This window comes from Musca autumnalis, unplaced genomic scaffold (genome assembly GCF_047663935.1).
Source record: "Musca autumnalis isolate F117 unplaced genomic scaffold, ASM4766393v1 scaffold_1, whole genome shotgun sequence".
Lineage (NCBI taxonomy): Eukaryota > Metazoa > Arthropoda > Insecta > Diptera > Muscidae > Musca > Musca autumnalis.
Window position 1 is genome coordinate 5,212,739 of NW_027411644.1, and position 72,089 is coordinate 5,284,827.

At 34.5% G+C, this 72,089-nt stretch overlaps 2 protein-coding genes and 1 long non-coding RNA gene across 54 annotated transcripts in view; all 3 read right to left on the reverse strand.

The window, feature by feature from the left end:
- The window catches only part of Tm2 (tropomyosin 2), an 8,058-nt gene extending 3,757 nt beyond the window's left edge, over positions 1–4,301 (reverse strand). For 2 of the 3 annotated variants that reach the window (XR_012409310.1, XM_073963109.1), the window contains exon 1: positions 3,958–4,285. The gene's annotated coding sequence lies outside the window, so the exon portion shown is untranslated. Of the gene's footprint in view, positions 1–3,957 lie in introns of all 3 variants that reach the window. The other variant, XR_012409309.1, reaches the window with a different exon arrangement.
- An 18,640-nt stretch (positions 4,302–22,941) lies between these two features.
- Positions 22,942–55,598, reverse strand: Tm1 (tropomyosin 1). 50 transcript variants are annotated; one of them, XM_073963150.1, is made up of 13 exons: positions 55,407–55,598; positions 55,018–55,324; positions 52,837–52,864; positions 50,074–50,226; positions 49,428–49,553; positions 39,473–39,606; positions 37,212–37,329; positions 32,397–32,467; positions 31,287–31,362; positions 30,843–30,905; positions 28,613–28,682; positions 24,308–25,330; positions 23,688–24,123 (listed from the first exon to the last, which is right to left on the reverse strand). In XM_073963150.1, the coding sequence occupies exons 4-12, from the start codon at positions 50,185–50,187 to the stop codon at positions 24,546–24,548; spliced, it is 1,557 nt and encodes a 518-aa protein (XP_073819251.1). In that variant the 5' UTR covers positions 50,188–50,226; positions 52,837–52,864; positions 55,018–55,324; positions 55,407–55,598; the 3' UTR covers positions 23,688–24,123; positions 24,308–24,545. The 50 variants fall into 50 exon arrangements, with proteins under 50 accessions (XP_073819274.1, XP_073819247.1, XP_073819246.1 ...); XM_073963164.1 differs by lacking the exon at positions 55,407–55,598 and having other exon boundaries at positions 24,308–24,477; positions 24,541–26,419; positions 55,018–55,227; XM_073963151.1 differs by lacking the exon at positions 55,407–55,598 and having other exon boundaries at positions 24,308–24,477; positions 24,541–25,330; positions 55,018–55,225.
- An 11,036-nt stretch (positions 55,599–66,634) lies between these two features.
- Positions 66,635–68,820, reverse strand: LOC141390274 (uncharacterized). Its single transcript, XR_012409311.1, has 4 exons — positions 68,778–68,820; positions 67,011–67,291; positions 66,890–66,940; positions 66,635–66,831 (listed from the first exon to the last, which is right to left on the reverse strand). It is a non-coding gene; the product is annotated as an uncharacterized lncRNA (long non-coding RNA).
- Positions 68,821–72,089: the final 3,269 nt, after the last annotated feature.

The following is a 72,089-nucleotide window of genomic DNA, read 5'->3' on the forward strand; positions in this document are numbered from 1 at the left end:
ATCGGCTGAAGAATAATAAGGCAACAGGAGCCGATGTCTTACCAGCCGAGTTGTTCAAAACCGGAGGCGACACGCTGATAAGGTGTATTCATCAGCTAGTTAGCACCATGTGGCAGGAAGAACGAGTACCCGACGATTGGAACCTGAGTATCCTGTGCCCCGTCCACAAGAAGGGAGATAAGACTGTTTGCTCTAATTATTGGGGCATAAGTCTGCTCCCTATTGCCTACAAGATCGTGTCAGGGATATTGTGCGAACGACTAAAGCCTATGGTCAACGAGATAATTGGACCATACCAATGCGGCTTTAGACCTGGCAAGTCCACCATTGACCAGATATTTACCCTGCGGCAAATCCTGGAGAAGACCCAAGAGATGCAGAACGACACCTACCACCTTTTATATCGATTATAAAGCAGCCTTCGACAGCCCGCTGCGTTCAAAGGTATTCCAAGGCATGTCTGAATTTGGTATCCCCGCAAAGCTCATCCGGCTTTGTAAAATGACTTTAACTGACACGAGGCCCTCTGTTAAAATAGGAAAAAACCTCTCCGAAGAGTTTGGTACCAAAAGAGGTTTCAGACAAGGAGACAGCCTTTCGTGTGATCTCTTCAACATCCTGCTGGAAAAGGTTATACGAGAGGCAGTCGTCAAAAGAAGTGGCACAATCTACACCACTAGTCACATGTTACATGCTTATGCTGATGGTATAGGCATCATGGGCCGATCAGGAAAATAAGTAACTGATACCTTTATGAAGGTCGAAGGAGAATCTGCTAAAGTGGGTCTGGCGGTAAACGGTGAGAAAACCAAGTTGATGGTATCGACGCGTAATGCGTCCATTGAGCTCGGACTGTGGAAGTTGGTTCCTATAATATTGAGGTAGTAAAAGACTTCGTCTGCCTCGGCACCTCCGTAAACACAACAAACGACATCAGTTGTGAAATAAAAAGAAGAATTGTATTGGCCAACAGATGCTACTTTGGTTTAAGTAAGCAGTTTGAAAACAAAGCCACATCTCGTCAAACAAAAATAACGCTCTACAAAACACTGAAACTACCCGTGCTGATGTATGGCTCCGAAGCCTGGGTACTTGCGCAAGCAGACATGGCAGTGCTTGGTGTGTTTGAGAGAAAAATTCTTCGAAAGATCTACGGACCAATTTGAGTTGACGGTGAATATCGATGTCGCATGAACCACGAGCTGTATCTGCAATACAACGACATCAATATTGTTAAACGTATCGAGATGCAGCGATTGCGTTGGCTTGGCCGTATCATAAGAATGAACGATGATGAACCCGCTTAAAAGGCGTATAAACACGGACCGCTTGGCGGTGCACGCCGAATTGGCAGGCCAAGAAATAGATGGCGCAAACAAGTGCATGATGAAATGAAAAGGCGCGGTATTCCAGAGTGCGAAGCAACAAATATAGAGAATTGGAGATCTTTTCTTAGTTCGGCCTATAGAACAAATGTTCTGTAGTGGGCCAGCTAAGTAAGTAAGTATTATACAGTCGAACCTCGATTATGCGGGAATCGATTATCCGTAAACCTTCATTATCCTGGAAAATAAAACACAGACTTTTTTGATCATTTCTGAAAATCTGTGTGATCCGGGATTATAATTGTAGCTGAATTTGCGTTTTTTTTACAGCAAAACACAGCAAATTTTGTATGGGAATCGTTTTCCACTTTTAGGACTTTTGCCATTTAATAAAGTACGGGAACAGGCCAGAAGTATCTCTTTGAAGCTATAAATTATTAACATTGAATGGCTTTTATGATTTATATCTAAGACCTTAATTTTTAAAAAGTTTATTGTTTTTAACATAATAATATTCAAGGCCTAAGTTCCTAAGTAGGCAATGATGATTGCTGGAGAATTTCAGTATATAAAACTGAGTTAACAACAACATTAAACTTAATTAGACATTTTCCAATCTTCAGTGAAAAAAATCTTTGAAAAAAGTTTCTTTCATTAAATGAAATTAGTTCGAGTTCATAGTAGGAATTTAATTTAATATGCTCCTATTTTGGGATCATAGGTAGGTACATAGGTGGGTGGTGAAAAAGTTTTGTTGTACATCTCTCTCTCTCTCTCTTGCTGTATGTTTGTTTGTATTTGTAAACAAATTACGTGGCATTCATTATATTTTTCACTAATCGTAAAAGCTTCGTGGGGTTGCCCACGCATTTCCCTGCATGGTATTGAATGAAATACATACACACACAGGCACATTTTGCTGCCGAACGATCATTTCAATATTTCAGTGTCTTCGTGAAAGCTTTTCTAGTTATAAAAATAACTTCTCCACACCGACGAGAAAATGAATTTGGAAAGTATCGTTCTTATGTATGAATATTTTTTTTTTATTTCATTTTCAGCATTATGGTATTCGATTTATGCACCACCTCAGTAAACGTGAATGATATGTGGGAGGTGGATTTATGTATATATAGATATATGAATATTTATGTATGTATATATCACTGGAAATTGATCGCATTTATTCTGAGTTATTGTCGATGACTGACTATCAGTCGAATACAACATAATTTTAACTATTACGAAGAAACTCAATGAATTTAAACCTATTTTTGACCCATTTTCCTTCAAGATGATTTATTACAAAATATGTATTTTTAGACATTTATCGATTAGTTTTTCAAATAAACCAACATCACTACGAGATCTTCCCGCATTTCCATAAAACAAATGTTGGGTGAAATTAAGAAGTTTACTTTTTTTACTACTTATGTGACGAAGAAATTGATGGCAACGTCTAATTATTTGAATTATTAATTAATATAAATATATTTTTATAATAATTATTAAAATATTATAATAATAATTATTATATTATGATTTGAATTATTATTATAAAAATAAATTATTATTTTTATCAAACAAAAAAATACTATATTTATGTCAATGTGTATGTTCTAATTATAGTCTGTGTCAGACAATTTAAAAATACCTCTTAACATTTATGGAATGAAGGTAATATTTTTACAAAATTTATCCATTTATGTTTCATGAAAGACATCTGCTAAAAACGCTTTATTATTCGAACTTGTTAAATTGAGCTTTTGAAAATAATACAAAATAATATACATATTTTTTTAGATTCAAATGGAAAGCTATGTGTGGGGAAATGCCTTTGGTTCAAAATTGTTATTTTATGATCGGTGGTGGGTGGATGGGTAATTTTGTTCTACTCAAGGCTGAGTAGAAAACTTTTAATACAAAAAAAGCTTATTTGATGCCTAGGTGCTGCTATGGGGAATTTGATGAGTTTTCTAAAGATTTTTGGCATACGAAAATATGTATTTGTGTGTGTGTTTGTGTGAGGTTTATGTGTGTGCGTGTGTGATTTCATGCTTTTTTCAATGTATTTGTTCCGACGATGCGATTGTTGTTGCTTTTTGCGTTTGTACATTCAATAACAAACACTAGCAGTTTTATTTTTCGAATACATGTACATTCAAAAGGAAAATTCAAAAAAGCGATTTGGTTACAAATTCCTTATTTGTGATTGAACAAAATTGAATTAGATTCTTAATTTTTTAATATTTTATTTTATTTTCTTTTATTATTATTTTTTCATTTCTTTAATCAGCTTGTTCAATTCAAAAGACCAAATTTTTGGTTTTTTTTTTTTAAATATTTTATTATGTCATGAAACGCACTCAAACCCACACACACAGCACATTAACACATCTTTACTTTTTGCTCATTTATTTTTTCTTTTAATATTTTTTCATTTTGCTAAATATTTTTTAATATTTTGTTCCAAAACACTTGCATTTTTTGTAGTATTGTTTTAAAATTTTCTTTGATTTTGTTATATTTTTTTTTTTTATAATTTATTTCACAATTTTTTTAACGGTTATATTTCCTCTTATCGAGTAAGTAGAATATCCTTATTTTTTGGAAGTAAAAAACTGCGACTAACCTTAGCGTTCCAAACACACTATACGCTGTCGAAACCCCGAGAACACTGATGCAGACCAACTTTTCGACCACACAAAGCCCCGGTCGCAAAAAAAATTTTACCTACACACGAATTTTTTTGTTTAAAAATCTTCACACAAATACAAAAATAATATTGTTTTGATGTTTTCATCAAATGAAATTTCCCCCTAATTTTACTTTTGCTCTCGCTCTCTCTCGATTTTCCACTATACACATGTATGTTTGTTTGTCGGTGTATTCTACAGACTTCTAATATCAATGTTGAAAGCCCCCAACAGATATATCACAAAAAGCAAATTTCCCAATGCAACTACTCATTTTCCTGCTGCTGCTATGCAGACAAGCGGCATGGTATTTGTGAGTTCACACACATACACACGCGCGCCCATAAACATTTGTTATATATGCAAATATATGTATATTCATTATAAATACATACATATGTACCCACACAAATGTTGTGATAGGTAAATGTGTTTGTAATTTTTCTTTTGGGCGTTCTTATTATGTGGATGGATCCTCGCACACTCTCCACACATGTATGTATGTACGTTTGCACTCTCTATTTCGATCTCTGTGCCTCTGATTTTTTTTCATTCTAAATATTCCGTGTGTATCTATGATTTTAAAAATAGATCAATATTGTGTGTATAAGTTTTAAAATGTTCTATTAGAAAAAAATATAGTCAGTCTATTTAGTATTTGAAATATTTGTTCATCTTCATTTTTTTTTTGCTCTTTGGAGCAAAAGTTTTCAATTTTACGCCTCATTCAGAGACACATATTTGTGTACATACTTCACTATATACAAAAAAAAGAAAAATCAAAAACAAAAATGTTGAGTACAAATTTAGGTCATTTTGTAAGAGATTCACTTCTCCCCTAAAATGTAAAAGTTACAAAAATTATTGAGATGAAATAAAAAATAGAATGGATCTGTAGGTAATCTTTTAGGGCATTTAACAAATGTTTATAATTAATTTGACTATTTGGAAATTTGATCTAAAATTGTGTTGGTGTGTGCTTTCAAAATTGTATCATAGATTTTTTATTCAACGAGTAATGTGGGTGGTTGTATGAATACGAAAAAGAAACAAGACAACAACAATAAAATGTTAACATATTTGGACCAATAAAGGGTAATACGTAATCAAAACATCCATACATACACACACATATATATATATAAATGACTCTTAGAGAAATTTCATACATTTGTTTGTATTGCACATCCTTGGGTAAAAATAGTTGATCAACTGTATTCTACTAAATGTTATTCCAGTACGCATATTGGCATGCAGTTGATAGCTGATTGAAAAAAAAAATATTTACAGAATTAACTGGAAAATTGTTATGACCTTAGATTTAGATTATAATTGTTAATGGCAAGTATTGGATGAAACAAAAAAACTATTGATAGTTTTATTTCGATACAATGTAAGTAGTAATTGGCGCGATTATATTTACATTCTTATTTCGTCATGAAATTTCCAAAGAAACAACAAGTGTCACAAATAGTTGTCAATTTCGACGAGTATTAAATAGTATAATTTTGAATTTCTTGGCCCAAATCAGCTCTGCTCATTTAATTTTTTAAATTAATTTAATTAGGTAAAAAAACTTTTGAAAGTTTTTTCCTTGACGTTTTATCCATTTTTCCACATACATACATATGTGTCCCCAAAAAGTATTCAGAGCCCATTCCGATAGTTTTTTTTTTTTGGTTTTTTAGGTTTTCCGAATTTTGTTTGATAAAGAAAAGTCTTATCAAACAAAATCCGGAAAACCAAAAAAAAAAACTTTAAAAATAGCCCATTTGCAATACCAAACATCCTAGGAGTTATAGAAACTTCTATACCAAATTTCAGAGCTCTATCTTAAAAATTGCGAGCTGTATCTTGATTTTAAAATTTTAATATATATATATATACTTTATAGGGTCTCCGATGAATATTTCGATGTGTTACAAACGGAATGACAAATTTATTTATACCCTCTATATTATGGTGGAGGATATAATAACAATTTACTGAGGGGTTTCAAGATTCGTATTGGTTTCAGAAATAAAGCCCCGTTTGTTTTAAAAAATTCAATATCTGACCAATATTTTGATGAGGCCATAAAATCCAAACTCGATCTAACAAAACAAACCCCAAATAGCGTTTTTGTCGATTCGGTCTCTACTTTCACATAATGGTCAGCAGAACTTTTAATTCGTGTGAATTACTCAAAAATGTTGCACAGTGTTATTTTCACCTAATTATGGCTTCCTATGTACATAGACGAATATATTTTGTATTATTACAAACGTTTGTCAAGAAATTCGTTTTAAGGTCTTACCTCTACTTGTCAGTTTCAAAAAATCGAAAAAAAAAATATTGGCTTATTTTGAATAACAGGTGGTGTAGAGTACGCCTCAGAAATTCAAATTGATCGGAGCAAAATTGGCTGAGATATGAGCATTGGAAGGGAACAATTTATTGTGGTTTGTATGTAGCATAGATACTTTAAAAGCGTGTTTCTCGAAAACGAATTGACCGATCTTCATATGGTTTGGTGTGATTATTAAATACATAAAAAGCTTGTCCTTAAGCGAGACAGATTTTTTGTTTTTTTTAATTTTTTGCGCGGCTTTTTGAATCAATTTTTTTCATTAAAATCGAAATTTGGCTTTGACAGCTCACATTTTTTTAAATGGATTTTTATACCCTCAACCTTTAGGCTAGAAAGGGTATATACACTTTCATACGGGCAAAATGTGCCTCATCGAAATAATGGTTTTAGACCCCAAGTATGTTTGGACGAAATGTGTTTCAGACAATTTGGAGTTGGTTTAGCAATGTCCGTCCGTCTGTCTGTCTGGCTGGTGCGCACGATAACTCTCGAACGGATGAACCGATTCGGTTCAAATTTTGGCTTTCGTAATAATTTGTCCAAACTTAGTTTAAGTTCGAAGATGAGCTATATCGGTACACTCCTTTCGGTACATCCCCCACAAAAGTTCCAAAATGTTCGGAAAATTTGTGGGCATGATACTTTGCATACTTTGCACATCGTGAAATTTCTACCACACTTAGATGAGGTTCCAATATGGACTCAATCACCTTACACACAAAATTTCGGATAAGTTCAGTTTAGGACCTGCTCTGGAATCGCTTTGATTTTTGTTGCAACAACTTGTATTCACTTCCCCCCATACGACGGTACAAGTTTCATCAGGGGTAAGTCCATACTTCCTGAGAAAATGGCCGGAAATTTCCAAAAGCCCCTATGACACCTTGTGTAGTGGTTGGAGCGCAAGATAACTCTCGAACGGATCAGTCGATGCGGTCCAAAATTTGGACTTCGTAATATTTTATCAAAACAGAGTTTAAATTCGAAGATGGGCTATATCGGTCCACTCCTTCAGGTACCTCCCCCACAAAACTTCAAAAATGTTCGGAAAAATTTTGCGCACGAAAACTCTTGAAGGGAGTGACCGATGAAATCTATACTTTGCACATCCTAATATATCTACCAGATATAGATCAAGTTCGAATATGGACTTTATTTGTCTACTCCTTCTGGTACCTCTCACTTTAAGACCTGCTCTCGAATCACTTTGATTTTGTTGAAGCGATTTGATTTCGCTAACTCCATTACGACAGCAAAAGTTTTTTCAGCGGCAAGTCCATATTTCTTGGCGGTCGGAGAGCACGATAACTCTCTCGAACTGTTCGACCGACTTGGTCCAACATTTGGTCTTCGTCATATTATATCCAAACTTAGTTTCATGGGGCTATACCGGTCCATAACTTTCGGTACTTCTCCCCAATATTTAAAAAATGTCACTAAAATGCTAGGACGATATCACTTGAATGGGGCAACCAATTCATTCCAAAGTTTGGATCTCTTAATATTTTATCAAACGGGCATGTTCTGTCATTCACCTCTGCACCTCACGTGTATCGAATACACCTAAAGCTGTTCTGCAACACACTTTACACCTAATTGGGGTGTATTCCTCACACTTTTGATGGCGAGAGCTGAGTGAATCCTTATTTTTTAAAGAAACTAATTGCAAATTCCTACAAAAAACTGCCTAGGACTAAAATTTAATGTGTTTTCTATGAGTATTTAAAAAAAAAAAATATTTAATTTTCTTAACACAATATGATTTAAAAATATATTTTTCTTAAAGTACCAAATTCAACATGTACGCGCTCTTGTAGAAGTTCGTTTCTTTGTTTACCCTGTTTCGTAAACAATCAAACGAAAAAAGCGTACATACCCATACACGCATGTGTATTCGTTGATGCGCCAACGCAGACTAATGTGTTTCATTGTAAATGATAAAGTAATAAAGCTTTCCAAAGTTCTTTCGTGAAATATGAAAGCTCTTTTCACGTGAAACACAGAACATCAATTGCTTTCACAGGTGAAGTGCATGTGTGATGTGAAATGGATACACCGTGAATTCCGGAACATGCCCGAAAATTTAGTTTAACTTCTAAAATGGCCCATATCGGTCTTCCCTAAGGGTACCTGCTTTACAAAAGTTCAACATTTGTGTCTTAGTGTAGTTAATTCCTAATCCACATTTTTGTCGGCAAGTTCAAATGTCCAAAAAGGGCCACAAAATTCTGAAGAGACCTTAAATACATTTGATCTGTCCGGAGGTGAAAGTTTCGCTTCACATTGGCTGAGGGTATATACATATCTGTCGGCAAAGCCGACTGACACTTTTTTACTTGTTTTAATCTGTTTCGCTTAAAGTCTAGATTATTAGGTTCTTAAAACGACCACAAAAATATACGAAGATCGGCCCATCCGTTTTTGTACTAAAGTTGGCACCGCCAAACCCTTTAAAAAAAAAGGGGTTTTGCAGTTAGCCATTTACCACAAAACTATGCAATATTTATCAACAACAAAAATTCCAGAAGTAGTTTAAGATGTGCTCTTTCAGGTAGAAACAGGTATACTTCAAATTTTTGGTAGTTTCTTTGAAAGAAATTCATGAAAAATGAGTTTTTTTGGTCTGCAACTAGGGATATCGCACCTGTTCAACAAAAGGGTAGTAACACAAAATTTTGTCATTTTCAGTTTTTATTAAAATGATCAATTCCACCCATTGTAAAAATCTACCATTATTTCCGTCTTTCATCAAAATATACCGTTATCTCAATCTTCATGATTTCAGAGTATCGAAACTATAGTATTCCCTGTCTTACCCCATGGCGAACAATGCCAAATATTTTCCACTAATAAACTAGTTGTTTTAAAATATTAAAACAACAACAATGGGATTAAGCCAGACTATTTTGTAAAAACAAAATTGCAAACGCTATCCCAATAAAAACGCCACAATGTTTCTAATTTTTAAATATGTATAGAGAAAAGTATGAATGTATTGGTGAAAATGGTTTGTAACTTTGTTATTGTCTTGCCAATACTGTCCGTGCGTAAACGCCTAGTTAATAAAAAATCTACACTATATTCAATATTTTTGAAAATACAAAATTTTGTTTTAAAATTCTATAACAATTCGGCAACAAAAGGACACACTGTGTACATATCGATACAGGAATTTTGCATTTTATTTTGTTCATATTCTTTGCGACTAACTTAAGATTAATACCAAGTCAGAAACAAAATTTTTCCTTTTTGATTAAAAACTTTGAAAGAATCCGAACAAAATCGTCCGCTTCAAAATCTTTAAAAATTTTGTCAGTCCATATATTTAACAAATTTCAAGTTGAAAATATAATTCACCGAAATATTTTATCAAATCTTGGAAGTAAATATACCATATAAAGTGTGAAATCAAATGTGTCACCAAAGTGATTTTAGGCAAGTATAATTTCTGTGCAGTTGTAGCTTCCACTAAAACACTATACGTGGTTCCGAAGAACCTAGTGATAGTGCCACAATATCTAACTTGGAACTCTACCAAAACCATACGGAAAGCCCACAATCTCGACATTTTATGACCGTCCTTCAGACATTTCAAAGGTCATAAGAGGAGCTAAGTACGTACCAACGTTATTTGCAACTCCAACATGCAAACCAAGCCCCCCAGACTTAGGATCTGCATCAAAACTATAAAGTGGTAGTGTCTCCCAGGAAAAGTAAACTTCCCGCACATAATATACACAACACCAGATCACGCTGCCCACAAGGTAGTCGTACATCTATAGTCATCCAGCGATACATTGATCAGTATTACGATTTGTACCAACATAACCTGATAAGGACAGTTTCATATACCAATTCCCATTTATATGTGCTGGCTGGAATTTATTTCTTGAAGAACTCAACCGTACAAAAGGCACAACGCAACATCAGCATATGAAATCTCGGAACCCGTAAAAATTTGATGTTGCGTCAGCGTATTTAACAGACATAACCTTTCATGGCCGATTACATTTCATGGTCATGCGGATTATATTAAAAACCGTTAAGTAGTATATTGACATTTCTTATGCTTTTTCCAGCAACGTGATATACCTATACAGTTTATTTTTTTTTTTTATTTCCAATATTACAACACATTACTTTGCCTCAATTTTATATATGAAAAATTAAGAACTTACGGAAGAACTCAAGCAATTTTTGAAATCAATGGAATACTTTTACATCACATATGATTGTTAAAAATCAGTTGATATAAAACTATTCCAATTGTCATGAATGCCGTCAGTGTAATTCTTATCTAATATCTAAAATTTTATTGCATCTCAAAAACCTAAAACCTAAAACCTTATGTATCACATGCGAGAAATCAATCACAACTTAAAGAAAACGTTTATACCATCCACATAGAAACTATCTAGATTAACCAGCTTCCAGGAGGAGGCCTTTATCCACGAGGAGAACTCGGTAAGTTTGTTTACAATATTATAAAATATTAAGAGCAACACATCTCTGCTACAATACGTGACATTTCTCTCTTATCTTTCATTGTTTTTTGAAATATGATTTCATACTATTCGATCTCTAAATCTCGTCATTGATGTCTTGCTCTTAAAATACAAAAAAGAAAAGATAATTATTCTCTGTTGTGGTGATTTGTAGAGTTGTACAATCTAGTTCATTTGAAAGATCTAGTTCAATAGCTCAGCTCTTTTAACTGAACTAGTTCAGTAATCTAGTTCATAGTTCACTATCCAGTTCAATCATTCGGATCAGAATCGTTCACGGGATCTTAATCGTTCTCTTGATGAAAACACATACATACATTAGAATAGTATAATTAAACTACAAAAATATTACATTTAGATATTTTTATTCCATTCATAAAGAAAGATTAAGTTTAGAAAAAAGCATCCTTCAAAAAAATTTTAATTACAATTTTATTTAAGTGGCTGGCAAAAAAATTTTACGTTGTGTGTTTGTAGAAATGATCACTGTATGTATGTTTCTTTTTATATTTTCCTTTTTTCTATCCAAAACAAGGCACATTGAATAAGTAATGGATTCGATATATTGGGATACGATGTGTTTAAAATGCTCTTTATATAAAATTTATTTTTATTACAATGGGGGATGACACTTTACATTAATCCAAAACATAAACAAAACTCATTACATTACGAAGACGTCACTTAGCACAGAGGACGGCGTCACTTTATGTGAATGACATGCTGAACTAAATTGTGGATCGTTCGTTCGTTGATCGTTCTTTGTGGATCTTTCGGTCGGCGCTCAGTGAGCTATTGAACTATAATGAACTATATCGACTGATCTAGTTCATACGCTCTTTTCAATGAATCGTTCAATTGAACTAGTTCGTTCATGAACTACACAACTCTAGTGATTTGTAGAGTTGGACAATCTCGTTCAATTGAACGATCCGGATCACTATCTCGTTCAATGGACACCGGTAATTTCTTTGACAAAACTGCGTATACTTAATTTTACACGTAAAAATGATGTTACTCATTCGTTTTTGAACGAGGACAGTGATCCGGATCGTTCAATTGAACGAGATTGCCCAACTCTAGTGATTTCTAACAATTGCAACCAGTGTTATTATTATTATTATTATTATTATTATTATTATTATTATTATTATTATTATTAACCCATTAAAAGGGAAGTAGGGGTCCACACAATATTAACCATTATAGACAAAGGTAGGTGCAGGTTTCGAGGTTACTTCTCAAAACATCTGAGATGTTCCAACTTGTTAAAAAAGCAGGTGATTAAAATTACCATATTCATTTTCTTTCTTATTGGGGTTTAGTAATATATTGTTTTTAAATTAATGTAATACTCGGTCCATTTCAAAGTATATTGTTATTAGTTTAGTAGGGAATCTATAATACCCAGCAATATGTTTGTAGCCAAAGAAGTAGTTAAATCATGAGTGCAAGTGATTTCGGACTACATCTTTTTACGTGAAAGAAGTCATGATTTTTACAAGGGCATGGTGCAGTGAGGATACTGTCTAATTTACTTCTTAAGCACACATTTTGCATTAGTTCTTTGTAGTGAATAAATCACAACAACATATGATTCAACTACTTCTTTGGCTACAAACAAAGATATAGTCCGAAATCACTTTTATTATTTTTTGTATACAAATTACTTTTTATGGATGCAAACATATTGCTGTTATTATAATTAACAAGAAACAAATTATGTTCTTTGTCTTTTTAAGTTTTTTTTGCAAAATTTTGAAATTTCTAAAATGTGAAAATTTTATGAAATGGATTCAAATCGGACATTGTCAAAATGTGAAGAACGGACTGCATTTTTCATGACTCTGCGTGGACTGCTTCAAAAAAAGCTATTCAATCACTACTTCACAAGGAACAACTTCAAATAAATTTTGCTGGGTAATATCTGTAGGTGAAAGTGCGCTGACTAAAGGGAGGACAAGATTAAATTCCGACCAGAAGAGGCCCGATTATTTGTTGGTGATGATCGTAAAATGTGAAATGAACCAAAAAAAATATTTTGCAGCGGCTCTGGAGGTCGCAATGATGGTTCGATCGGTGCGAATTTTTCAGTAACGTTTGGGCTTACGACAGTGAAGAAGGTTGCAATTTAACATGATGATTCGACAATAATTAGGCGGTTTAATGGACCGAAACATTTGGGTGAAAATCGGTAAAATTTTTGGTATAATGACTATATCTTTATTTTTCCATAAGTTATATTTGGAAGATGAACTTGAGAGTTTAAGCCAGATATATACCGATATCCACAGTTTTATTTGTTTGTAGTGTAACCACAATTACGCTAGAGGACTCATTTATAGTTCAATGTCGACAACATTTCCCACGAAGGAAGATGCTAATAATGGTGCAAGACGATCGGATATTAATTGGATGGTGAAAAAAATCACATGGTATTAAAATAGCCAAGTTTAGTTTTTAGTGCATATTTTAATTTATGCAGGACATATTTAGGTAAAGTTGCTTAGAAATACATATATGGAAAAGAACTTTTGACTTTCTGTTAATGCAAATTAAAGTAGCTGTTAAATAACTGAATTGCCTAATAAATATGTGGTTAGAACTGCAATGCAATTATTCCATTATTAATTTTTTGAGGTAAACTCCTTCAATGCACAGTGGATCCACCCATTGGCCAAAAATAAAAAAATGAATGTCAAAATTTTGGTACAATATCTGGCAACTCTGGCAACTCTGACAGCTATGACATGGACCTTTTTATACCCTACACCACTATGTGGTAAGGGGTATTATGTGTTAGTGCATTTGTATGTAACATACAAAAGGAAGCGAGAAAGACCCATAGTTCCTTCTAGGGATATACATAGAATCACTTTCTGAGTCGATTTATGCATGTCCGTCCGTCCGTCCGTCCGTCCGTTCGCAACATACAGGTCGCATTTGTTGACCGATTTCGCTGAAAATTGGGGAATACCATTTTTTAGCCGTCGGAAGATCAAGTTCGAAGATGGGCTATATCGGTCCAAGTTTTGGTATAGCCCCCATATAACGGTACCTCCCGATTTAAGGTATTTTAAGGATCTTAGCCGCATTTGTTGCCCAAACCAGCTGAAATTTTACATTTGAGGTTCCCAATGGCCGCGAAATTGCTCCACTAAAAATTGTCAAGATAGGTCCACGGTTCGGTATTGTCCCCATATAACGATACCTCCCGATTTAAGGTATTTTATGGATCTTAGCCACATTTTTTGCCCAAACTAGCTGAAATTTTACATTTGAGGTTCTCAATGGCCGCGAAATTGCTCCACTAAAAATTGTCAAGATAGGTCCACGGTTCGGTATAGTCCCCATATAACGATACCTCCCGATTTAAGGTATTTTAGGGATCTTAGCCACATTTTTTGCTTGAACTAGCTGAAATTTTACATATGTGGTTCCCAGTGGCCACGAAATTTCGCCACTTAAATTGAGCCAAATTATATCGAAATCGGTTCAGATTTGGATATAGCTCCCATATATATGTTCGCCCGATTTCACGTATTTGCTGCACCAAACACGCTATATACGTCCGATTTCGATGAAATTTGGAATGTTTGACTGAATTCGGTCTAGAAATAAGTGTGCCAAATTATATCGAAATCGGTTCCGATTTGGATATAGCTCCCATATATATTTTCGGCCGATTTCACGTATTTTCTGTACCAAACACGCTATATATTTCCGATTTCGATGAAATTTGGAATGTGTGACCGAATTCAGTCTAGAAATAAATGTGCCAAATTATATCGAAATCGGTTCAGATTTGGATATAGCACCCATATATATTTTCGGCCGATTTCGTGTATTTTCAGCTCCAAACACGATATATAAGTCCGATTTCAATGATATTTGAAATGTGTGACTGAATTCGGTCTGGAAATAAATGTGTCAAATTATATCAAAATCGGTTAAGATCTGGATATAGCTCCGATTTATATTTTACATATTCACATTGGTGTAGGGTATTATATAGTCGGCCCCGCCCGACTTTGATCCTTTCCTTACTGGTTAAAAATGTATTAGTTTTTGTTTCATTCGAACGCCATCTTCTTAAGAGTTCTGATCACAACCTATATTTTAAGTGCAAGTAAATATATTCAAAATATTACGAAACTAATACGTATTGCAAAATATTATTGTGAATTTTGAAGGAGGAGGTAATAGCTTAATTTTCATTAAAAAATAGTGTTTTATCGTGTTAGCTGCATATTTTCCTAATGTACTTTGTAATGTCAATTCGATCATATACTTAAATTTGACCTAAGGTTTTAGTCATGATGCCCACCAGTGCCCACATCGGGAATAATTTTGCAAAGTAGTTCATGTGTTTAAGATTATTCAGTATTAAAATCAGCTGCCATATAGTGCCAGACTCTAAATGGTGGGACGCTGACTAAAGCTGCCTTAGAATAGGGTTTCTATGGATACATAATTGGTATCAGTGGCAATATGAAGAAATCTTCTTCCAATTTTGTCTTACTTTGGCGGTACGTGCCTTCCAGGAAGAACGCTATAAAATCTATATTAAAAATGTTACCAATTTTCAGAAAAAAATGTTGATTTTTCTAATCCGCTAAATTGGTTAGATTTAATGTTGTTTTGGAGATTGTTTTGTTTCCCCAAGCCTATTAATGCATCATATGATAGTCAGGACCTTTGTTCATGTCTTTTTGTATTAACAGTATAAAACTATTCTTACCGTATACCCCCTCGAGAGGAGAAAGGGGGGAGAATGTTACGCTCGTGGTTAAAACACTCTTCGCAGCAGCACAAAGCTGTAAACGGCGCATTGGCTTGATTTTTACACTCTAAATATTTTTGGCCACTTTCTCCATACAAGTGGATCCACTGTACAATGGTCCCAAAAGTTCACTTCTAACTATTCATCTCTATTTGGCATGTATTTAAAACCGCACAGATCAGTCATTTTTGAAGCATCGCACTATAGGTAATTTGGACAGGTTTTTAGGCAAAAAATCGATTTTTGCACTTTTAATAACGCGAGTTTTTTAATTTGATTCGAAGAAAGAACATGTCAAATTCTATGAATGTGCAATTTGTTTTCAAAAATATTCAAAACTCGCGGTATAATTCGAAGTTAAAATCAAAATTTCGAAAACAAAATAAAAAATGCTAAAAAAAAGTTTAAAACTAAGAGCGGAGTTTAAACTCAATTTGTAAGAGTTTGGTAATAATCAGATACATAGATATGACACTCAGTGGAATGGAGGCGGTGCGTACTTTCTGTTTTAAGAAATAATTTTCTTCAAAATATTTGTTACAGCAGAATAAATCGTCATATAGGATATAGGGCGATGCATCGCCCAGATCGAATATTTTTAAAGAATGGAACGTTTTTATACCCTCAGCCTTTAGGCTATGAAGGGTATATACACTTTCATACGGGCAAAATGTGCCTCATCGAAATAATGGTTTTAGACCCCAAGTATGTTTGGACGAAATGTGTTTCAGACAATTTGGAGTCGATTGAGCAATGTCCGTCCGTCTGTCTGTCTGTCTGTCTGGCTGGCTGGAGCGCACGATAACTCTCGAAGGGATGCACCGATTCGGTTCAAATTTTGGCTTTCGTAATATTTTGCCCAAACTTAGTTTAAGTTCGAAGATGAGCTATATCGGTCCACTCCTTCCGGTACCTCCCCCACAAAAGTTCGAAAATGCTCGGAAAATTTGTGCGCACGATAACTCTTGAAGGGTGTAACCGATTTGGTCCATACTTTGCCCATTGTGGAGCGTGTACCAGACTTAGGTCAGGTTTTAATATGGACTCAATCGGTCCACTCCGTCGGGTACCTCTCACACAAAATTTTGGAAAAGTTCAGTTTAGGAACATCTCTCGAATAGCTTTGATTTTTGCTTTAGCAACTTGTATTCACTGCCCTCCATACGACGGTATAAGTTTCATCAGGGGCAAGTCCATACTTCCTGAGAAAATAGCCTGAAAGTAGCAAAAAAACCCCTATGACACCGTGTGAGGAGGTTGGAGGGCAAAATAACTCTCGAACAGGTCTGCCGATTCGGTCCAAAGTTTGGCCTTAGTAATATTTTGTCCAAACATAGTTTAAGTTCGAAGATAAACCATATCGGTCCACTTCTTAGGGTACCTCTCCCACAAAAGTTCAAAAATGTTCGGAAAATTGTGCGTACGATAACTCTTGAAGAGAGTGGCCGAATTGGTCCATACTTTACACATCCTAATATATCTACCAGATATAGATCAGGTTCAAATATGGACTATATTTGTCCACTCCATCCGGTACCTCCCACTCAAAATTTCGGATACATGTTCACTTTAAGACCTGCTTTCGAATCACTTTGATTTTTGTTGAAGCAACTTGCATTCGCTGCCTCAATTGCGATGGTAAAAGTTGTTTCAGGGGCAAGTTCATACTTCTTGAGCAAACATCCCTGAAGTTCTAAAAAACCCCTATGGTACCATATATAGTGGCTGGAGATCCATTCTTTTTAGTATCTCATCCGCAAAACTTTTTATATTAAATCCTAATCAACATTTTTGTCAGTTCAAACGCCCAAAATTCTTAAAACTCCCTAAATACATGCGTTTTTTGGAAAAAAATTGTTTCAATATACACAGGCTGAGGGTATATCTCTGTCGGCAAAGCCGACTGATACTTTTTTACTTGTTAAAATTTTAGAATATATATGAATCAAATACATACAAATGTATGATCATACGGCTCGGGATTATCACAAACCGCTTTGCAAATGCCTAAATAATCAGAGGAAACCTCAACATTATTTTGCAAAACATAAAGAACGTATTACATATAAGCACCACATATAATTTTAAGAAAGATATACGAAAACAAAAAATAAAAAATTGAATTTTTAACAAATTTTGCAATATGGGTGGTATTTGAGCACATACATCATCACAATTGTCATCAATGAAAAGGCCAGGAGTCTCCACATTTCACAATCAGTGCGCTTGTAAAGCAAAATAGCTGCCAAATATACATTTTCGTTGCAAAATAAACAATAAAAACAATTGAGCAAAAGCTATAGTCTGGACGAGGTCTACTATGGAATACCCTTTGCAAATCCGGATATAAGCGATCATACAATAGTTTATACACGTGTTCATTATTGAATGATTTTCAGGGGAGAGTTACTTCAGCGGTTCTCCGGACCTTCTGATGGGTTTAGTTTCAGTCGCTACTCCTAAAATTCAGATGCTGTTTGCTGCCGATTTACTTAAAGACAGACGCAGCTACCTGTTGGACCACAAGACGTATTTGATTTCCGTCTTACCACCAATATCTGGGAAGCATTCCCCTACCTGCCTCCTGGGAACGCGTCCAATAGGGGTTCCCCGAAGGAATACACCACTACCCCTGGGCATAATATTTTAAATGACAAACATTTCTTTTATGGATATACTAAAGATATCACCCTCCCTGTCTTCGGGCTAGCTGAATCGAAATAATTAATAATAAATTTGATTGCTTGAGTGGAGTATGCCCTCATTGGTTCAGCTTTTCGCTAAAAAGGCATCATTTCAAAAACTGAGAAGCCAATTGATAATTCCCTTCGTGGGGATGAAATCATGATATTGGTAGCGATCAGTAAAATTTTGCAAAACTGGCAGTTCGTTTTGAAAAACATTACTCTCTGTAATAGAGGGTAATAAATGAAGTTGAGCCAATGGCCATACTCCACTCAAGCAATCAAATGAGATTGAATCTTCAACAATAAACAAAACAAACATTAATAATAAATTTTATATTCGACTACTGTCCACAATCTCCTTGGTACTGATTGAAAACTTTGCTCGTCTTCTTTATTAGCATTTTATATGTTTTAAATATACCGAAGCAGATATTTGAAATTTAAATTAAAACTTCAAAATATTAAACTTGGTATAGCTTAGAGCCTTTTGCAATAACTCTGATATTTTACATCAATTCGCATTTTGTATTACTTTAAAGATCAGATGGTATAGTTCCCTTATCAAGATCTCCCCTTGGAATACGTCCAACAGAAGCAAAGTTATCCGTCATGGGAATAAAATTACACAAATTAAACAATTGGGTATCTGAGAGTCTTTTTCTATATCTCCAGTATTTGACGATATGTTCATGCTTCATTTATGTACATATATAGACCATTCCTTCCATTGACGGCCTTTCCTTTTGGAATACTCCTGCTAGAAACGGAGATATTCACATAAGAATGAAACGTTGAATTTTCTCCACATAAGTTTTTGCCCATTTCGACCCATTAATATTATCCGACCATTACCAAAATCAATAGGCTTCTTCCTCCCTACGACCTCTATTAACCCCTAAAATATTATTCGCTTTGAAATAAAACATTGACTTTTTCTTAAAATATGTTTTTTGTCCATTCCGACCCGAAAGCGATAGGCTTCTTCGCCTCCGGGATCCCCATTAACACCCAACATTTGGTGACGATCCAAACCTACTTTGCTGACGATCCAAACCACTTTCATAGACGGGATTTGCTTTTGGAAGCTGTGATATTCGTCATTACAATGAAAATCGCAAAAATGAAAAGTTTGGTTGAATTGGCGACTGTTGGGATATCTCCGTTGTTTGAACACCTGCGACAACCTACTTTACATTGCTATAAAGGTGGTATTTTCTACTTTCATTGCCAGGAGAAGCGGAGTATTATTTTTGAAATAACAAAGTTTAGATGGACAGACGGACACACTTAGCCAGATCGACTCTGCTCGTCGAGACATTCATTTTGGTCTACGACCATTATTTCGATGCGTTACAAACTTTTTGGCCAAAACCAACTTATAATACCCTTACCACATAGTTGTGTAGGGTATAATTATTAAATAGAAATTATCAAATTTTTATGCAAAAGTTCGGTTCTTTGGCTCCACCAAATATCGTTCGATTATCGTCCAAAGTTTTATGTTGTTTCTTTGCAATGTACCACGACCATGCATGACGTTTATCATTATATCTGAACTACATTAGCTGTACTATTCATTCAAAATATAACTTTTCCACATTTTGTGGACTTACGACCTTTACAGATAGGGGCAAAACGTGTAGAAAAAAGCGACATAATACAATTTTCTTTATATCGTACGACGTGTTTTTACTTGTACTAGCATTCTGTAACAAAAACGCGATTTCCCAAAAAAGTGGAGTTACGATATTTTTAAGTGCTGGTTGAAAAAATGGAAGCCCACCCAATCGTAGCTCGTGGAGTTAGACTTTTTGGCGAAACTAAGGTCTCCTTTAAAGAGGTATAGAAGAATGTTGCAATTAAATATATGTGGTCCATCAACCCGTACACCAGATGAATGGCACAGAGCGTGGATTCATTTTAAAGCCAAAATATAGAGAAAATTAGCTAAAAATAAGAACACCACAACTATACCAACTTTTACACAATTTTTCCTGTATTAACTGCAACACTTCAGTCAATACCACTGACAATGTGGGTTAAGCCATACCGAGGTAAAAGTCATTGCCATGGGACCTTTGAAAACTTCGTTCTGCAGAAAAAAACGTAAAGCAGCACACACTTTAAGGAGTGGCTGTTGACCTATGGCTTTTTTAAGTCATTTTTAATGTCTCTACTATGTATATAAAGAGCAGCGTCAGTAGGATTTAAACGTAAAAAAATAAACAACTATTTTGATGGATGTTGGAAACAAAACATGTACTCACAATACTAAATACTGATGCAATTCTAAAGTCTTCGATTTTCCTCTTAAATGTCTTCTTATAGATGCTAGATTAAGGGGTCGATTATGGATAGCAACCCAACTACAGTTGCGTTGCCCACAGCAAATTTAGTAATATAATTTTCGATTTCCGCTTTAACATTTATACTTTTTTACAATTAAATTAATAGCTGAAGGTTCAAAACACTGACATTGATTGAATTTGAAAAAAATTTCCGTCTTTTTACTCATTTAATTGCATAATTTTCTCTTCTGGCAACGCAATTACAGTTGAGTTTCTATCCATAATCGACCCCTAAGTATATCTCCTCTATCATAAAAATAGATCCATTGAGCTTAACATGTTTGTTCTGATATTTTTTCTCATTTATTCAAATCAAAACAAAAAAACGCTCCGCTACATCGACTTTTTTATGTGATCATTCGAAATTTTCTATCGTAAATTTGGAGATTTATTTTACGAAGTTTCAAGAAGAATTCGAAACTATCGTCATTTCGATTCGAAAGTAGGTAGGTTTCAATACTAGATAGATATAAAAACACAAACAAAACGTACCCGTGTCAGGCAAGTATGTATATAAAGAATACATAAATGTTACATATACACTAGAGTGGGGCGATTTGAACACCATCACGGGCGCCTGGAGTTTCTGATTCTTGGGATTGTACTGAGCAAAAAAGTCAACTAGACCATATGTCTACGGTGAAAATCGAGCCCCCGGATTTTGACTTGAAGTTTTTTTTCAAGGATTTTTGGATATTTTGGCATATAACAACCAAACCATTGAGATTTTCTATCCAACACAAAGACAACAATTGTAGCCAAGACAATAATAAAGAACTCTCTAGTACATCGCAAAAGCATTGGAACGCTCCTTCAGGTAGTTATGGCCTCGAGAAGGTGCACATTTTTCGGAAAATATCGATAAACGACACTGTGTTATAAAATGGAACTCAAAGTCAGTGAGTGGAAAATTTCTTTTGGAGATGAAAGCCCTTGGTGAGTGTACTGAGAACCCAAAAGGAAATTTTCACCATAGGTCAAGTTTCCGAGATATTGCGTGATTAATGGTTTAATTTTGTCCCCTTAATTTGTGATCAAATAGCTTTATATCTCTCTAAAGCGTTATTGTAGCTTCATTTTGACCACTTTATTAGCTTTCTAATGATATACATATTCGGTTAATCGGTTACCTAAAACCGGTTCCAAAATCGGTTTTAATATCAGAATATCCGGTTCAAAAATTTAGATAACCGGATCTGTCCTCCAATAAAATTTGTTATTAACGTGTTCGTCATTACAAGAGCTATTTATGGTAAGTATTTCAGAAGCACCACAGACCAATAACGAATATACATAAAAACAAAACATAGTTTTCTGAACAAAACCCGGTAAAATGTCAAAAAGGACCATGAAAACGGGGAAATATCGATTGGTCATCAATGAGAACCGTACCTAAAATCTTCTGAACAACATTTTTGTAGAATATTTGGATGCTGTAAAATCTCGCCTTGTGGTACTTTTAGTACGGTTAAAAAAATAAAGGACGAAAAGGACATGAAAGGAATTGAGTTAGAGGGATGACATATTCTACAAAAAGATTCACCATTCGATTTGACTGAAGACATGTAATGTCAAAATGAAGCTACAATAACGCTTTAGAGAGATTTAAAGCTATTTGATCACAAATTAAGGGGCCAAAATTAAACCATTAATCACGCAATATCTCGGAAACTTGACCTATGGTGAAAATTTCCTTTTGGGTTCTCAGTACACTCACCAAGGGCTTTCATCCCCAAAAGAAATTTTCCACTCACTGACTTTGAGTTCCATTTTGTAGCACAGTGTCGTTTATCGATATTTTCCGAAAAATGTGCACCTTCTCGAGGCCATAACTACCTGAAGGAGCGTTCCAATGCTTTTGCGATGTACTAGAGAGTTCTTTATTATTGTCTTGGCTACAATTGTTGTCTTTGCGTTGGATCGAAAATCTCAGTGGTTTGGTTGTTATATGCCAAAATATCCAAAAATCCTTGAAAAAAAACTTCAAGTCAAAATCCGGGGGCTCGATTTTCACCGTAGACATATGGTCTAGTTGACTTTTTTGCTCAGTACAATCCCAAGAATCAGAATCTCCAGGCGCCCGATAGCACTTTTTTCCTTCCATACAAATCGCCCCGGCCTAATATACACACAATAAATCCACTGATGTGTAAACAAATCGGATGTTTTCGAAAGATGGAAAATTAGTGGATATATGGCTACTTCATCAACTACCAAATTTTATTAATTTCTAAATAAAAACACACATTTATTCCTTTTTTATAAAAAATATTCTTTATTTGTAAAAAAACTGAATCAAAGGATACGCTAATAAAAATGATTTTATTTATTAAAAGCTATAAAATGTTACATTTCTCATTTTGGTTACTCAACTTTAGAAGAAAGGCAAATGAATGACGTTTTCGCTGCACGTAAGAACTCGGTGTCTGAGTGTAAATGGAATGTTGAATTCGATTTTGGAAAATGTATCTAACTGATGGCAGACGAATATTTTTTTAATTGATACATAAATACACAATGAATGGTTGGTGGGTTTAACTCATGTAACTCTGTTTGTATGCACACAGCACATACAAAAGTTTGTAGGTATGAGCGAAGTATTAACGAAGAAAGGTTTAAGCTAATTTTATATACTGACAGACAATTCGTTAATTATTAGAGTTAATAGGCAGATATTGTTAGTGTTGTATCTTTGTATGTATGTATATGTGTATATATTGGAATATATGGAATGTGAGTTTGTTCTTTGTAAATAATTGTTTAAATACAATTTGTAACTTATGACCTATTGTTTTGTTCTCTCTTTCTTTCCCAAAAAGGAATTATTATGTACTCCTTTTTTGCGAAAATCCCTCAACGGTTTTTGGTCGATTAGTAGTTGTTTAGCTCAGCATATTCCAGTTCTTGGGCAATTGTTTTGTACTTCTCTTTGCTCTTGCTAACCTCCTCTGTAATGAAAGGTATTAGAAGGATTAAAGAAAACACCACACGTCTTCCGGATGTGCAAGAATGTATTGAATGTTTATTAAGTTTATGTTTGTAAAGAAATAAAATAAAAACAGTTTTTTTCTACATTTCTGATATACACAAAGTGTATATACATGGCTATTGATAATGGTACATTTTATTACATTTCAATTCACATATAAAGTGTAAATAAAAATAAATCGTTTGAGTTGAAACAACAAAATCCAAAAGTGCAAATAAAAATAAATAAATACGGGATGGGGGGTATTTTCAAAAATACTCTAAAGCTACGACTCAAAACTGCACTGCCATTACAAAACAGGACACAAGATACGTAGAGTATTCAGAGCATTTAGACATCTTAAAGATTCCGAAATTATTCCTTGAGGATGAGTTCGACGAAGGCGGTATCGAGATCGTCTCCAATATCCTTGTATCTTTCCTTCTCCAAGACAAGGTCGTCTATTGGTGGTAATTAAATGAATAAAGAAACAAAAAAATAAAGGCATAAGTAAACTGAAAACAAAAAAGAATAACATAACAAACAGAAAAACACCGTTTCCCCGACGAAACGTTTACGAAACTCTCACAAAACTCGAAGACACGAAGGACATAGACACGTTTAGCTTTGTCAACACAAAATTACCTCTCCTGTAGTTGGCAAAATCAGTTAAGCAGCGGCAGTAGTATCGGCAGCATTTTTAGTTCAAATTTGAACATATGTCTCAGCCCATGTTCAAACTTTGGAAGGTTATATTGTTAGGTAAATAAAAAATGATATTGGTTTAGGCGGCGGCGGTTTGTCATGCATTGAAGCTTAAAAAAGGAAATTGGCAGTTTCATTTTAGCGGTTGTGTTGTAAAGAGACAAATATTTTACTAAATTTAAGATGGTGGAGCTTCGGCTGGTGGTGCTTCCGCAGGTGCGGCTGGAGCTGGTGCGGGTTCGGCAGGTGGTGCTGCAGCTTCTGGGGCAGGAGCAGCAGCAGCTTCAGCTGGTGGAGCTGCACCTTCAGCGGGGGCAGCTGGAGCAGCAGCCTCAGCGGGAGCGGCTGGGGCAGCACCATCAGCTGGAGCGGCTGGAGCAGCACCTTCAGCTGGAGCTGCAGGAGCTGCGCCCTCAGCTGGGGCGGCAGGAGCTGCGCCTTCAGCAGGTGGAGCAGCACCTTCAGCAGGCGGAGCAGCACCTTCAGCAGGAGGGGCAGCACCTTCAGCGGGGGCAGCCGGTTCTGAACCAGGTGGTGGTGGTTCATAGTTCTTAACAAATGGTACTTCAGCACCTTCTGGAGGAAGATCAATAGCATATTCAAATGGTGGTGGGGGTGGTGGTGGTGGAGTAGGTTCCTTAGGTGGTTCTGGTGCAGGTGCCGCTTCGCCGGCAGCAGGTGGTGTACCAGCCGCACCTTCTGCCTTGGGCGATCCTCCGGCTGGAGCACCTTCGGCAGCAGCGGCTTCTGCTGCTGCAGCCGCGGCCGCAGCAGCTTCTGCCTCAGCTTTAGCGGCTTCCGCAGCGGCAATTTCTTCTGGAGTGGGTGTGGGCAATTTCGGTGTAGGTGGCTTTGGATTACGTGGTGTATAGAATGGTTCCAAACCGGGTATCAAATCCATGAATGCCTCATCCAAGCTATCACCAATCAAGCAGAAACGTTCCTTTTCAACAATATATTCATCTTTGTATTTATATTTGGAGAATGGATTTGTTTTTAATTGAAATGGATAGATGTGATGAAGAAGAACAGAAGCAAAAAGCAAAATAAAAGGTGTTGTAAAGAAAAAACTCAATAATAGAAAAATAGTGCATGGAGATAGTAAGAAGAATAGCTTAGAAATCAATCTAAAGTTTGTAGACATAGATTCACATGAGAGGATGTAGAAAGGGGGAATAAGGATGTAAAAGAAACATCGGTTCCACACACATATATGTTGCAGAGAACAGATAGGGAAACGGGAAGAGGTCGGACATATATGTATGTATTATCGGTTGTAGACACAGTTAGTTACTACACACGACAAATCATAGGATCGGTAATCAGGCAAGTGCTCCCTCTTGTTTTCGAATCCATTTTTATTGAAAGATTACAGGTTTTGTTCCATTGTTCATTCACATAATTATGCTGGTGGAGCGTCGGCGGGTGGAGCAGCAGCTTCAGCTGGTGGAGCAGCACCTTCAGCAGGGGGAGCGGCAGCCGGCGCGGCACCTTCAGCAGGAGGGGCAGAACCTTCAGCAGGTGGGGCAGCACCTTCAGCTGGTGGGGCAGCACCTTCAGCTGGTGGTGCAGCACCTTCAGCAGGTGGAGCAGCACCTACAGCTGCTTCTCCTTCGGCAGGTGGTGGTTCTTGACCGGGTTCAAAATTCTTTACATAAGGCACCTCAGCACCTTCTGGTGGTAAATCAATTGCATATTCAAATGGTGGTGGTGGAGGTGGTGTCTTTTCCTTAACAGGCTCTGGTGGTGCAGCTTCTGCGGCGGCACCTTCGGGCGCCGCAGCTCCTTCAGGAGCTCGACCTTCAGCTATAGCTAGTGCAGCAGCTTCTGCTGCTGCGGCCGCTTCGGTTTCCGCAACGGCCTTTGCTTCTGCTTCGGCTTTAGCCGCTTCAGCAGCTGCTACTTCTTCAGGCGTTGGGGTTGGCAACTTGGGCGTTGGTGGCTTAGGATGACGATCATTATATACAGGTGGCATTCCCATCAGGTCAACGAACGTTTGATCCAACGAATCACCAATAATTGCATAGTGTTCCTTTTCATAGATTATCTCATCTATCGCCGAGACACACGGCAATGCGAACAAAATTGAATTGCCAAAATGCAATGCATTCACAAAGAGGGTATGGTTTATGGTGGTGGTGGTGGTGGTGGTTATAATTTATTTTATTCGGGGTTTGGATCGCGAATTTGTTTATTCAAAAATTTTATTTGGTTAGCATTAGTTAGCGTAATTAAGAGGCGTGGCGGAGGTGATAAGAAGGCACAGATATATTGTTTCAAACAAAAAAGAAAATAAAATTGCAATTAATTGAGAAAGAACAGCAAAAATTGTGTGTTGAAAAGTAAGAAAAAAAGTCAATCCTAAAAACTGCTATTAGGGGTGTTATGACAAATCGAATGTTTGGGAATACGGGCAAAAACGAACTATACTTCATCCATTAATATGGCAACAACACATGAGTGTGTATCTCATGGACGAATGAGCGATCAGTCTGTATGTCAGTTAGGAGGAGATGTACTACACATGTGTCAGCAGATTGAAGTGAGTGTGACTCTGCCATACGATTACAACAAAACGCTCTATTCTTTTTGTGCAAATTACAGCGGTTTATGTTTTTTTTTTTAATATTTTATTTTTTGTAATAGTAGTTATATCATATATAAATAATTAAAAAAGAAACTGTAAATAATAGAAATATACTATATATTGTCTTTTTTTGTTTATGTCGCAAAATAATTATTTTCATTCTTCATGGGCATGTACATTTTAAAAAGGAATACATTAATAAAGAAGAAAATAATAATTACACACTATTATATTAATTTAAACAAATATTTCTTGTGTGTGCGTGTTGTATGTTTCAAAATAATATAATGCTTAAAAAGGAATGCTAAATAAAAGCTTGTCGTAGAATTACTATTATAATTTTTTTTAGAAAAATTTTGATTACTTTAATTGAAAAACTTAAGAAATATTACACAGTCGAATATAAAAAGCAATGGGAAAAGTTTTTACAACATTAACATTATTAATACAGAAGAAAATACATACAATTCTAAATAGAAATGCAATTTTTGTTTGTTTGTAAAAGGAAATAATAAAAGCTTTTCTTTATTTTTGAAATAGAAAGAAAAGATTTATCGAAAATGAAATCGTTTACTGGCAACAAAGATCAAAGGAAAGGGGAAGAGAAGAGGGTTCCTGGAAAGTAAGGTGTTGGTGGTGGGTGGGTTGTTAGGTGGAAGTGGTGGGAGGAGGATAGATAAGGTGGTGGAATAAGTGGAATGTTTAATTTCTTTTCATGTCTTTCTTCTTATATTTAAATTAAATGAGGGGAATGATGTTGATGTTTGAACGTTTGTTGTGGAAGCATTAACGTCATAGAAGTTAAATGTAAAAGAGGCAGAAATCTAAGTCGCTTCAGTTGGTCTTAGTTATGTATGGGAAAGTGTATAATAAAAATAAGAACATATTCTTCCGATAATGGACTATTTCTCTTCATTAAATTACGCTGCGCATTGTTTCAATAAGGGGCATAAATATCTGTTGTGTGTGTGGTGACGTATGCACGATTTCTGTTTTCCCCCTCCTCTTCGTTTATGGATTCTCATTTATCGGTAATGGTGCGTTCATTCATTCATCGAAAACAAGCCTTTTTGTATCAAATGAGTCCTTAGGCTAAGTAGTATGGTAGTGTTTTTGCTGTTTTTGTAATATTTGTTTTTAAATGTACTTCCTCAACTATTACATATTTTGAATATCATGCAGAGTGGCCTCCATTTCTTCTTGAAGCAGTTTGTTCTTGGCCCGTTCGTTCATCAAGTCATCTGAGGAATATTTAAGTGTTTTTTGATGGTCACACACATTAGGCGGGGGGTTAGCATTTGCAAAATTGGCGACACAACAATGAACAACACAGGAATTGTGGATTGATTGTTGGTTTGTTTCGATGTTTTAGTAAACACATATAAAAAAATCATTTTGTTTTGACAGGCAGGCGGGCGGGCAGGCAAAATAAAATATAAAGCATAAGTTTAACATAAAAAAAGAAAACAAAGGAAAAATAAAAATATTAATAATAAATAAAAAACAACAAAAAACACGAGGAGAGTAATAATGGTTAATTTTTTATTCAAATCGAATCGTATTCGTTTAATTTAATTTCAAATAATTCATTTCTTCTATTCCTACTCCTATATTTAAATAAGTATATCAAAAACAAAGAATGAAATTGTAACACTTACCTTCGAGCCTGTCGACTTCCTTTTGCAATTTTTGAACGGAACGTTCGGCGAATTCAGCGCGAGCTTCAGCCTATACAACGGCAAAAAAATGTATATTAGTTTTTGTCAAAGGATGAGGGATGAGTTCAAGGGGTAAAACAAAGACAATAAATAAGACATTTTAATGTTTCAATAAAATATGGAATTTAACATTTCTTTCAATGAATTAACTAATCTAAGATACACATATTGTCTTTGTTTTCATGCCACTTTTATAACGAAAAATAACATAAGCTTCCCAAAAATTAAATGGAGAGATGTATAAACTACCAAAACCAGCGTTAAACAAAATATAATCTCTGTTTCTTTATGACTTGTTTTTTCTTAATAAGGGATTTTTACTAAACTATTAATTTTTAATTTGCTATAATGTGGTGTTCTTTTATCGCTGAGGGAGGATAGAGGGTTGGTTGGTTGCTTTCATGGCATATTTGTTAAAAAGAAATAAACATTAGTATTGGTACAAAACATAGTTTTAATTAAAACAGAAGCATATAATAAGGCATGCAATTTTTCTTAGTAATATTGATTTACTTTACTTTTCAGGTCGGACCAAGTCAATATACTTTCAACTTTAATAGATAAATAAAAGATTAAAACCAATTACTTTGAAGAGTGCTTCAGTCAAAGCTACCATCAGACAGGTATCTAAGAAATGAATATAGATTCATGTCACTTCGTCATCTGCCGGATTTTGTATATGTATTTGTAGCTGTCTGACTGGGGCACTTCATTAAAACTTTTAGTTTCACTATTGCTGCAACAAACTACTGTGCTGATCTTAGCTTTAATTGCACAAAAACTTAGGACTTACAGTCAGCAAATTGTTTTTGAGATTATGGATATCCTTTTCGATAAGACTTTGAGTTTCACGGGCCTAAACAAAAACATGAGTATTTAGAAAATTTTCATTTTGGCTTTTAGTTATTCATTGTCATTCATATTCGTTTAGTCTTTCTTATTTTATTAAAGACTACAATTTGAGTTTTTTTTTGGTTAGAAATAAATTTACTTTTCAAATATTTGCAATAAATGCACAAAAGGTTGTTTTCAATTTTATATGCCAAAAAGGTACTTTTGCCAAAACAAAAAGATCCTTCCCCATTCATTTGAACAAAGGGGGGTAAACTTTTGTAAATACTCATGTTTATGGTTTCTAGGTCCCTGTTATTCAAAAAGAAAAAGAAAATATCGCATCGATTTACTATTTCACACATTCGAAACAACAACCAACAGGTGCCAAACGGAAATGTTTGCTGTTGTTGTATGGTAATATTTATATGTACATTTTGAACTAGTAAAATTGAGAATAACAATTTGTGCAATTTAATATTTTCTTTTCTTAAGGCGTGTGTGTGTGTGCGTGAGTGTCTTGAGCAGCAAGTGGAGTATCAGATATAACTTGTGGGGGCTTTTAAAGGGGGAAATTTTGAAATTATTTTCGTTAGACTATTTTTAGTAGTGGCAGTATAAATTGTACGTTACCCCATCACCATTCACAATGCCCATTTACGTGGCTTTAAATTTGTAATACCTCTTTTAGCTGATGATCCAAAAGTCTGAGCTGTGACTCTAAAGTTTCTTCTTTATGTGTAGCCTTTGGTTGGTGGTGATGGTGGGTATTTCAGTTCGATTTACATTTCAATTTTGTGGCAGGTTGCAGGAGCAAGGGGTTAATATTTTTTTTGGTTGATTTTGCATGCAATGAATATTATTTTTAGTGTTAAAAGCAGCGTTTTTCATTTTGCCATTATTGAATAAAACAAAATAAAAATCATCAATCAAAAAGCAGCAAACAAAATATGAAAAAGAAAAAAATAAATAAATTACATTAAACAAAAGAAAAAAACAGAAAACATAAAAAATAATAACAATAAAACAAAAATAAAATACAAATAATTCGAAGGCATCTCTTAAATTAACCAACAACAATAAAACACACACAGTTGATGCTAGAACATTTAAACCAAACCCCTAGACGTTGAGACTAACTCCCTTCATATAGGCAGAGCAGAGTCTTTGGCGACATCTTTCGGTGAGAAATAAGAAAGGACAAAAATAGATATACGAGTTCTTTTCTGGGAAGTCTTGTTATTTTTTGTGCTTTGTTTCTGTGCGGCAAATCGCATTCTCTTTCGACAAGAAAATACTTTTTGCTCTTAACAAAATCGAGTGTGATTTTTGTATATACCTCCTTTAGACGGGTGTTCAAGGTCTTGATTTGGTTCTTGTATTCTTCCTCGCGTTGGTTAGCCTATTTATTGTTGTTGTAGTTGTACAGTTGCAGGTCAGGTCATTATGTATTTTTGATCGTATTAATAATAACGCCAGCATCATTATTACATTGGATAATGTTGTTAATGCATGTTTTGTTATTATATGTATCAAATATATGTATATTTATGTTTTGGTGTACGTATGTAGGGGGGTATTTATCATATATTACATAGGGTGTAATGTTGTTGTAGTAAAGGTGAAAGAGATGTGGATATTTATAAGAAAAATAATAAATAAATTATTGAGAATATGTTTTCATAAAGACATTTCATTATAAGAAAAAGCCTTAAATGCCACTGGGACATCTAAGGGAAATTAAAACAAACTCACTGCTATTAACATATATACAAATACTAACCTTTTCTTCAGAAACTTCAAGGGATTTCAAGTTGTTACCAACGACGCGGAGTTCTTCTTCAAGTTCAACGATTTTGCTATGGAAAATTGAAAACAAGTAATTGAAATTAATTGACACTGTTAAAATGGGTGGGATTGTAAAAGGAAAATTATTTCAATTCCGGCATTTTGGAAAGTGATCTAATGATGTTGCAAAAGGTTTTGCTGTTAAATCTATTTAGATCGAACTTATTTCAAATGCGTGATATTTGAAAATGATTTTCCTTTTATCTTTTTTTTTTCTAACGTCCAAAAAAGGAGAACAAAAAACAACAACGAAAGCATTTACGTTAGTTAAATGTAAAAAAAACACAAAATTGTAAAGCAATTACAAACCTTTCTGCTAGTTCAACTTTTTCCTCAGAACGTTCCAGGTCTTGTTCCATGAGAACTAGTTTTCTGGCCACCTTTATGTTTGTATGTATGGTTATGGTTAGGCATACACAAAGAAACAATTAACGAGCGAGCGGGCATTCAAATTCGATCCAAATATTGGCGTGTAACGTTTAAAAGTTAGAGTTTTGTTTGGCAGGGTATTATAGCATTAGGTTTACATAGCAGCATTTTGAATTAAACATTTCAATGAGAAAAAGTAAAATATATTAATGACAGGGGTTTGCAAATGGTCCGGATGGGACATCATCGATGACTTTGGTAAAAAATGTGAATGTGTTTGATTAACTCTATTCGAGCTAATGTGGGGGGGTTGTAACGACAAACATCATATCAAGCAAATGACAAGTGTATGACGAACACTAAGTCTAAAACTTAGAACAGAATAACGACAACAAAACATGCTTTCTCAAGCGGCAGTGGGGTAATCTTTTACAAATTATTCACATTTTTTACAAAAGCAAACATCGTTAATATAAAATGGTATTTAAACTAGCTAGCTAATTGTTTGATTTGTACATATTTTTGTTTACGCTCATTCTGAGGTTAGATTTTGCGATTTGTGTTTTGTTTGTTTGTTAAAAAATTGATAACAATTAACATTTGTAACAGGCTTAAACATAATAAAAAAAACATAAAAGAAAACTCAAAACAATATTCGTCACTTCGAAAAACATACTTTTCTCCTTGTTCGGCACGTTCTTCAGCACGCTCCAAATCAGCTTCAACCATGGCCAATTTACGGGCAACCTTTAGTGTTGTGTATTTGAAAATAGTGTTGAATTATTTTGGACACAACCATTTTTGCGGAGATGGGGAAGATTAAAACAAAAACATATATTTATGAGTTTACAGAAGACTTCGATGGGGGATTTTCTTTTCACACAAAACATTTAGAGATAATGAAGCCGGCTGGCTAGATGGCGGGCGGGCGGTTGGTCGTAGAGCAGTATGCATTGAGGCACTGCTTACTGTGTTTAGCACACTTGTCAACATTTTTTGTTGGTTCTTTGACATTAACTTGTTAATAGGCATTAGTAGTTGCGTTTTGAGCTTGGTCTCCGTTTGTACCGCTTTCGCTCTGCGCGTCAAAATAACAACAATAATATATACAACAAAAACATGGGGAACATGGGTAGCACATAACTAAAGAAAACTTGTGCCTACAGATGATCGATAGATCGCTAACAATTATGGCAATGTTTTTTAACAACAAAAAATGGAGCAATATTACATTTTGTATACCCTTTGCTTAACCTGGCTGGTGTCTTCATCGAACATTGGGAAGCGAAACAATTCAAAATATTTTAGTATTCTTGTTAAGATTTTGTAATGGTTTGTTTTATTTATGTAAATTTCAAAGAACACATGTAAACGTTTTACCGACAACTGGCACACCTAGTAGAGTCGCCGCCATAATTTACATTTGTTCCACATAAAGATCTACTTGTCTAAATAACAACGCTGACTGCTAAATTTACGTTCATATTAACAATTCAAAGACGAGCAATTTTGTTTTTTCGTTGGAAATAAGCCAATATTAACGGTTTATTTTTATAAATTAGGTCATGATCTTTGTCTTATAATACATAGATGAACAGTTAAGCCCTCAAACTTAACCTAACAAAACACCAATGATTTGCTTCATAGAAAGCTGTTTAATGATTAAAATAAATTTGTATGGGCCAGCTAATTTTTTCATCAAGAAATCAAATGAATCATATATTTTGAAGATAGCTGGCTGAATAAACAAAATGTACATTTATACAATACATATGCACATGTGTTTGGTTGTATTACCAAAAATTTCTAAAGTCTTTAATGAATGGCTCTCTTTCTCTTTGTAGTGGTGATACGTCACCACACAACATATTCATAAAAATATTATGGCCAGCACTTTGCGTTCCCGGCCTTTAGGATGTTTCTTTAGGCTATAGGTGTCAGGCCAAGAGGGAAAAAAGACATATGAATGTACACAAATATGTGATGGATGATTCATTCATTAAGAGCCAAAATTGATATTTAAGAAAATGACTTTAAATGAAATAACTTTTATTATATTGCATAACATTTACTTGTAACGTGCTTATCATTGTTGTCGACCAAATAGACGACAAGTGTGATTCATTTGATAAATATCACAAAGGGATTGATGGGCATGGTATAGAAAAGTGATCAGTCGGGTTTCTCTTGAAATAAGATATTTCTTATAATAGAGTTGTCAAATCTAGTGAACTAGTTTGGTACCATAGTTCATTTGCGTATGAGTTATTTCAAGAAAACAAAGAGATAATATAACGCATTCGCAGTTCGTTCACGACCGGTGTCCACTGATCCTTCAGGGATGTTTGTGGAACAATTATATTATTTTATAATTTAATTGCTACCATCACCAAGTTCGAAACGCTAATATTGAATGAATTGGCAATGTTTCTATATCCTGGCAACGCAAATGCTCTTCATTTTTAATCTATATCGGCCCATAACATTCGAATGTATTATGGTGTAGGTAAGTTTTCCTATTTTTTGCAATAATAAATAATGCAATGTCATTGAAATATTCATTATGGCTGATTTCCCAAAGGTACCAACACCTTGCAATTTTTAGATTTCGTCAAAATATTTCAGTTGCACACTTATGCGTTGTTCCTCGAAAATTCAACTGCGAATGCATCAGTAATGTTTGCTTTTTTACTGCGTAAAAATGCGCAACTGTCACGTTTTGGAATGCACAGCTTTGTAGTAGTGACATATAACGGCGTTCTCTAACTCTTGATTACCAATTCTCAGTTTTTTGTGAGAGGGATATGGACAAAGAAACAAAGAAGAGGGAAAGAAAAGGCCTCAACTTTCAACAATTTATCTTGTGAATTAACTAAGTATTGAGGCAAGTATAGTTGCCAAGTGTAAATCAAGATGATATACAAAAGCGACTAAAATTCAAAAGCAACAAATTAACTATTTCTTTTAATAATATTATTGCAAAATTCATACATGAAAAGTATAATGAAAAAAGTTCATCTCTACTTCTTTCTATCCAATTAAGAGAATGAGTGACTTCTTTTTTGTTTGTGTATCAATGGTCAATACTGACCACTTCTCTGAACATTACGGATGAACAAAATCATCAATAAAGTCTAACTGAAATCCAAGGCCTACAGAAGGTCGGCCATTCAGAGTACTGTTAACAACATTTGACAACAAACATGACAACAATCCCACGGCAGCGAGTTCTTTCGTACCGGATTGACCAAAACCATAGTGTTTCGGCAAGCGGCTGCCAACTCAGCATCAAACCTGTGCTTCACGTAGGTTTCTATGCTACTACCACATCAACAAACATGATAGATTTTACATTATTGTGATTTTAGCTTCTTTGTATTTTAAATCACAATAATGTTTTTGACATCAAACATAATAATTAGCTGGGCTTATTGGCCGACCTTATATAGGCCTTGCTGAAATCAATAGTGTTAACTTATGTTGCATGTACTGTAACACCGAGTCGTTTTTCTTTATCGAGATGAGCTGAGTGATCAGAAGATTTTTGCAAACGAAAAAGAATGCCAGAGAAATTGTCATAGTTCACAGTAACCACAACACGGCGATGCTCATTAGGTGGATATTTGTTTAAAAATCAACATAAACTAATGAAAGGCAAACGAACGCAATATTTATCCAAGTGAGAAAATTTGTGATTAAAAGCTATTATTGTGAATTATCCTTATTGAGAGTTTGGAATCAATCAAATCTACTATCTGGACCAAACCGTGTGTCGGAGTTTCATCTTATACTCTTAGTCGATATATAATAGGACTGCAAATAATACCAACTAATAGTCCAATTACATATTCCGATTATCTTCTCAGAGTTTCTACCAAAAATGTTAATCGTCATCCTCAAACAGTCGATGAAACCCCCGCAATGAATAATTATAAAATTTTATTCCAGTAGTGCTAACTAATTTTTTGGGTTACCGACAATTGTCGTTAAAATTAAAACGCAAAATTGTGAAAGAAAAATTCAAATAAAAGTTGACAACACTCGTGCAATCGGTAGAACTTTATGACTGCTTTTTATTTGTCGCTAACTTACCGAAAAACATCGTTAATTACCGAAATTGTAAGCATTTTAATTTTACCGATTTTTGTCGGTAACTCAAAAATGAGTTAGAGAAACGCCCTACAGAGGTGTATAACTTTTGTATTTCTTTTTTACCTGTTTAAAACCATTACTTTCTTATATAAACCATTTTTGTTTTTTGTCCAACAAGAATAAATACAAGAATATTTCGCTTCCCAATGCTCTCCAACACTACCAGTGCTCCACTCGTAATAATAATTGAATGGTAATTTTTTGCTTTTCATATGAAGATCATAAATAAATCTTTATTAATCTTTTTACAATTTTGTTTTATTATAAAAAATTATTAATTATGAATAAAGCAAAAAAATATATGCTCAATAATAATAATAAATAGAATTTGATATTAATGACAAAAAATATAAAGCAAGAACTAGGTTTTTCATTAGACTCTTTACCACAAAAAAAAAAATAAATATAAAAGGACAGTAAAAACAACTAGAACAGTTTTCTTTTCTTTTTTTTGAAAAAGTACAATAGGCAAACTTTTAGAAAGTATTTGAATGCAACAAAACAAGTTGTGGTTTTTTACGAATTTCTATTCCCTAATCTCATTACATACATATTGCCATAATTGTGTTTTATAGTTCTTCATTTACATTGCATACACACTTAATGAGAATTTATTCTAGGTATGTATGTGCAATTTGTTCTTTACAATAAATTAGAAGTAACTATGTTGCAGAAATTCAATTTACAATTTTTTTTTAATTAGTTTACATTAATTGGGTTTCTTTTAAATAAATATATATGTATATGACGCTATATATATACACATATATATACAATTTCATACTATTTTTTTTTAAGCAGCACAAGTTTTCATATACAAATACAATAGTAAAGGTATCATCCAATTTGTTATTTGTTTTCAGATCTAGAACAACCAACTCCAAGTTTTCAACACCTGTTTCTTTTCTAGACTCGCAGTGTTAATTCTTTTAAAGAATTTTCGTTTTTTTTTTATCAATTTACAAGAGCTGATAAGATTCTTTTTAATCTAGACGAGCTATGAATACTAACAAACCAATCATGCTTGTTGTGATTCGTCGATTCCGCGCAGCTCTGTTGGTCAAGCCACAGTCAGTCAGTAGTAATTTGTTCAATAATCATGTAAATACAAAATATGTTGATATTTCTAGACTTGAATGTAATAGAAAAAGGACGACGATCAGGTTTGTTGCAATATCTCTGGTGTTGGTTGGTTCTTATCTGAAGTTTCATCATTGGGGATACTATTAGTAGTGGTAGTAGTAGTTGTAGTTATAATATTGTTATTGGTAGTAGTGGTAGAAGATGAACAACTAGCATCGGCAATAAGTAAACTATTGAAATTGGTTTTGATTTGCACCTCATCGTATTTCTTGTCAGCCTCCTCAGCAAGGAAACGTGCTTCCTTCAATTGATTCTCAAGAGCGTCCATGCGTTCTTCATCGGCAAGGGCGCGGTTCTCAAGGATCTTACGAGCACTGCTCGGTGGTTCGTTTAAGCGTTGCAGATAGAAGACATCCAAGATTATAAGTGAAGCATATAGCAATCAGATTCCGTTTTATTCCGCACGATCGTTTATTCATCGACCACATTTGCAACACACAGAGAGGATGGGTTGTGATGGTGGTGCAGTCGAAACAAAACAAGAAAGTGCCGTAGAATCACATGTGAAGGTACAGAACAATGGGACACAGAGAGAGAGGCACATCACGTAGGGATACAAACGATGTTATATTATTTATGTCAAAATTTGCGTGTTGGCGTAGGTTTTTTTCCAAGTTGTTGTCGTTGTAATAGTTGTATACAATCCATAATTTGTTGACGATATAGTTGTTAAGAAAGAATAAGAAAAATAGTTTTACTTAAACAATTCAGAAGCAATTACATTCCCAAAGACACAGTTCCGATCTTGCTGTAAACTAGTTAGATGGACTAACTAGGAATACGCGCAGAGAAATTGTGTCTTTGAGAATGCTTTACGTTTGCCACACATTTCTTGTTTGTACAGATTCATTCATTCTTACAATTCTAAGACTACGAACTACTAATACATACATACATACGTACAATCCCAATAGAAAATCGAGTCTTCGATGACATTTTCGTCGACGATTCGTTAACGAATATTCCGAAATTGTCATGTACGACAACTTGCATGACCATGTCTTGCATTGTGTCTTGGCAACAAACCGAAAAATTCTCAAAAGTGTGCTTTGAAACAATTGTACACATATTTATCCAAATATAAAATTTTTGATTTGTAATAAATGAAAAATTATAATGTCATAAAATACGGAAACCGCGTTACTGATTGAACAATTGTATTTATACAAACTGCATTATGTAAAAAACGGTAAGCTAGAATAAATAGATTAAAATGCTTTAAAATTAATTGTAGTTATTCTTTGAATAGGTGCATGTATGTATGTTGAAGTCACGGAGAACATTGAAAATTCCAGCGACTGTAAAATACAACGTCTGTGGTATAAGGTAAGATTATAGAAAATTTAGTGGATATTCACAACATTCATTTAAAATCGTTTCTTTTTGCAGAATCCAAAAATAAAGAGAGGTCAGGTGGGGTAAGACGTGTATGGCGTAGTAAAGCTGGAAGAAAATATTGGATTGCGGAACATACGGGAGCTAAGTATTATTAATTAATAAACTAATTTATTATGTAAAAATAATATATTTTATAATTAAATAAAAATTTGACACACGACAACATAAACGAAAATGTCTTTAATTGGGTCATCGATGACTAGTAGCAAGACACGGTCGGTGAAGCAGTCGTCGACGAAATACGGGGATTTTAGTCATCTAGACCGTCGTCGACGACAACTTCGCTTACCCTGTCACCCAAGTTGTCGTGCATGAATACTGGGACACTTGTGTGAAAATGTCGTCAACGATCCCAAAGGGCTGTCTGCAAAGAGTCCTCAACGAATTGAAAGTGTCGTGCATGAGTCATCAATGTTGTCTTGAAGACACTTTCTACTGGGATATTATTGCTTAACTCTAATTATAAAACTATATAATAATAATAATAACAACCATATTGGAGCAGGTATAGTTGTTATGGTTACCTTTTGGAGAGCATTGTATTCATAACCCACATAACGACGACACATTCTAACCTCGGAAAATAATTAAAAATAAAATAAGAAAGACACTTTTGATCCTAGTAACCCTAGTACCCTATATTCGAATTATTTTGAAGAAGTTTAGATTGTTTTTTTTTTTTTTTTTTTGTACCTCTTCGTATTTTTTATCCGCTTCTTCAGCAATTAACTTAGCTTGTGCTAATTGGGCTTCCAAAACAGCTACTCTGTCATCTTCCATGTTTGTACGATTTTCAAGGGCCTTTCGTATCCTAATATTTTCAAATAATAGATTTTTTTGTTATGAATATATTCTCTTAGGGAGAAATGAAAATTACGAGATAACAAAAAATAAACCCTTCACCACGTAGCTAAATATGTACGACTATTATCGTCTTTTCACATCGGATATTAAATTAATAAAAGTAAATAAATATTTTAAAGAAAAGATACAAGTAATAATAACAAATAATATTATAAAGATCCCAATACAGTTCGCATTGGAATTTGGAGTACTAACCGTTCACTTTCATCGGCAGCTTGGGAAGCTTCAGAGAGCTTAGCTGTGGCAGAACCCAAACGTTCTTCAGAACGTTCCAAGTCTTCTTCGAGCAATTGAATGCGACGGTTCAAAGCGGCAACTTCAGATTCGGCCTGGAAATCAATGTTTTCAAGGAAAAGTTTATATAGGATACGTCTATATATATATTTTATATAAAATACAATAACTTATATAGCTTAAATTGATATACATATAAATATATATAAACTCAAAGATATGCTCCAAAAATTCTCTCATTAAAAATATAAAAATTCCCTAGGAAGCCCAATGTTAACCTTGTTCCCCCCACTCTATGAATACAATGCTCTCCGCATAACAGCGGATCCGATCCTGGATGCAGCACAACATAGAGCACGGCGGCGGCTTCGCTAATACATTCGATCCTTTATAAAGCTGAAAGAAGAACTTAAAAAGGAGAACCATGCACTTTCACCTAAACATCATATACAAAAGTATGCAAACATTCCAGACCTAATATCTCATCAATACCACCCCAATTATTAGTGGGAATGACATCATACCATTGACATTGCGCCTCCTCCTAGCTTGCTCGTGGTTAATGCATTATTTTGCTCATTTCAAAACATTGCATTCCAGCAAAACTTTCTCAACTATGAATCAGAGTTTAGTCCTGTGTTTTCATTCAACGTATTGATAACATTTCTTTCTGCTGCTAGTCAGTCAATTCTCAGTTTTCTTCTGTGGGGGCTTTTTCGATTGCTAGTGGAACATTACGTCATCGTTATAACTAGAATGTATGTATGTTTGTTGCTTTGTTCATTTTAGATAACTACAAACTTGGGCACATACATACATATTTATATAAACGAATTCATTTGAAAACAGCCCAACAACCAACCAACCATTGACAATAAAAAGGGAGTAAAGTGGTGGTGTATTCGTCGTCGTCCACTACTTCACACTCTCTCAGAAACGTTGCCATGGGGCAAATTTTTTGGGACTTTAATGTTGTGTCTTTAGTAGTCAGTCAGACAGCCAGCCCTCTGCCGCCACACTGGCACAACAATGAAATGCAAACGAATCAAGAAGCGAATACTTTTTTGGTTTTATCTACCCATAAGTTGATGATGGACGACGTCATGTGTATTCTTCTCCATTTTCGTTATTTTTCATTTCTATATTTATGTTTATTATTCACTTTATACAAAATGATTACGGACATTTTCATTGTTCTCGCCAAAAAGAAAGAATAGTAGAAAAAAATTAGCTTTTTGGAGAAAACAACATCAATGTTATCAGTCAGGCCAACAACAACAAAACGGCAATAAAGGTGTTAAACTATCTCTCGCACTCTCTCACCATATTTGTTGTATTTATAATGGCAATACTTCTGGAAACTTTGCACAACTCTATTGATTAAGTTAAAGGAAAACACGAATGTTTTATGGTCATGACGACAATTGCAAGATAATATTTGAATAAAAGACAACATACAAAAAAGTCAATCGAAATGTTTTCTGTTCATCGTCCCTCGCTCTCACTCTCGGCCACTTCATCACATTCCAAATAGACCCAAATGAATTTGTACCTCAAATTGGAATTGGGATAGATAATTAACAGCAAACGATTCGGTAGCATTGAAAATTCATATCTGTGCCAACATTTATTCAACAACAATGATATACATGTAGTGACGACCGTGAATTTTAAACCATATACATTGGCATAACAAAAAAAAGGAGGGGGCAAAACTCTCCACCGACATCAATTAAAAAAATATCTAAAAACCAAATAAGGAAGAAATTACAAATGAATACGATAAAACAGCACTTCAGCGCCTCAATCATCCAAATATTCCCCACTACTATCATCTATTGGTTCCACTCTCTCATTCTAAATCGGAATCACCCTGTTTACAATTTGAAGTTCTCACGAAACACAAACAAGAGACATAAAACTACTCTCTTGAGTCATTTTAGTCTACGGACTTGTTTGAATACAGCTATCCTTTTCACTCATTCGCACCTAAGATAAGCCGAAATATTAGTTAACAAAAGCCACTATAACGACCGAACGAACGAACATTTTTTTGGGCCTGAACAATGTTTTGCATTTACATATTTTTCCCTTGAATTTTTGGAGCATTCTCTATTTTATTTACATCTTCTTTTTGGAAATATTCGATTTCTCTCAACTTACTTCTTCACGTCTAACCACTTCTAGTTGTAAACGCTTGTGGTATTCTTCACATTCATCTTTGTATTTTTCCATTTCTTCTTTGGTCTGACGCATTTTCTTCTTGAGCACATCCAATAAGGTGCCTTGTGGAATGCTGGTCGTCATTTTTGTTTTTTTTTTCTTTTACTCTTTACTTTAAGCTTAAAAACTTTGTACAATTTTTATTTTTTGTGTTTTTGTTTTTATTAAGAGCACCTTATTTTTCAATTTGTGGTTTATTTTTTTTATCTGCTAAAAAAATTTACTTTAATTGTTTAAGATCGACTGAGACAACGAATGGAAATATATTTATTTTATTCAATGCAAACGTTAGGTTAAAAACGACCACCGGTTTTTCTTTCTCTGCTTCTTCTTCTACTTTTTTTATGCTTCTTCTTCAAGAGATCTGTGGTGTGTATAACTTTATTTTATTCAATATTTCGCTTTTTAAACCGTTTGCTTTTCACTTTATTAACACTTATTCGTTAAATGTTAACAATTTTCTAGCTTGAATAAATCAAAAATCTTTTATTTGAATGCTTTTATGCCCACAAAACACTGTAACCACACAAAACGAAGCTTACGTCTCGACTTTTTTGCAGCGAATGAGCTCATATGAATTTTTTGAGTGGTGACAAACGATTACGTTGACAAAACCAATCATATCGTCGGCTTTCGTGAAGAGGTTTGAGAGTTGAGAATCCAAAAAGAGAGTTACGAGAGTAAAAACACTGAGTAGTATGGCTAATAGCACACAAAAAGCCTCGCCTAGATTTGTAGAAAAAAACTCAATAAGTGAAAAGGAGATAGCTGTCTGTGCTGTATTTTACAAAGTGATATAAAACCTGTTAATGTTAATGCGGCAAATATTAAGAATTAATTTCTTGTATTATTTGGGCGGAAAATAATCCGAATGTATGTTGCAAAATGGTTAGCAACTCAAATACATTTTGTTGCAAGGAAAGTATAAACAATTGTAATGTTATTATACTACGGATTTAAACATATCCCAATCCCAAATAGGTATCTAAATATGTTTACAGGTATATCCATATGTATGTACGATGTTTGCTTCACCGGCATTATTATTAACCGCGAGCGAACATCCAAATAAATCTTGGTTTTACTTAAAATGATTATAATTCATAACTTTGCCATATTAGGATGTTTTTTTTTTCTGTTTTCATGTTTAGAAAAATACACATAAACGGCGATTACACTTGAATGGCAATGAAAAGAAATTAAAAGTAAACTCCTCGTATGTAGTGTTTTGGATTGGAACTACTAAAACAAACTACATGCAGACGGACGGACACGACCTATGTATGTATGTACGTTTTATGGTGTGCACGAATGAGTAAATTGCAACTAAATATGGGAAATATGGGTAAACGTCATTAGGAAGGTCGTTGACAATACTACTATTAATGTGGCTGGCTGTGGCGACATAAAAACGTATTTTTCTTTCCATTTTTTTTTTTTTTTTTTTTTAATAATTGATTCGTTGTGTCATTGTCGAAAATCAACCATAAACAGTAATAGCCATATTTAATTGTTATTGAAAATGAAATGTTTAATTTATTCTATGATTCGAGAATATGGCAAATACAGAGTTCTATAATGCAATGATGCAAAACACAAACAACAACACTTGGATAAAGTGCTAAACATGAGTTATTAATTAAAGACAAAATCGTTTGCCATTTGAGGAAATATTATTAACATTGCGTAATTCGGACAATTATATCACACACAAAGGGGACAACATTTCTATCTGTAAGTAGTCGCATTTGTTTTGAAAAAGAGACTATGGTAAGCACAAAATATGTATAGTGCAGTGCATCAAATGAGAAGGTCGTTTAGAAACCTGCGATCGATCCGACCGATCTGTCTGTCAGATGGTTGTTTGTAGTAAAAGCAATAAGGTTTTTCGACGTTGTTTTCTTCAATGAAGTGAAATGACAAAAAGGTATTCTACATACATACATATGTACATAAAGTGGGTCATTGTACAAATAATAGATGTAAAAAACGAGTTCAAAGACAAAAGACTCTTCTAGCAATCAGTCAGTTAGACAGACAGACATTCACAAAAGACGACAATGAGCTAGCCATGCTAAAAGTGAGAATGTTCAAAGAGAAATTTAAAATTTTTTCTTTATTTAGAGCACACACGAATACACTTAAGCTTGCTGGGCCCTATTAAAAGTTACGTTCGTTCGGTTCGTTCATTCGTTATTGTTGAAGCAATGAAATTTGCTATACCGGCAAATTATCCATCCACATACGAACATGTATAGAAAAACTCTGAAAATATTTGGTTATTTACTTGTACTCTCACATTGAAAATAAGCAAGAAATTCGTCGTATGGAGTAAACAGAAGAAAATTCTTTAAAATACTACGTAATCACTTGCTAAATATACATATTGTAATATGTACGAGTATATGTGGAAGAAATGTATGAGTGTAGAATGTATAAAAGTTTCAGTTCTTTAGAAATAGATTGTATATTCACCGTATATACTAATTAATTAGGACGACGTACATTTAGATTAATTTGACCGGCTTAGCCTTGATTTTGGGAAAACAAGACAAAAGGGGGAGGGAGAGAGTGGGCGATTGATCGTTGTTGTTGTCTAGGTCCAAATACTGAATGTTTGCATACTTCGGCGAAAGACTATGGCACAGTTCTCAATTATTATATTAGTAATATTAAGAGGCGATAGTATTGTTAATTTGTATAATGGCATCCTCATTGTACAAAAACAATACTGCAAAATAAATGTTTGTATTGATTAATTACCCGTTTCAATTGTGTATTCATGATGTTATGCAATTCATTGCGAATTATATTAAATTTCATCATGGTATCTGAGCTGAAAATGGAACGACCAAACGCAAGTCCAGGATAGTCGGCACAACGGTTCTTATTGCGTCTAGCTTCCCGTTCGGCAACAATTTCGGCCGCCTCACTTGTACACCTAAGATTTGCCCACTCGGCCGATTGGACGTCGTCATCGTCTATGGCAATGCCCTCATCGGTGGCGGCAGATGCCAGATCACTGTTGGATGCCGCATTTGTTATATCGGTGTTAGAATCTAGGCAAGCTGAAGCACGTTTTGATTTATCTTTCTTCGATTTTTTAGATTTCTTCTCCTTAGTATTATCGGCTGATGCCGTTTTATCTGCTTTATCACGTTTTGACTTTGATTTCTTTTCTCTAAGCGGCTGTATTGCGGAAGAAGAACCTGAGGTAGATGTCTGCACCAATCCTTCGTCCAGCATACTACTGTCATCAGTGGGCGTTGGACTGTTGCTACCCATGGATGTTGTGACTGATTCAGTCAAAGGCAAGTTAAGTGATGCTTTTATACGCTGGGCCATTTCGGGATCATCTTCTGGGTCATCTGGATAGCTCACCAAACTGTCATCGTATGTCTGATCTATATCAAGTGTAGAGGACAAAGTAGTTTGTTGATGTTTATCTTGTTCTTGTTGTGATGCACTGTCATCGTCGTTCTTATAAAGAGCGGCTAAAATTTCTTGAACATTGGGCGGCACGTTAGGCCTTCGGGTACCCGAAAACCTCGGATGATGTTGATGACCTCTCCTCTTAAGGGAACTAGGCGTCAGTGATGATGACGATGTGGACATACTGCTATTGCTAATTGTGGAACGTGCATCGTCCTCACTTGGCGTTGTAATTGTTGCTGTGGCTGACGAGGCGGCGGAGGAGGAGGACATCATCATGTCACTCCAACTCCAATCGCAATCACTTAAGGCACCCTCCGAGTCCTCTTCGGACGAGTCGGTCTCCAATAGGAATTCTCTGTTAATGGATTTGTACCAAGCCTTCAAAGCTGCATTCTCCTCTTCTTCATTACAGCAATAGAGTAGTTTGTCCAACAGATCTAATTGTTCTTCTATGGAATACCAACGCGACGTTATGGAATCTTGATCGTTGGTGAATTTTTTTAGTTTCTTCTGATTTGCATGGGTGTTTTTCAATTTCGCTTTACCTTTCTGCTGTTGGCCTCCAGCTGGATGATTGGACGTACTACTGTTGTTGTTGTTCTTTGATATTTTATTATTCAGACTGTTACTTTTGCAGCTACTGGGAATATCTTTTGTATTTTTTTGCTTTAATTTTGTTCCCTTTTTCAATGGTGATGGCAGCTGATTGCTGTGGTGAGCGAGATGGCAATAAACAAAACAAAGATAATCTATATTCGTTCTACTCTGAGAAGAGTTGTTATCGAGGCACATTTATTAGGTAGTCGCTTTCCCAACGTTTACACAAGACAAAATAATTATATCTCGTGAACATTAGTTATTCAAAAAGGAGAGTGTTTCTTCTCATATTTATTTCGATTTACATGGAATTTATTACTTTACTCTCTGCTGGTGCTAAAAGTAAAATAATTTCTCATATTCCTTTTTAATCAACAAATTTTAGATCGGTGAATGAAAGTCTAGGCAAACGAAATTGTGGTGACTAGTAATGTTCCCATCAGCTGGGCCAAGACGACTACCTAATTGATATACCTTAATTTTCATCTTACCGTTGCTGCGGCTGTTGTTGTTGTTTATCATAACCGCCACTCGTTAAGAGATGGCGGTGAGCGCGTTTTATTTGCTGTTGTAACTTTGACCGTTTGCGATTGTATTGTGGTTGAGACAGTTGCTGCTGTTGTTGTGTGGAGTTGCCAGACTTCTTGAGATCTTTAGAATGATGATGTGTGTTCTCTTGCTGTTTGGGGCGACTTTCGCTGTTGCGAGATTTGTTTTGCTGTTTAGCAGTTTCTGACACAGTTGATCTTATTTTAATATCAATATGTCTTCTTTTCAGATTGGTGGCAGTGTTGCTGCTGTTGGTGGTGTTCGTTACATTTGCAATTGTCTTTGGTAAGTGTTTTGATTTTCCATAAGATACTATTTGCCATTTATCGTTTGATTTTGTTTCACTCAGTATTTTCTCCACCATATTAAATTAAGTTCACACAACGTAGTGCAGATGTTGGTTGTATTTCGCTTTGAATAACTACTTTTGCATTAACTTTTTGTTCAGAACTCAAAACATTTTATTGATGAGATGTTCTTCTTAAAGAATTTGCTCTAGTTTTTAGGAATGCAGAACAGCAATGTCAAGTCGGTTTTTGGCAATTATTCAATTATATATTTTTAAACCTGATGATGTTGATGACGATTGTTGATCATACGCCATTTATTCACTAAACAGCAAGACACCGCCGCGTTATAACAGTTTTATTGATTTAAACGATAAGAGACAAGTTCTAAGAGGGAAAATGGCCACATTCTTTAATGGTGGCGTTATGTTATGGAAATTTATAAATAAACTACACAATCATAATTTCCAACGCGTTTGTTGTTTATAAAATGGATGAGTCAGAGTAGAAAATGCGAATATCAATAAAAATGTTGGTCCCGTCCGAGATTCCAATCTTCACACGCACACACTTTTTTCTTCAAATTAAAGACGTTTTTTGGAAAAAAGTACGCCCAATTTGTAACTAGTAGCAGATTTTATTTGTGTAGAGAATGAAAACTTGTTATTTTATTTTTTCGCAAAAATAAAAGCAAGTTTTTATTAATCTCTATCCTCGGAAGGCAATTTCCTTTAGTTGATCATCAGTAATTTAAGGCGCGATAAAGTATTTGTTTTGACGACCGCGTACATAAAATATGTAGTTTTATTTCTTATAACATTGTGCACACTTTTCACTTTTTGTTGTATATTTTGATACGTTTTCCAATAGTATGGTTGGATGCGAAGATGATATTGCCCTATTGCAACATAGTAGTGTATTATGTTAAGTGTAGTTCGCTTTCCGGCTTTTAGCAAGAGATACCACTCATCATTGTTATCAAGAACGGTTGAGTTGTAAATTACGTCAATACGCTCGATGATCCACAGACAATCGGCAAAATCCAATGTTATTTTATTCAATTGTTATTAATGTGTAATAACTTTTCATTAGAAATCTCTTATTAAGGGATACTGCTGTTTCACTGGTGTGTAGTAGTTTAATAGTTTGAGACCTCTGCCAGTAGGTTGATAGTCCGGTATGGCTGCGCTGCTATCTTGTGTACGATGCGGTATATGATTTTCTATATTTGCAGCCAACAATGTGCTCCCCCAAACAAAATCTAAACGTCTAACCAGTAAAACGTTGCCGTATTCTTGTACCAAGTCAAGAGTGCTACCACACAACACACACGCACACACCGCCCCGTATGTGTGCTAAGCAAGAGCGTAATAGAGAAAAGAGACCAGCAAATTTCCCCCATAAGTACTCTCTAATTAACGATCTATGACCATTATATACAACCCACACAATGCCCTCATCACCCCCTCCCCCCAATTACACCAATACAGATATGGACAAATGCTCTCGAGTCATTTGCTCTTTTTTTGGTTTTCAAAAGTTCTCATTGAGATTGGGGTGTTGACCATACATCATGATGATCATCATTGGCGGCAGCAATAAGTTTCAGGAAAATTTGAATTTTTTGCATATGTATGTATATGAGGGTACGCAAATATGTATGTGCTGCTGATATGTACATATAATAATTATTACTCATAACACGTTATATTTCTGGAGTAAAATAATACAGACAATTTATTTGTGTTCGACGGCATTGATCATATGGCATATTTATCTCTTCGGCATAATATTTGGATAAAATACTTCAGCATACCTATTTGCAGCATACATATATACATAATACATACACATTTTCAAATCAATTTTACAAAAATGACATTTCTTCACCTGGCCTTCGTGTTATTTTCATTTCTCCAATGAAAGTTGTTTTTAGAAAATGTTGAAGGCCAAGTAGATTGATTGTTCCTCCACAAGGCATAGGAGTCAGCAACAGTATGCAGTACATTTTTTATGACCTTCGACTGCGATTTTGTTCACAGATACATTGACCATATTTCCTTAATCTTGTCATGGTTACTTGATATTTAATTTAATACTTTAATTGGAGATCATATGTACATATGTATATTATATACCAAATTTTGGCATCGACACACATATTCAGACAATCACTGAGAATAAAATTACAATCCTGTTTTGCTCTTTTTTGAAATATTTATTGAAAATAGTGTTGTATGTGCACACTGATTGTGTGAGTTCATTTTTTAAAAATAGCTTCATTTGAATTTCAACGTAGTTGGCAACACTTCTACAACAATTTGGCAGAGATGCCGTATTTGCCAATTTGCAAATTGCATAAGTTAGCAACAACAAAAACATGTGTTGAACGAACGGAAATGAAAGTATTACCTGTTGTTATAATTTCGTTTTTCTTATTTTTTCGAGGGAATGCATATCTTTGAGTTTTATATATATTATATATATGTATAACAATAAAAGTAAATAATATATAATCTTATAAATTAAGGTAAAGGTGTGGTTGATGATTAAAACATTTCAGATATTAATTTGTTTATAATTTTTCACCATTGTTTGGTAAATAAAGTACAGATTTTGCTGAATGAAAATTGGATCAATCATCAATTACCACTGTTTGTTAAAAAGTTCATACAGTAGGTATAAATAGCTTTTTATAAGATGGCAATCGAGAAAGTACTCAAATTTTTGATACTTTCATTATGGGAAAAAAACTGTAAGTTACCATAACTGTATGAACTTCAAATACCAATTTATATGAAAAAAAAAATAAAAAGTGGACTTACATTTTGCAAAGCTTTGTTCTTTTCTTCCAATTTGCCGGTGACCAAAGTCAAGGCTTCTTGTGTTTGATCCAATTCGTTTTCAACAGTTTGGATCTTCTTTTGCAATTGGCGAGCTTCTTCTTCGGCCTGTTAAGGGGAGAATTAAGTAAAAATTCCATTAGTTTCCAAACTACAAACTAGTTTATATTAATAGCGAACAAATATTAGGTATTCCAATATCGAACATTATGTGAAAGAAGATATGAGTTTATTGTTATTACTCAACTTCTTTCTTATACTTGGTTTACATTTACGAAATCCACTCGATTTCAACTGTCAATTCCTTTGCGAATACGTCAAATGAAAACTCATCTGAAATCCATTGGATTTCATTTGACGTTTAAGCAATGGAATTGACAGTTGAAATCGAGTGGATATCGTAAATGTAAACTAAGCGTTACTCTATCTTTTTATTATCTGTGTCTGATTCCTGTTATATTGTGCCTCTGTACTTGCTAGTTCTCAGTGGATGAAATTTGTCCAGTAAAAACTAGTATGTTATAAAAGTCAAAATCCAGTAACATTTGGTACCAATTGTTACTAAATATAGAGGAACCAGACAGGGAGGCTATTGACATTTCGTTAATTTGTATTGCATGTAACCTACCTTTTCGGCACGAGTGTTAGCATCGCGGGCTTGTTGTTCGCAAAGAGCGGCACGTTCCAAGGCGGCATCCTTGTCGATTTTCATTCCTTGCATCTTCTTCTTGATGGCATCCATGGCTGCTGTTTTTTGTGTTTACGTTTACTCGAGAAGAAACTGTTTTGGGAATATAGTACAAATGGAAGTAAATTAGATTTTGTCAAAATAAAATTGTTTATTCTTTATGATAAATAAGGTAAAAGTTTCATGTAAATGTGTAATGTACTCGTAGCTCAAGGTGTTTTCAAATTCTTAAAAGGGTTAAGACCATGTTTATATTATTGTTTTTTGGAATTGCCGCATCTCTACGCGGCTGAATGTGTGCTGAAACCCGATTTTCGTATGCTTTGACATTTGGCCTAAAGCCGGAAGAACATGCAACTTAATGAATGAAGCCATAAATCCTTTTATGTGACGAGGCCTTTAACCTTCTTAGTGAGGATTTATTTGACGTATATGCAAAGGAATTGGCTTTTGAAACCCAGTGGGTTTGTTAAATCCGGTTATATATAAACGTACTACATATAAGCCCATATTACATTTACGAAATCCACTCTATTTCAACGGTCAATTCCATTGCTTAAACGTCAAATAAAATCCAATGAAATTCAGATGATATTTCATTTTACGTATACGCAAAGGAATTGACAGTTGAAATCCACTCGATTTCGTAAATGTAAACATACTATAGATTGTTTATTCCATAGAATATCTATTAAATAAATGACGTAAATTCCCATAACACCTGTTTTAAGTGCAAGTGTAAAATGAGCTTTACTCAACAACGAGATTGCTTCTAATGAGGATTTATTTGACGTATATTGACATTTAAAACATAGTTGGTTTAAGAAAACAAGATTTAATAAACCCACTGGATTTCAAATTTCAATTCCATAGCGTATACGTTAAATACATCCTCATAAATAAGGTTAACCCAGAAAAAAAGATCTAATGCGTATGGTGTTTTAAACTTGGTTTAGTCTATGCATCTATCTCGGTTTATTTGACATATATTGTATGAAAATGATAACTTAAATCGACTGGATTTGCGAAATTAAGCAAAATCTAATGCTAGGTTTACATTTACGAAATCCACTCGATTTCAACTGTCAATTCCATTGCTCAAACGTCAAATGAAATCTCATCTGAAATCCATTGGATATCATTTGACGTTTAACCAATGGAATTGACAGTTGAAATCGAGTGGATTTCGTAAATGTAAACCAAGCATAAGCGGGGTATTAGCCTATTTTTAGGAAAGCGCAATAAAAGAATCTACCCCAATTAGAACTGGCAAACTATCGATAGTCGAATTATTGTTTAAATCACTATCGTAAAGCTTTATTTATATCTGACTCAAAATCAATTATGTTTTACATAATTCGCTACAGCAATCAAAACGATAGTCGCACTATCGATAGTTTGCCAGCTCTAATCCCAATGCCAATACAATACAAGGTCAAGCAGAAAAACTAATTTATATTTACTGGTTTTATGCGTCATTTAAGTTGTCAATTCCATTGAACATCTGTCAAATAATGACGTATTTGCCCCCAATACTTATTTTAGGTGACAGTGTAAATTATGTTGAAAACTACAATTATACTAGCGCATCGAACATTCCAGATGGGACAAGGGACCACTTATTAGTTATAAGATGTAATATGTATAAAAAAAACTGTCAACTAAATAAAAATATAGCCATTAACTTGGCAATAGGCTGTTTTGAGGAATTGACGTTTGAAACCCAGTGGACTTGTTACATCCGTACTATAATAAGCGATAATATAAACTTGCTTGAATTTAGTTGTGAAAATATGTCATTGTGATTTAATTTGATTCACTTTCCATCACATTGCAATCGTCAAATTTAAATATATATTCATGGGCGTAGCCAGGAATAGCTAGGGAGGGGCACCTGCCCCCCCCCCCCTTATCCTACAAAACAGTTCGTTTGTATGTAAAAAATTATGAATGTTACGAAAAAATAAGCATTTGCCCCCTAGAACGACCAAAAAGCATTCCTGGCTACGCCCATGTATATATTGGCTGAAAACGGGACTTCGTTGGTGATCTGTACTGGACAATGGACTATCTGATGTCGTCTTTGGATATAATACTATTTCTGGGGAGATGTTCGTGAGAAATTTAGTTAATCTATTGCGTCACAATTCAAATTCATCAACTAAATCCTCATAAAGGAGGTAAACCAGCAAAAGGGTCTAATGTAAACATGGCATTATATTTTTTAACTTGTATTTTCACAAATTTTACGTCAAATAGATTTACGATGTAAATAACTGTCATGCTAATAAGCACCAGTGTAAATATGTTTTATGGCCTGAAGTCGTTATCTGCATCTCCAATTATAAAGCCGTATTTCTGCATTTGTAAGAAACCCCAATAGAACAATAAGTTGAAACTCTTTCTCCCAGTGCATAACTTGTGAAAAATGTGTTGTAATGAATCTTGAAAATCCAAAACCACATGGAACGTTGATGTGTTTTTTACTTTGTAAATATGTTTTTGTTTTTGCTTCTTTTGTGTTGAACTTAAAAAATAAGCCAAAAATGCGAATCAAGTCATTGGAATTTTTATTTGCTTTTTGCATTTTTTCGTTTTGTTTTTGTAAGTAATTCGATTTCATGCCAATCTGTTGTGTGAACAAGAAAGTGTTGATTCGCTGTTTTGTTTTTTTTTTTACATGAAAACAGACTTATTACTCACTTATATAAAAGATAATCGCTGCGTCTCCCTACAACAGTTTCAAAGAAGAACAAGATAAAAGAATATAAATGTTTTAATTTTCTTCTTGTTCTTAAATTAATTCGAATAAACGATTGTCAGAGGGAGTAGGGAGCAAGTAGTAGCAATGGATTGTAACGGGGATTTTTAAAACATAAACAAGTAAAACGACACAGAAAAAGAAACACATTACTCTGTCAAATAACGAATAATTATCATGGAGCACACAAGTATCTCGTTTCGTTTTTTGGGGGGCATTCGTCTTTCAATCATTTCAGATTCCAATCACATACTCACTCAATAACTATCGGCGAAATGTGAAATGTGGGTATTTCGAAATTTAATTCTTTATAGGTCGATGTGTGTTAGAGAACAAGTAATTTTATTTTGTGAAATATGCTGTGAGCTTGAATTGGGCTAAATACCAATGCTATCAATGCTATTAAAATAATACAAATTTAAAGTAAAACAGAAAACTGAACATTTTACAATTTCAGCCGCAATTCATGGGAGAAACATCCAACAAAAATATTTGAATAAAAACGTACTCCTAGGTTATCGGTTTTTGGGGCCACTTCTAACTACAAAATCTCCATTAAATGTACAAGTCAAGTGATGCCACCGCTCTAATAAAGAGTAAGCACTTTTAGTAGGTCGCCAGAAAATGCAGGAAATTTGGAAAGGAAAATTTGTTTCGAATAATATACATTTAATGCTGTCATATACATACATATGCATACATATATGTATACATCGGGAACATTTAACTAACAGTTGCCGTTGTTCAAAAGCTTATGTATCAAATATGTTCCAGATCCTAATCAAATGGTATAATTTTAAATAAACTATCACTGCAACATGCTAAGAAACCAGCACATGTGTGGACCATTTTCATATGTATGCATGTGTGAGTGAGTATGTGTGAGATTGGAAAAAAATGATGTGGATATTTTTAGAAAATTTTATTTGAAATATTTTGTCTATAGGTAATCATATATTAATGAAACATATACCACCCATGCACACATACACAGATACACATTTGTCTATGTGTATATATTTCGGGCCCCAAAAGCTTTACACTTTCGATACAATGCATGGGCGTTGAGAAGAATCTCACCTCAGAAAATTGTTGGAAGAACAACTGCTAAATGAGGTTAAAAATAGAATTTCTTCAAGGCATTCGTTTCGAGAGATTTGAATAAAAACACGTCCCGAGAGCTTTTTTGTGTACAAAATACACACTAACCCATTAATAAGCTTTAATGAACACACACACAAGGATTATTTTTAAAATTTTCAACGTTCTCGAATTGCGTAATTCGTAACATTTCATTTTTTCATTTTTAATATATAATTGAAATGTTAATGAATCCTATGGCTGGTTCTTAATCTTGTTAGTAACTTTTAAAATGAAAAAAAAAAAAAAATATGAATATATTGAGGAAGGAAACCTTTATCTAATTAGCAGCTCTGCTTATGAGCGTGTGGTTCTTTTGAATGACACACAACAAAATTTTCGATTTAGTTTTTTTTTCTTTTACTTGAAATTGTAAACTTTTTTAAAACCCACAAATTGTGGTTTCTGCACAACAAACAATCATTTGAATTTGGATCGAATCATAATACGAATTGTTTGTTAGTTTGCACATAGTGAAGATTTAGTTTAACCTCGTCGAAACTAGTTTAAGTTCTTTAACATCGATAAATCACCAATGCACACCGGAGAGACTTCAATTCAATTTCAATTCTTAAATGTTACCTGTTTTATAGTTGGTTGGGGTTTTTAGTAAACTTTCAAATCAATCGATTACAAATAAAGGGCAAAGTGATTCGTTTTTAAAACAAAACAAAAAAAGACACTTAACAACACTGCATAAAACCGTTAACTTTTTATTTCTCTGTTCTGTTTTTATTTTCTTTTTTGGGGGTAACACTCAATTTTCTATTAAGGTTGCCACACTGTCTCTTCACAAAACAACTGACACAAGATATTCGTTATCCTTTAGCGGTTATTTTAAATTGTCTTTAACGGTTATTTTTTTTATCGGATTTCGTTGGTTAATTTTTTTGAAAATCAAACATTTATTTAGGAAACAAATATTGTTTTTCTTTTTCAATTCAATATTTTCAGTTCAATTTTCTTCTATATTTTTTACTTACAATATAAAATACTAAATATCGGAGTTATCCGCGACTTGAACGGATTGTGATGTTCAACTAAAATTTGTGTGCAAACCGTTGAGTCAACTGGCTACGATCTCAGCAGATTGACTCGGTTGGTCTCGAGTGCATATATGCGTAAGTGTCAATGTGTTTGTGCCAATGTGCTAGTATGTGTGAGTGTGTGTTCGTATGTGTTTGCCAAGTTTACTTGTGGTGTGGCAAAAGAAGAACAAAATATGATTTTTTGTTGGACTTTTTTGAAGCTACGTGCGCATGTGTTGCTATATGTGTTGTATGTGCTCCGCTAAGCAATTTATTTTGTAAAAAAACAAAAACATTTTTATCGTCATTTGTGCTTTGTTGCTTGCTACATACGTTGTACGTACATACAAACATACATATGTATTAAGGCCAAATGGCCCAAAACGCCTCAAACAACAGCATCGTGCAATTGTTAAATCAATAACTTATCACTGGCCGTATCTAATATTAAATCCTCATATGTCTGTCAGCCTGAATATAAACACACCAGCGCCCACCAAACAACCACCCACCCACCACTCTCCATGGAATTGGGGATGGATGGAGGCATCAGTCTTCCAAGCATTAGTGCATCTTTACATTTTAATTTCTCTTTCGATTCGAATGTTTATCACCACCACAAGCAACGTCATGTTCGATTTTCTTCAAGAGGCCTTGATCTTTGCCTCTCCCTCTCCGATCTATTTGCATCTCATCTTACCTGTGGTGTTGTTCTATGCTATTGCAAAAGTGTTGGTAATGCGCACAAGTATTGGTAACAATAATCCTAATTTGCTTTTCTTCACTCTCAATCAAAATCTCTCTAGTTCTCTAGTATACAGGAGGAAATACAGAAGAAGAAACCGTATTTTGGTATTTTATTATTTCCCTTTATTTTCTTTTTTCAAATGCCTGAGTCCGGCTGACATGTGAACTCTCTTTTTCTCTCTTTTTGATTTAACAACAAGTCCCTGTATTTATATATTTAGTATTCTTGAACAAAAAAAAACATTTTATTTTGGAATATGTATATACATACGGCTGTGTAAGAGTTCACAAACAAATTTAATATTGCGAAATATATATATACAATTTTATATCATTTCAATTTCTGTAGGTATCATCTATACATATGTACATATTCCGATCTATCTTTTGCGTATACTAAATTCATACTTTTATATATAATATATACATTTTAACATAAACTAAATTGTCTTTCAAATACAATTGAAATCAGTATTTTTAAATCTTATAGACAAAACAAATTAATAATAGCATAGAATTAATGATTTTTGTTTTAAATGTAACATTACAATAATATTATTGTAAAATATCATGTGTTAAACATTTATTTAGATGAAAAATATACTATGCGAAGGTATTCGTTCGAATTTGTCCATTTTGGCAAATAGTTTGTTCGATTTTAATAGCCTGTTTATATTATAGCTTTTTGCAGGGTGGTTAACCCTCTTTATGAGGCTTTATTTGAATTATAACCAGTGGAATTGACATAAAATAAAATTATTCTTTATTTGCTCATTAGTAGCATATTGTGCTAAGATTTTCAATATTAAACAATAAATTTATAATTTGTAATTTGAGACGAATTCAATTTACAACAACTTCTTCTGACGTTTCAAATTCGATCTGATGGCCGCCTGATGCATCTACCTTGGTAATTGTGCTATGAACAAAAATCAGCTGACTACCATTTAAATCCTCCAAAGGTATATCTCAATGCAATGAGATTTGTACTGGATTTATTAAATCCAGTCCAGGATTTATGGCTAGTCTAAATGAGCTATTACGTCAGTTTAAAAGACATTTAGCTGACATCTACTTCACTTGGAGACCTTAGGTGTTTGAAAAATAAGTTATAAAAAGTGGATATTTTAGAAAAAGAGAAGATATAAAAAAAGTATTAAGAAGATACAGTGTTTGGTTAAGAAAGGCTGAATTTTTGACGCGGTTTCGAAGACGGTTGGTTGAAGTAGTCAGAAATTTCATCAATGCAGTAATCCTGCACCTCACATAAAGTTACGATTGATTTCTTGCAATTTTTATTGAGTATGACGTGAGTGATTTAAGGGACCCTTGACTATTGACGCAGATAGTAAGCGGTACTTCTGTGTCCCTTTTCCTGCTGTTTATCAGTTCTACAACCTTTGTAAATTAGGTTTGTAGAATTTAATTGAAATCTTAAACCTGTAATCAAGGCATATTTAATAGGTAGTGGTGTCACACCAGCTGTTCGAATATATTTCCTCAACAACACACAGTGGTTCCAGCCACTGGTCAAAAATAAAAAAAAAAACTGAATGTAAAATTGTTGGTCCAAATCTGGCAAATCTGACAGCTATGACATGGAATTTTTTTAAAAATATATTAGTTTTTATTTCATTCGGACGCGTTTATCTTAAGTAAGCTCCAAAAGTCGGAACATTTGACTAATGTTTTTTGTATTGAGTAAAACATACAATTTACGTGCAAGTAAATATATTCAAACTATCGCGAAACTAACACGTTTTGCAAAATATAATAATAGATTTTGGAGGAGTTAATGGAGTATTTTTTTAAATAGTGTTTTAACGGGTTGTGGAATTCCAATTAGCTGTATGTTTTCTTAGTGTATTTTGTGATGCCAATTCGATTATATACATTAATTTGACCTAAGGTTTTAGTTATTTTAAGATTATCCAGTATTAGTTTTGCACTGGAAATATTTTTGGCCACATTCTCCATACAAGTGGATCCACTGTGCAACATAAAAAAAATTTTCACAAAACATATTACAAAAATGTCGGTGTCACCAACTGTTCAAGATGCATTTCCTGTAATAAGAGGGAACTATGACACTTCAGGAATGAAATTCTGGAACTGTTTATTGGTTATCGACAGAAATCGGTGAATTAAAATTAAATTAGAATTAAAGCACTTTATGGACCAAATTAGAAATCTATTTATTACTATAGTTGTTAAATATTAATATTTATAATATGTATTATATTAATATGTCGTAAATTATATGTACAAATGATTTACTGAACGTTTGGCAATTAGCAATAAAATAACGTTTATTCCATTTAAATATAAAAAAGTTCACGCACAAATCGATTTAAAAAAATATATATCACCAATATTTTTGAAAATTTAACATAACTGAAGCCAAGGTTTACACTTTTAGAACACGCGACTTGTGATTGTATATTATACAAGTTAAATATTTTTGGGTAAAATTAAATGTTTTTGGACGTGTCAAAAAATATTGGCCTTAAAAGATAATTTGCGTGGAAGCTGTGGCATGTTTATGTTAAAAAATGGGTAAACATGGGCTGAAGCCAACGTGTCTTTTTTTGTTTTCTATCGATTTGTGATTAAACCACACTTTCCACGAGTGTCCTGTCATAGTAAAAGTAGAAGCCAACTAAATAAGGATAATCTCACTACTGTATTTCTTTCCAAAATTTGATCTACTCCTACCATTAAATGATGCTGACATTTTGAAGCCAGATTTACAGTGTTTTTTGAGATTTTCTTCTAGTTGCGTTCCGCAAACAGGTTTTACAAAAAATCACTCATAGGATTGTAGTACTTGATTCTGAACTATTTGATACGTATATCGTAAATGTAGTCTGTACAGCTTCATAGAAATCTGCATCCAAATGTGGAAATTTTGTGCGAACATTTTTCTAAAAATCATATTTTTCGGTTCTAATGTTTGCATGTGTCATTCGATTACCTAGTACTTCATTGCCCATTTTATTTCCTTACGTTCCGGGTCTAATAAAGCATTTCCCGTGAAAGAAATTCCAAAGTAGGAAAATCACCTAAAATTGTTTTTGAAAATATCGCGTATTTTATCGCGTTTTCTGCGGTTCATTTCCACAGCAATGAAAAAACTGATACAGCATTTTCTTTTTTGCGGAAACAGAAATTTAAAAGCTTCACTGATAAAGCAGCTAAATTAATTTTATTCCAAAAATAGTGTTTGATGCTACATCCACGGTTCTTCATTGACCGCCATGAAATAGATATATATCGACGTAGATTTTCATGGTGGACACTGAAATCGGATACGGACAAAAATTGTATGCACTCTGCGCAAATTTGCGATGTTTTATAGGTTTTGAAAACTATGATGCAGACGATGTTTCATCTTGACTTCCAAATTAAATTTCAAAAAATATTTACAAATTAAAAGATGTGGTCTTGCTGTACTGAAAATCACTTGCGGACAAAATGATTTTGATAATTATGCGATTTAAAAGTATTTTAAAATGCATGTAAATTAAAATGGGTTATTCGACCCCTATTTCCATTTCAGAAGCCTTGAGATATATCAGCAACCCAATTATTTTCTCCAATGTGGAAATCTTTAATATGAATGTCTATAAAGCATAATCCGTCTATTTTATTGGGATATTTAAGCAAAATAAAGGAAGTATTCCTATAGATTTTTCCAATATTTTTCTACTACATAATTTTTCAAACAAAAAATTATTTTTTGTTGTTAAATTTTCTTGATGGGCTTATTTGGTCAGATTATTGTTATGACAATAAAACCAAGTTTTATTTCATTTTTCGCTCAACGTTTCGTTGGCTTTTTTCCAACTTTTTCAAGAGCATTTATTTATTGGGGAAGCTGGTTACAAAATAGAATAAGAAAACAATTATTTATTTGACCAAAATATGTGCTTATTTTGGCTGTAACATCGAAACTATAATATCAATCTGTTTGATTTTAGTCTCATTTGATTCGCCGTGAAGTTTTGATTGACAACAAATTTTTATGTAATTTTATGACCGTTAAATAGACCTTTATTTTGCAAAAAGTTGACTTATATTCAATGCATTTAGCATTCTCTGTACATTCTGCGTATTCTGAGTAACATTTTACATGTATTATGCAATCTACTTTCGAGAGAAGTTTATAGTTATAATTGTGCTCATTAAAATAATTAGCGTTTTTATAAAAGCCAATTGATAACACCCTTCGCCAGGATGAAATAATGATATTGGTAGTGATCAGTAAATTTTTGCAACACTGTCAGTTCGTTTTAAAAAAATTACTTTAAGCCATTGGGGTAATACTCCATATAGTTTTTTTTAAGTCGAAATAAGTCTTTCGGGTACCACCTACACAAAATTTTGCTTAAGTGCAGTTTAAGGCCTGATCTCGAATCGCTTTGATTTTTGTTCCAGCCACTTGTATTCACTACCCCCATTACGTCGATATAATTTTTTTCAGGAGCAAGTCCATACTTCCTCAGAAATCAGCACGAAAACTGCAAACAACCCACATAATACCATGTTGGAGCGCACGATAACTCTCGAACGGATCAACATATTTGGTTCAAATTTTGGGTCTTTCAATATTTTGTCCAAACTTAGTTTAAGTTCGAGGATAGACCATATCGGTCATTTGTGATGCAGCAGGTTGCACTTGCGGCCCCTGTTACGACGTTGTAATTTTTTTCGTGGACAAGTCCATACTTCCTGAGATAATGACCCAAAAAGGTCCAGAAAATCCTAAACTGGCTAATGTGTAAAATAACCCTTTAAGGGAGAAATTGATTTAGCTCAAACTTTGTAAATTGAAAAGTAAAATAGTAATATATTTAAAGTCAGAAAATTAAGTACAACATTTTTAATTATATAGTCTGTAAGGAAAATATCCATAGACTAATAGAGAAAAAAAATTATTTCCTACAGATTTGTATTAGGTCCGAATATGTACTACATCGGATCACTCCAACGGGTACACCCTACCCAAAGTTTGGAAAAAATGCACTGGTCTTGGATCATTCTAAATTTTGTTGCAACATGTAGTTTTTGCGGCCCTTTCCATCCTGGAAAATTTTCCCAACAGCTGAAAAACCTACAGAAGTATTGTGTTAACTTTCTGTCAGCTCAGCTGATTGATACTTTCTTACTTGTTTCTTTACCTATGTATCAAAATTTTTTGATGTAGTGCGAAAAAAATTAACCTTTTTTGAAATGGAATATGAAGTAACTGACAATATTAGTGATATATATATATTTATTTTGAAAAATGTATGAAATGAAAAAAAGTCTCAAAAATTATTTCCTGTTGCACGAATGAATAAAATTCGAATCACCTTATAATTAAGATTTTATGTAATTTTATATAGAAACTAATCACGCTATGATACAGGGTTATGAGGTTGTAAAAAAATGCATATATGTATACTCGTACAGTCGAACTTCTCTAACTAGGCATCTCCACCCGAAAATTTGTCTTGAAATACAACTATGATCTACTAACACATACATACATTTGTCGGCTGTCTCCCAGCAGTCCATAATTTTTTCACAGATAGTAGGGTCAACAAATTTTTGAAATTTTTGCAAAAATCAGTGAGATAATAATTGAAATGTATTGAAAACAAAAGAACATGAATAAAAACAAAATATCTATGTGAAGGAAAAACAAAAAGAAATCGATGATTGCACTGTGACACAAAATGGAGGTGAAAATCTGGGGCAGAGATAATTCCTTTTGGGGATGAAAGCAATTGGTGAGTATATTAAGAATCCCTAAGGACAGATCCGCCGTGAGCGTTTCGAGCATTTCGACCTTCTAACTCGCTTCATTCAATGTCATTTTCGTCCCTTGTTTTAAGAACCGCAATAAAAGTACCACAAGATGACTTTTTTCAGCTTCGAAATGTTCTGCAAAAATTTTGGGTATGACTCTCATTGATCATTTAGAAGCTGCAGAATATTTAGAAGCTGAAAAACGTCATCTTTTGGTACTTTTATAGCGGTTCTTATAACAAGGGACGAAAAGGACATTTAATGAATCGAGTTACAAGGTCGAAATGCTCTACGAAAATAATCCTCATTCGATTTGACTGAAGACATGTCATCTCATAAATAAGCTAGAACAACAGCTAACAAAGATATAACGCTAATTTCAGATGCCTTACAGAGTCTTCAGCAGAAACTTCATCACGCCATAACTCGGAAGTTCGACTCAAGGCGGATCTGTCCTTCGGGATTCTTAATATACTGACCAAGGGCTTTCATCCCCAAAAGGAATTATCTCTGCCCCAAAATTTCGGTTCACAGTCTTATCATTCATAATTTTGCAACTGGTTTTGCAGTTGTCGGGACGTCTACGTCACACAGGCAAGTTTTGGGTTTTTGACAATCAATACATGAACTCAACTGTCCTGTAATGTGTAAACGTAGGGTATAACCAAGGCATGTGCCATGGGTATAACGTAGCGCATGGGGACCGACGAATTACTAGAACATTTTCTCCTTTCACAATTTTTTTTAAAAAAATAGTTGCGCCAAAACTATTCTGGTTTGTCTTGGTAGCTTACACTCCTCAGCTGCCATAGATGGGGGGATGTACTCCTAGGACTTTATTCACACTATATTTGCTCATGGCCTTAGCAACTGCGTCCGTGTGAATGCTTATTAAAACCTGCTTCATATGCATGTTGATCTAGGGGTTCTCTCCTGTATCTTTGGACCCCTCCCTCTAGAGCGTTGATATCCTTCCTGATGTGCCTGAATGTGTCGGGCTGCAACGAAAGCAACTCATTGTGCTGCTTTACTGGAATAATCTTTGCCTCCTCATGTAGATGTTCCACTGAAGACTTGAGGAGGCACCCTGTTGCTGTTCTCCCGGCGGCATTCTGACAGGTTTGAATCTTTTTCCAATTCGTATCACATAATACCGGGGACCAAACTGTCGCCGCATAGCTTACCACAGACCGACCTATCGTGTCATATGTGGTAAACAAGGTTTCTTTATCTGCACCCCAAGTGCTGACGGCTAGGGACTTGATGACCTTGTTCCTACTTTTCTGTTTGTCTCAAATAGCTGTGGCGTGCGTGCACGAATTGAACGTAGTGTCGAATGTGACCCCTAGAATTTTGGGGTAGTTTGTGGTCGGATTTCTTCTACCGTCGACCATAATATTCAACTCTCTTCCAAACTGCGCTGTCCATGTGGTGAACAGAGTGGCTGTAGATTTTGTGGCGGAAATCTGCATATTCCTTGTGTGGAAAAATGTGGTAAGATCGGTTAAATAGGTGTTCAGTCTCTCATAGAGGTCATCAGGGAAGGTACCTGACGCCAGGATCGTGCAATCATGCGCATAGGTTACGATCTCGATGCCGTCTGGGGGGGGGGGGGGGGGGTGGGGGTATAACGGAGAGGTAGAGGTTAAACAGTTCCGGAGATATTACCCTACCTTGGGGAACTCCTTGTTTCACTCTAAGTCCTTTGGACTTCTTGTTCCTGAATTTCACATACGACTGGCGTCCACACATATAATTGGCTATCCAATGTTTCAAGCTTGGCCGGAGGGTTCAATAAAGGGTTCAAACAGCGTGGAGTGCCTGACTGTATCAAAGGCTTTTGATAAGTCAAGCGCCACCATCACTGTTCTATCACACGGTCTCTGGTTGACAAATAATTGTCGAGATGGCGTGCAGCACTGTTGTCGTGTTGTGCTGCTTATGGAATCCATGCTGATGATCGGCAACTTGGTAGCTACTTCTGATACTGGGGAGGACTAAGGCCTCAAGGATTTTTGCTACTAGCGACAAAAGCGAAATTGGCAGTACGATTCACTTTTGCTGGCATCCATTCTTGGCTTTAGTAGCGGGGCCACCCTGTCCATTTTCCAGAATTCGGGAACAATGAGGGTGGCTAGCGACAAGTTGAAAACTTTAGTGAGATACTCATACAGCTGCTTCAGCATTACCATGGTGATTCCATCAGGGCTCAACGCTTTGACTGATTTAGCGTTCCTGATGGCATTCGTAAGATCGTCAATTGTAAACTGTAGTGGTTCATCCTCGGCAGGATGCTACATCCGTGCTACAGGAAATCATTTTTTAAGAACAAATGTCGAAAATTCATGACCCTAATTTACATATTTTTTAATCGGATAACAAATGCCTAAAGGCCTACGTACATAAGCTGCCTCGCCTGGTTGCCTTGCTTAATTCTGATAAAAGTATAAAAAAGAAAAGGGCAACCCAGTTCGAAATTTGCTCGGCCTCCTTTATTCTTTTATTTTCATTATGTCAAAAATGAAGCAGGAAAGCAAGGCAACCAGGCAAAGCAGCTTATGTACCCAGGCCTTAAGGGCCTCGTCACATAAAAGAACTTCTGGCTGGCTTAAAGGCCTGCGTACATAAGCTACTCTGCCTGATTGCCTTGCGTTCCTTCTTCCACAGTTTATACAGTTGGCCATTCAGAGTTCTGTTAACAACATTTGGCAACAAACATAATAGATTGTTCATTATTGTGATTTGATTTCCTTTGTATTTTATGTATTTGACAGCAAACTAAATAGTCAGGGCTAACTAGTTTGGGCTGAATGGCCAACTGTATAAACTGTGCCTTCTTCATTTTTGACATAATAAAAATAAAAGAATAAAGAAGGCCGAGGAAATTTCGAACTGGGTTGCCCTTTTCTTTTTTATTCTTTTATCAGAAGTAAGCAAGGTAAGCAGGCAAGGCAGCTTATGTACGCAGGCCTTAAGTTATCGACTGGCATATTTGGTAAATGAACAAAAGGAAAATGGTAACATATGGTAACTATGTTATCGTTTTCCTTTTGCTCATTTACAAATATGCCAGCCGATGATGCCGACTTAAGCCATGCCGCTTATGTGACGAGGCCTTTAGTTGTAGTGGTTGAAGTGTTTTTAACATTGCAACCACACTACGTATGATTGCTATTAAAATCTTTCTAATTAATAACAATCATACGCACTGGGCTTCCAATGCACAGTAGCCAATTTTACGAAAAACCTGGCCAAAACTCTAAAAATTAATGAATTCTTATTTAACCTAGGGTACTTATGTTTTTTTGGGTCGCTTGTGGTAATTAAAGGAGCCTATTTGGTCCCTCCTCCTATAAAATCTGATCGTATCAGATGAAAATATTCTACAAATTTGTAAGTCAAAAAATTTTACTAATGGTCCTAGAATACCTCAAAACTCTATATCTTATGTAAAATCCAGAAAATGCAAAACTTAAAAGCAGATTTTAGAGTTAAATTCGCACTTCATCTGAGTTTATGCAAAATTGTCCCACAAAACATTTTTTGAGAAGAATAATTGTCAAAGGCAAAAACGTTCTCCCACAGTTTATACAGTTGGCCATTCAGCCCAAACTAGTTAGCCCTGACTATTTAGTTTGCTGTCAAATACATAAAATACAAAGGAAATCAAATCACAATAATGAACAATCTATTATGTTTGTTGTCAAATGTTGTTAACAGAACTCTGAATGGCCAACTGTATAAACTGTGCGTTCTCCACTAAATTTCACTATAAGTCTCCAAAGACATGAAATCTCTATTTACATTACATGCCAAGTAAAATATAGGTGTCAATTTTGCAAGAAGTGAGAAATGATGGAATTTCTACATTTATAAAGATTTACTGCATTTTAGGTATGCCGTTTATTTTGCAACTTTACTGCGAAGAATACGAGGAATATTTTTGTTAAAAAAATAACCCTCGTGCGGGTCACTGAAGGGGTCTTTAGGGTTTATTTGGTCGTTAAAAATAAATTTTAAAATGTGATAGTATCAAAGTCCATATTTACATTAGGCAATTTTCCTTGCGGCAATTGTCAGTTTGTATGTGAGAGAAGGTGTTGAGAGGCAAAGGGTTACCATATGCCTCACCTCTCTCTCCTTCAAAGTGACAATTGCAGCAAGGAAAATTGCCTAATGTAAATATGGACAAATTAAAATATTCTACCACATTATTGTTTGTCTTACAATTTTACCATACACTGAACCATGGCACAATTACCCAGGTAGTGGCATCGTAAAATTTAGAATATGTTATGCCAAAACTTTCTTTATGCTGTTGGGGAAATTACAACAAAAATAATTTTTTTATAATGGGATCTGACTTTTCATATTCGTTCAGCTGGTGTGATACCACTACCTGTAGTGCGATTCTGTAACTTTTTTTAATAACGAACCGACATCGGTAGTTAACGAAAATATTCGGTTGAGTTAACGAATGTGCTATTCTGTAACTTTATGTTAACGATTGTAGAAATCGTTAACTCATACCGACGAAAATCGATAGGAAGGAAATGTCAAATATTATATTTTAATATTAATTAAAATATATTTTGAAGCTGAAAACATTATTTCGTCGCGAGTACAAAACATAAAGGGTTTAAGAAGGAAACAATTCAGATTTTTGGAGGAATTTGGCTCAAATGTGTGTCTTTTGGATGAATGCGGATGCCAGTAAAGAAGGATTTCTTAAGATGTTTTTATTGTGTGTGTGATTTAAAAGTAACCCAATAGAAAGTGTCTTCGAGACAACCTTGATGAATCGTGCACGACATACCCAATTCGTTCACGACTCTTTGCAGACAGCCCTTTGGGATTGTTGACGACATTTTCACACAAGTGTCCGCCTATTCATGCACGACAACTTGGGCGACAGGGTAAGCGAAGTTGTCGTCGGTGACAATGTACATGACACTGTCTTGCAGATAGTCGTTGACGACAGTTTTACAGACACTGTCTTGCTATTTGTCATTCACGACCCTATTAAAGACAATTTCAGTTTGTTGTCGTGTGTCAAATTTTTATTTTTATTAAATTATAAAATATGTATATTATGCCTACAAATTGTATATTAAATTAATTATACTTAATTCCCGCATGTTCTGCAAGTCAGCACTTTCTTCCAGCTTTACCGCGCCTCACTTCTTTCCTCAGACAACTGAGGGGGCGATCTCGTTCACTTTGTGGACTCTGCAAAACAAAATATATGACTGTTGTAATTAATCACTAATATATTCAAAAATCTTACCATATACCATCTGCTTCATATTGCGATTTTCAAAGTCGTCATGCCTTCAACCTAAATCCACATATTTAAAGAATAACTACAATTACTTTTAATGTAATTTAATCTACTTAATCTTACTTACCGTTTTAGTTAATGCACTTTGTATGAATAATACATCGTGACGCGGTTTCCAAATTTTATGATTTTTTAACATTAAATTTATTACAAATTGAAAATTGAATATTTTCATAAATATGTATATGAACATATGTACAATTATTTCAAAGCTCGCTTTTTTGAGCATTTTTTGGGTTTGTTTCCAAGACACAATGCAAGACATGGTCATGCAAGTTGTCGTACATGACAATTTCATTGATTTCGTCAACGAATCGTCGACGAAAATGTCATCAACGATTCGATTTTCTATTGGGAATAAATGTGATAAAATCATCATTAATCTTTTTCAAAAGCGCAGTTGTATTTTTTTAATTAAAAGTTGGGATCATATTTTGGGTTGTGGCGCTCTGTATGGAAATTCAGCTTTGATATTTGACATGACTTAAGCCCCTTCAGTAATCGTGGATCCACGTTACCGTCATTTGAGTTTATATATTCACATATTCAATTCACGCCCACATTAAATGAAATTTCTCATAGCGGAGAGTATGTTTATACGCCATTTTTAGCATTCTGATTGTTAGTGATGCTGAGTTAAAATCTATAAGATTATCACAGAACAAAGTAGGTTATAGTAATACTATTCACGTGTTGGCCTCAATGTTAAATTAAAGCCAACGAAAGCCTCCACGAAAGATAGTGTTACGGACATTGGTATAGGTCTTACATAGCAGTACCACACTTGAGTTCTTTTGAAGCATTAGCTAACGTTTTTCCTCTTTAGAAAGTAAAACAAAGGTTAGCGTAGTCTTCATATGTAGGATAGCATAGGGCAGCTACGCCACTGTTGCGCCTTCGCCAGCGCCGATTTAATTGATGCTACATGAAGCTGGTCTATAGGAAATTTATGAGTTAATCGAAGATGAAAGAGAACTTTTATGATCTTTATGCAGTTTCAATAAAATCGGCGCTGGTGAAAGCACAACTGTGGCGAAGCTGACCCATGTTATCATACATAGTTAACCCTTATGTAAACGCTTTAAGAAGATTTTTCTCAATAAGGCAGAATTTACCTTGTGTACACTCATCATTAACATAACATATGCTCATATAAAAACGCCGTTTTTAAAAGAAATCAACAAAATATTGCAATAATGTACTGTCGTTAAGACTTAACAACAACTTTTTTTTGGTTGTTAACTTAACAATAATTTTCGGTAATTAACGACAAAATTTACCGACAAAAATTGTTAAAATTGGTATACAGAATAGCACTTACCGAAAATTATCGTTAACTACCGACATTCGTCGTTAATTCTGTCGTTAAGGAGTTACAGAATCGCACTACTGGTAGTTCTGCCATGCACTGAACTAACTTTAAATAGAAGGTGCTTACACCTGGGAAGTTTTTTGCGGATTCTGAAACTACAATGTCTAGATGAGAAAAATCAAAAAAAAAAAAAACAAAAAAAAAAACACCGGACCGCTTTTTAAATAAATCGTGGTAAAAGTTAATATTTTTAAGGTTTTTTTAGGTTTCCACGATTTTGCTTGAAAATGAACATTGTAGTTTCAGAATCCGCAAAACTTCCCAGGTGTAAGCACCTTCCATTTAAAGTTGGTGGACACCTCGCAAAAGTACTTTTAGCTGCAAATTGGGACTAAGACATGTGGTTTGAGATAAACCTTGTCCGCAGTATGGAATGTGAAAATTGTACAAGAAATTGAGTTTTATAAGAAATCAAAAAAAAAAAACTTGTATTGTACTACAAATAAATTTTTGATTGTTTACATTGCAAGAGGCCAAAACTTTTATTATAACGCTGTGTGCTATCAGAAGAAGAAAATTCAAAGCTGAATGCCAAGCATTTCCATTTGCCTAAAAATAGATCAGGGCAAACTGACAGTTTTATTCGAATATTTGGTTCATCAGAGAGAAAAAAAAGAGAACACACATTTGCTCCTATATCTTCTTTGATAAACAAGAATGCACAACATGCAAAAAGTAATAATATGTGTATATATGTATGTATGGATTTGTTTCAGTTCTCTCTATATATGTATGTAAATGTAGTTATGACGTCAAATGAAAAACAAGCTAAAACAAATCATTAATTCAAAATAAAAATATTTTTGGTCATCAATATTATATATCAATGACATGTACATACATATGTGGGAACATGGTATAGTATGTATAAATCCTAACATACATAGGGTAGAAGGGTGAGCTTTCACCACTGGTGCACGGACGACGCCAACAACTGATCAATACTATATTGATAAAAACATATTTGTTTGAATGGAGGCAGGTGAAATATCATCGATAAATGTACTATTTATCAATTAATAAAGTTTAAATAAAAGTTATAGTTTTTAGTGACGAAAGCTTCTCTATCTACCATCGAGCATACATACACATGTACGGCGGAATTCTTATCGATTGCCTGTTTCACTGCTACGATTCAAATGCAAATTCGTTCCAATTAGTACCAAGAGATCGTATCGTTTGTATGAAATCACTCATACGTTTAGGAACTAGGATAGTGTGTTATGTTGACCTTTAGGAGCTTTTGATAAACAGTTCGCATGTTCCAGAAAGTTGTTTACTGATATCTTTGGCAACAATCAGCTACAATGATAGTTTTTTTTTTAATTTTGATCGGTTTAGTATCTATGGACCATAACCAGAGAAAAGGTATAAAAAATCGCAATTGTTTAAAGTTTTTTGTTACTTTGACCTTTGTGTGTTCTAGAAAGTTGCTAATTGATATCGTGGGTATAATTTTGGGTACAATGGGTATAATTTTTTTAAACGGTTTGATATCTATAGACCAAACCCCGAAAATAAAATATAAAAGAAATTAGACATTAACGAGTTTGACCTTAATGATTAAGTTTGATGGATTTTATGTGCTAAAATTTTGTTTCTTTATGACAAGAGCCACAAATTAACCTTCAACAGTAAATCAGAATTCTTAACGTTTTAGGAGATCTGATAAATTGATTCATTTTAGCATCAAGGCCTCAAATCTTTGGCGCCCATAACGGCAATAGTACAAGTGATGGGAAAAAACGAGGGACACGTGTCTTCTTATTTTTGGTCTTCTATCACGCTACGGTGTCAGAACCAGTGTTTCGGATTCGGAGTCTACGATTCGGAGTCGAGCAATTTTGCTGGAGTCGGAGTCTGAGTCGAAAAGTAACTCGACTTCGGGCGAAATTTTTTCCACGTTATTGAAATATAACATTAAATTTGCAACAAGAACATTTTTTTAAAAATCATTATTTATTTTAAAAGAAAGTCATAAGAAAACATATATGCAAACGGTTAAGTTAAAGGACAATTCACCGGATATTTACTATCGTCTGAAGTGTAGTCTATTCAACCCTATTTTGTTGATCCAATTGATTCTTTACATTTTTCCAAACAAAAGTAAAGTTCTATGACAATCGAATTAAGATTGGCCTTTAACCTATTTCGTCAGAAGTTTTACTGGTCATCTCACAAAGGTCTATTGGTATTCTCATCTTGTTTGTTATGAGAAGTCATCCTTGTCTTCTATTAAAGACATTGTGGTCTCTATGAGAAATCTTACTGAATACCCTGTGACAAAAGATGTAAGTTAAGATCTGGCGGACGAAAAATTCCTTTTCGAAATGAAAGCCCCAAAGGAACCCATGGCTGAATTTTCTGAGTTATGTCATAATGATTTTTTTGATTGACCCCTATCAAACATTGAGAAAATCAATGAACGTACACAAACAAAACGATTCCTGTGCCAATCACACAGAGCCACAAACTTCTCTGAATCGTTTAATTCTCACAACCAAAACAAAACCACAAACTTTTCAATGTAAAAAGATGAAAACTGTACAATTGCTGAAATGTACTTCGACTATGCTTTGCCGAGTTGTTTCATTCACTTCCCAAACAAAAAGAATTTTTGGCAAACGTTTTCTGTGCGTTATGGTCAACTACATGTGATTGCTTAACAACCCTATACCCTGCCAGCAATTGGAAGTGAGTTTTGCACTCCCTCGCCTAAGAGGTCACTCCGGAGACACGCCAAGGAAGATCGTTGGTGAATTACACAAACAATTTCTATAGCCTTATTGTGATTAGGTTTTATCGCGTATGCCGACACTTCGGAGTGACTTCTGAGTGACTTCCAAGGCGATTGTTTACATGTATTTAATGATTCAACACATTGAACAAATATAGACCATTTGCTATCTGATGATTATATGAGGCAGTGGTGCAGTGGTAAGCATGCTCGCTTTGCACTCTGAAGGTCCGGGTTCGTTTCCCAAGTCAGGCAACAAAGCATTACATTTTTAAAATGAAATAAAATAATAAATAAAAATAAAAAATTAAAAAAAAATAAATTAAAATAAAAAAAAAATGAAATAAAAATAAATAGAAAACATTTTTTTTAATTTCTAGAACTATCGCGGAAATGATTTTCTAGAAGTGTCGCCCGAGTGACTTCCAAGACGACACGCCGGCGTGGTTCATTTCTTCACAACGGAGGTCACTTCAGGGTGACTTCTGCGACTATCGCCGCGACTGTTTTCATCGCCCTGGGCGACACGCCTAAGTCACTTCCGCGATAGTTTTTGCTTGCAGGGTAAGTTAGCATCAGCATACCACAGTGAATTTTATCAACCACCAAACGTTTTTGATTTATTCACATGTGTTTAGTACTATTCCGTTTTCTATCTGCTCTTGTGGAGTTGAGTATTTTTCGCTTTTCGTTTTGTTCGCACTCACGAATGTAAAGAAAACGAAACTAAACAGCGAGCTCGGCCAACGTGGGTTATGTTTCGTTTTGTATTGTTCCTATGGAAAATACGAAACGAAACGATTGGAAATGTTATTTAAAGTATTTTTACGTACGCTGGAGAAAATAGCTTTATATCTCTGTTTGGAGATATCGTTTTATCATTTTTAGATTACATGTTTTCAGTTAAATAGAATGAGGAACCTTTCTGTCCAATATGCTGTCCTTCTAGCTCAGTTCCTTCCATGTCCATTTTGTTCTTGAACTCAAAAAATAAAACAAAATGAAATGTTCTCCAAAAATGTTCCACCGAAAATTAT

Coding starts and splice junctions, on each gene's coding strand:
- Tm1 (XM_073963129.1), bottom strand. CDS start 46,679: ATGGTGGAGAAAATACTGAGTGAAACAAAATCAAACGATAAATGGCAA. Junction 37,330..39,472: donor GCTGCCGATGAAAGTGAACG/GTTAGTACTCCA, acceptor ACCACCGAGCAG/TGCTCGTAAGATCCTTGAGA. Junction 31,363..32,396: donor CGTGCCGAACAAGGAGAAAA/GTATGTTTTTCG, acceptor AATTTTCCATAG/CAAAATCGTTGAACTTGAAG.